Genomic DNA, 60,948 nt, shown 5'->3' with positions numbered 1-60,948 from the left:
AAAGTGCTTCGCTGAAAACCCCTGATGCACCAAACATCCAAAAAAAATAAATAAATATCTATGCTTATAAAATTAAATTAACTAGACTTCAGCCGTACATTGAAACAATGGCGACTGAAGATACATAATTATAGTTAAAAAAAAAAACAACAACAAACCACCATCTTTGATTCTGATGCGAATGTAAATCAACCCTGTGCTGTAACTGATATTGGAGCACCTTATGCTACTCTTTAGCACTGCAAAGATCGCTGCATGGTTCCGGACATGTGCAGGTGCATGGCTCAGTATTAACATACGTTGGTAACACATATATTTATATAAACCACCCCCAAGGAGGAGATTATAGATGCTATTGTAGCAAACGTCCTTCAGCATGAGCTGAACAAAAGAAATGTACTTCACACCTCAAAAGGTGTATCTTTTTTTTTTTTTTTTTTAATTTTTTCAGTATCCATACTGGGATTTCTCCACTAAAATGGCTGCCGCAAGCTGCTGAGCATCCGTGACATGTGGATTTCTTTTCATAACAAGCCGGACAAGTTCCGCGGGAAAGATGTTGCATAGGTTTATAAAAACTTTCTCTCTGGTACCCAGAGGATATCTCGGAGGTTCTTGCGGTAGACCACAGTACGGTATCCGCCAACTATGATCCTGGTGGTCTGGTGGGCTTTGGAAAGCAAATTGCTCATAACATGGTTGTGAAGGGTTGCCAGACACAGAATTATTCTGACAGTAACCATAAGGGTCCACACCATAAGGCCTATCCCAGCTCCCGGTGGCTTCTTGGCTTAAATATGGCTTATGATGTCGAGGCGGGGGACTTTCATACAAACGAGAATCCGAGATACTTTCCATTCTCGTGGAGACTAAAGATCTACCCATAATTCCGTTCTTGGAAATAGGGGAATTGTGGGAAATGCGGTAATCATTTGGACAGCTTGAACGGGCTGCAACAGTAAGGTGTTGAGGGGTTCCTGACATGTATGGAGGCTGTGGCTTGTGGTGATGCTTTTGTTCCTGCTCATGACCAAAACTTTGGACTCTGGTTAAAGGCTCATGGTAGCAGGGCATATATGACTGAGAACCTGAGCGAGGGTGGGGGTGCATGCGCTGACACTTGTTTTCATCCAATGGTGGATCTGGAGAGCTGACATGAGAACGATCATTGTAGCCAACATACGAGTCACTGCTACCACAGCTCAAGCTTCCTTCACTGCTGCAGTCAGAAGCTACTGAGCTAATTCTGTAATCCGTGTCCAATGAGAAACGCCTATCAGGACTTCGACCTCCAGAAATACTAAGATTTGAATAAGCATTCATCATGGAGTAATATCCTGCATCCACTGGTGAGTCGCATTGGGGGTACTGGTCACATGACATGGCACCATGACTTTTTGTAGACATAATACTTGGAGAGTAGAGGGCGGGTGAGGCTCTATCCTGAGATGATAAATGCCCAACTGAAAGAATTCCATTCCTCAGTGGTGTTGTGCTTTGGGGTTTATTAGTAGATATGCTAACTAAAGATGGCACTGACCTGCTTTCAAACTTATTTTTGGTAGGAAGTTTTTCTTCTAAGTCATAAGCTTGAGTTCTTATACTGGGGTCTGATTGCCTCTTTGGGGTAGAACGTTTCAAGTCATAGTTGGTATCCATCTTGGCATTGGAAGGGACACTGTTGCTTTTGACAAGTCCAACTTCACTGGCTGTTTTGGCTGCGCTGCTTCTAGACATGGCACGGAGTTCATCTGCAACTGAACGCTGCGGTTGGCTACCCCTTTCCGGGTGATAATATTTGCACTTATGCCCATATGTACATTTCTTTCCTATAGAGAAAAAAAATATATACTGTACATATGAATTCCTTTGTATTGAACTCAAAGGAGAACGTCAAATGATTCTGCCTTTATATAGATTTTACACACTTTCTAGAATCACTTTTCTTGGCCAAACCTGCCTAAAGCTGTGTTTTGTATTTCTAACATTTAAGGAAACCTTCCATTCTCTGAACTTGGACATAAGGCAGCCATATATGGCCCAACCTCATAGTGATTGACCTTGCATGATGCAACATTCTGTATGAAGCCCACTGTCTACAACTCTGTGGGATTTTGAGTCGTTAAGGATATTTGGCAAACGGTTGATTTGGGAAATTTTGATTCATTGCTTTTAATGGGTAAAACTTAAATTGACCAAAATCCCTAAATTGGCTCTTGTTCCATTGCCCTAAGAGAAGGGTGATTAGGATGAAACAAGTTAGTAAGATAGAGGAAACTCCATGTTTTTGTATTAATACTAGGAATCTACTGCCATTAATGAAGCAAAAAATGAAATTTGGGGATCCCATTGATCCAGTACCATTTCAAAATCAGACACATCTAAAAACCAAGTGACTTTTGTAAAAGTGTCACATGACAACTGCCCATGCTGGTGCTTAACGCAATTCTTGTAGGCAGCAATGGGAATGTATTTAGAGATTTTGATTCAGTATTTTAGTTGCAAAATGTAAAATGCCTGGAACTGCTCCTTGTCCTACTGGTTTAAATCTGGGTGCACATGTAATAAATAACTAATAATGTCTAGCATTTTAAAACAAAAAGTATATATACCATAAGGACACGGCTGCTTCTTGTATTCAGGGACTACAGGTTTCTTCCTCAAAAAGTTATCGAGGCTCGGCCCATGGCGCCCCAATGGATCATCAGGAGGCATAAACCTGCAACAGAGGGGAGGATACAATGAATCCACTGGGAAATTTCAGCAGATTTATGCTTTTCATAAATACCCAGATGCATGCTTTTCATAAATACCCAGATGCATGCTTTTCATAAATACCCAGATACATGCTTTTTTATAAATACCGATAGAGCACAATCTCAGTTTTTATCTGGCACTCATAGCACAGCGCTGATTTTAATAAGAAAGGGAACATGACAGTGTGAAGCAGAAATCAAAATAAAGTCTGCTCTATCTCTACATTGTAGTCATTTCCCAGTGGCTAGAAGAAAAGAAATTCATTTTCAGTACTATAGTGCTAACACTCTGTAAACGGACAAAAATCTAGAATATAATAGAAACTTAAAACTGACATAAATTGTAAAATGACATACATATACTTTGTTTTCTGAATATATATGAATAGACTTTATAGTTCTCTAGTTGTCCACGTTGGCTTAATAGAGCTGTCCTTTAATTCTGTTATTTGTAAATTCAATGGCATACTGAGGGAGATAGACACAGTTTTCAGCAACTGTGGACTGGAAAAATATCCCAACATGATTGTGATCTATACTGCAGGGAAATGAGATCTAAGAAATTAGCAGCAGGAAAGCAGAATGCATCTTTATTAACATTTTAACACCTTGGCACAGGTACAATTATCATTTCACATCAAAGCACCAAGGTCAGTCATTTACATAATAATGGGGTTTGTCCAGTTGTGTACTTGAATTTGTCAGGTCCTTTGGCTCAAGACCTAAAAAGTCTATTTCTGCCAGTGTCGGACTGGGTGCGAGGGGCCCACCAGAAAACCTTAGGCTGAGGGCCCATATTCTAAACTATTGGAACCTCACTCAACCTCTTTATTCTCCTAGTCTCTTTTCTCTACATACTCTATTCTTCCATTATTCCATTATTAAACCTTTGTTCCCATAAAGAAATGAAGGAATGCCCAATAAATAGGCCAAATGTTTAGAAGTAAGAGGCCCACTGACACCTGGGCCCACCGGGAATTTTCCTGGTATCCCAGTGGGCCAGTCTGACACTGATTTCTGCAAACAAGCCTGGAGCTGCAGCTCTATCCAACCCATTGTTATTCTGGCTCTACTGTTATTCACAAATCCACACTGGATAATGGTACAGAAGAGAAGGCGTGGGTAGCTCTCCTTTAAAAAATAAAGGGTCTCAGCAGGATTATTAGACGTGCACCTTTATGCTGGCCCCCAGGTTTCTTCCTAAACCCATTGTGAGCGGCTGGAACTTTATTGAACCCTTTGTATAGAGGAGTAAAATTGTTAAATTGACAATATTTGTAGAAATAAGTCGAATCAACTGGACTTGCTGTTTTTTTTTTTTCTTAATTTTTATTTTCTTAAATTGACCTATTTGCTCATCCCTTGTGGCCTTTTTTGCTCACAAACATGTTTTCAACGTACTTGTCATTAACGAAGGAATACATTAGCAGCCTCTCGTCAATGAACTTCTTCCACTCTGGCTTTTCGTTTGCCAGATCCCTGTAATTGTCATTAGACACAATGATGCCATCCGACTCGAATGCCAGCTTCACTATAAAGCGGTCATCGTAGCACACCACCCTTCTGCCCTGAACACGCCGAGACGGGGTAAAGACGAGGATCTTTTCCTTTTCCAATTTCCTTAAGACTTCCTGATCTGGGGAAACATAAGGATAATCACAATATGCAATATGGCAAGAGTAAGGTGGAAGTGGGAGGTGATTAGGAATAAAGTGTAGGGTGGCTTTATCCCTACATGCTGTAGATCAGTGCTGGCATATCAATTCCACCCTGTATCAACATACTATGGTTTCAGATCTCTATCTTTGATCTATGATGTGCCACATGTTTACCGGCAACCGTGGTACAGCAAGGTCCAACATGGGCATGCAATGGGTTACAAAGGACCCAAGTCCATATACTGATGCTGTTCCAATCCTCTGAATGTATACAACTATTGAACTGATGTCAGGTCTCTTACGAGGATAAAGATATGCACACTTTGTGGATGAATTGATCCTTAGTTATTAGATAAGCAGGGTTCACCTTCAGAGTTAAGGTGGCCATACACGGGCAGATTTGACAGCTTATCTGCCCGTGTATGGGGGCTTCCGACGGGTCTTCCCGATCGATATCTGGCCACGATATATCGATCGGGAAGGTTTGATTTTTACCCGACCGACCCGTCGGAGCCCCTTGGCGCATCGTAATTCGATCGTTCGAATTACCCCCGATATAGCCATGCCGTTAGTGGCATATCGGGGAAAGATCCGCTCGTTTGGCGATGTCGCCAAACGAGCGGATCTTTGAGTCTATGGCCACCTTAAGGCACCGCCAGATCTTCCAAACTTTCACAAATTGTAGCTAACTCTCTGGAGAACCGATTTCTCTAGTCAGTAATCACTTTATTTGAAAAATGCAAGACATGTTTTGGATCGAGTGATCCTTCCTCAGGTGCTCATATAGAAAAGGAGTAAAAAAAGTTATCTGAAAGCAATGCTGTACATATGATCAGATATTCTAACTTTGATCCTATACAACAGTCACTTCTGCTTTCTTGCATTGTCCCTTAAAATCAGAAAACATTGTCAGAGACAGTAAACTGACCAAATACCCATTCTGAAAACAGTGAATGCTTTGCTTGGACTGTCATCCAGAGTAGCTAGTCAATCCCATCTCTAATTTAACAAGATATGGCTTGATGCACTCAAGCAACCATGCAATTATTTTCCATGAACTTGTGGGCACTGTCTTTTGGGAAATTCTGACCTTGCTAACCAAGCAAATGATACAAGTAGTGGAAGTAAAAACAAAATGATACTACATATAAGGGCAAGAGAGTACCTGTAGCTGAGTGAGACCAAGACATGCTCACCTGTAATGAGGGCATCAGGTCTGGACTGCTCCTTCCGCCATGCAGGGACAAAGACAGTCACATCTTTATGGCCCCTTTCCAAAAACCAGGAGACAGCCAACTTAATCCCACGGCAAGAAAAGACTTCTTTATTCCCATGACTGGAAGAGAGAGAGAACGTTGGTTTATGTGTAAATCTGTATTTCTGCAATAGGCTCCCCTATAACTCGAGTTTAAGATTTTATCTGGTTAATGCACTAAATTCACAAGAGGGCAGATTTCTAGACATTGTGCCAGTAGTTCATGGATATAGCCCTGCTAGTGGCTATACAACAACCAAATGGCAAACAATTTATGGATATAGCCTGGTTGTGGCTATACAACAACCAAATTGCAACACAAATGAAACTTACAAATAACCTACAACTTTTAATTAAGATGAAATTGTCACAAAAACAATTTTCAGACTTCACAAACATTTTTAAAAGCTTCCCAAACCAGCATATTACCAGGAAAGAAGAGTCATTGAAAAGCTTGTGGAGCAATTTTAGGTGTTTCACCTGCCATGTCTCTTTTCCACTGAATATTTTCACAATTGTTGTGTTACTGACAATGGTCCATTTGCTCGGTTGTATTTTTAGATGTTTGGTTGGATATTATGCCTGTTTCTGATAAAATCGGGTTTACTTGTTGAAGTGCAGCATTCTAAAGTCAAGGTGAGGAACAAGTCCTAGGAGGTTATTTATCAAAGTCCAAATTTATCTCAACATGTTCTGCCAAAAACTCTGATTACATTCGCACAGGGTTTTTCCCGCTTATTTATTACTAGATTTTCAAGAAAATGTGGTTTGCGGGAAAAAATTCAAATTTCAAGTTTTTTTCGGAATTTCCACCGAAAACTCATATTTTGTACTTTTTTCCTGAAAACTTCAGGGTATTGTATGTAACCCAGGGCACATCAAAAAATCATTGGGACTTCTCTCATTGACTTATATGCAACCTCGACAGGTCTGAGATGCCGGATTTTCTGATTCTGACTTTTCCATCCTCGGGGTATAATAAATTCCGAAAAATTCGTGATTTTTTAAAAGTCCGATTTTATACAAAAAAAATCACAAATTTTTCAGGATTTTTGCATTTGAAGTTTAGTAAATAACACCCCAGTGTACCACTACTGACTTCCCAATTTAGGATAAGCCAATGATCTCTCTGTTAGGCCCTGTTGTGTTCTATCTTAAAAAAAACTCCTTTTTTTCTGGTAAGTCCTGCCCAAACAATTGTGGGTATAACTGCTAGAATTATCTTCAACTATCCAGGGAAATTGCCAATGGTGTGTCTTCTGACATTAGTTATTATCTCTCACCTATATTATTAAAGTATTACTACATCAATCATAATTTAAAAAGTACTGGAGGATTAAGATCAAGAAGTCAATGAAACACTCACGTCTAGAATAATTTCCAAAAAATTGCCGCCAGGAACAAGCAGCTTCTGTACATTATATTGACTAAAATTGATTGCTATTTTATACTGCATCTCAATCACAGATGTACATTCCATTTCATGTAGGCAGTTAAAAGGAGCTAATAACTAAAATAAAATGATCACCAATAGGGCATTTGAAGGGCATTAATCTGGTTCTCCAGAACATGCAACAATATTTAATTATATAACAGGGCTGTCCAACTGGAGGCCCACAAGCCTGATAGATCTTCTCAAGGAACCATAGCTCAGTTTATTATAATCTGGCCCTAAACTTTTGTTATATTGGATAAAAAGTCCACTGCAATTAAAAAAATCGGGACATACTGTCATCTGGCCCTGAGAGGACCAATAAAGTCAAAAGGCCTATGTGCTATCATCTTAAACAAGGAATACTGATTACTGATGGCAGCTGATCTACGTAGTGAACCATACAAAGATATGATTTAGAGTGACTAGTCAACAACTTAGTAATGAATTGTCCTGTAGGGTGCAAGGTATCAGTTCCATCCATTACATTCAGCATTTCATCATTACTTTGTTCTTTAAGCATTCTTTTTGAAAACATCACACTCACATGAGATGCCACATCTTTTCAACTTACCTCATTGCAACATTGCTGCCATCAATGACAATAGGTCTTAGGTTTTCAGCATCATCAATCAGCTCTTGCTGAAAAGGAGATTCTGGTCTCTGAGACTCGATGGAGGAGGTCTCCCGCAAGACTGCACCATTTCCACCACCATTCTGTTCATTCTCACTCTTGCTACCAAGTTTCACAAGCTCCCCCAAAATGTCATTAATTAAAGCATTAGAACCAAGTTTGTTGAGGACAAGTAGAACCTGTTCTTCCGAGTAACCAAGTTTAAGTGCAAAGTCCAGTTTGGTTTGGTATTCCTTCACCACATCTGGTGGGGTTTTTATTTCTTTAGTACTTGCTACATTTTGCTCTGTTTTAAGGTCTTGTATAATCTCATTGCGCTTTAGTATGTGTGGTTCTATACAAGGGGATCTGCAGAACTGTCTGTGCTTCTTAGTTACACGTTCTGCCGCAAGTCTACCTGATAGATCGGATTCGTTATCAGAATTTGTGCTTTCTTCTGAGTCCCCACTTGAGCTGCACATCTCCCCAGAAGTGTCTTTATCGGAATCATCTTTCCTTGAATTTGTTTTATCCATTGTTGGTTTCCGCAAAATAGTCCACGGCACAATTGCACTTATGTGCGTTTCACTGCTCTCCACATAAAGATGTCCAAGGCTATTCTTCCGATGGTCCTTTAATCCCATGAAGCTGCTACATGTGTCAGGCACCACCTGTCTGCTGTTTCCGAAGCTTTGATAATGGGGCCTGAATTCCTGAAGAAAAAGAAAAATTTATATCAGTTGTGTTCATGATTACTATACACACATTTTAGCATTATTAATAAGTTGACTGTATCTTATCACAAGGTGTATCCGTATACTGAAAGGACAAGATCACCCTCATTCCTGATTAGCCGCAAAAGATTACCTGCCCTACAGTATCTATAACTGGGCAGTTTGTACAAACTAACACTAATGGGCAGGCTCAGCTATTTCAAGTTAAGGCTGTTGCTGTCCTTGTCTAAATTAAATAAATAAATATGACTGTACTTGATAAGAAACCTTCTCCAACTTCCCTCCCCTTCTCCATTACTTACATATTGCTTTCTGTCTTACCCAAATTTTACTCCTTCTATTAATTACTTTGTTCCTTCTCTGACTCAATTTCTTTTCTAGCATCATTATCCAGTCTCTTTGCTCCCCTCCATCTGTCCCCTCTCATCTTCTTCATGTGTCCACCAGCCCAATAAATGCACACATACCAATTCTGGACACACGGAGTATATATTGCTGACTATTAATTTATTGTACAAAGTGCACCGTGTGCAGGCCCATGGCCAATGACTCTCCCTGTGAAAATCCACAAATAATAGGAGTTTAATTCAACCAAGTATTAAGTTCTAGTCAGCCAACCATGGCATAGACATGGATGTGATCACTGACTAATTACTTTGCACCACCCCCCAAATCAGGTCTGGACTGGGAGTCAAAATAGGCCCTGGCATTTCAAGTACACAGAGACCCAACCAGTCCCCCACCAGCCGACTAAATAGTGACTGTCTATGGCATCTTACAGCAGCCCCTCTGGCATTTGCCAGAACTCATAGATTGCCAGTCCAGGCCTGCCCCAAACATGATCACATTCCCCTCTTTATCTTTGCCTGCTCTTCAAATGCTCTTTGTACCAGTTTCTGGCCCTGTTTAGGAGGGTTCTCACTGTTTAATTACTGAATGTTCCTATCTGGGGAGTTCTGGCTCCTCTTTTCTTTTCATAGACAGCACAAGAGGACCTCGCACACCCTCCTTGTTGGAAGATTCGCCCGGTGCCCAAAGGTAGAGGCTCGGCAACCCCCGATACGATTCAGCACAAATGATCCAATGGCACACGGGACTGGTGAAATTCTTCAATTTATTAGTAAGCGGTTTGCCATGCAACGTTTCGAGGACCAAGTCCCCTTTGTCAAGCATACAGAACCAACAAGCAAGCAAGAATAAATACATCAGTGAAACAAATCCATTAGCGTGTCATAATTGGTTAACCAATCAGTGGAAGCATCAAAGCACATTATTAACCCATTCAATTAATCCAAAGCTCAAAATTATATATATAAAACTCGACCATCTAAAACACCATAAAAATATAAATATGAACAATTCAGTGTACAAAACGTGATAGACAATCAAACATGTGTACTGTCCGTTAATTACAAAAAATAGCTGCAATATTCAAAATACAATAATAAAAAGTTAAACCACAATCTTACCCTATACAGCATTAACGAAAAATGAAAAGTAGCTGTCCCTGCTACAAAATGTATAGAATTGAAGTATTCATCTGTAAAGAAAAATATTAATAATGTAAACAATTAATTCAATTAAAATTCACTATAAAAAGCAGGACATGTTAAAATCTTCATTAAGTCCCTTAGGATGGCGAGTTTGTAAAAGCCATATCCAAAAACACTCTCTTTGTAATAATAGCCTTTTGATATCCTGTCCTTGTCTGGCGATAACTTTTTCAAGTATTTGCCATCTGACCTGTGAAACCTGATGTCCCTGATTAAAAAAATGTTTGGCCAACAATGTCTCTTTTTTATTTCTCCCTTTCTCCTTGACCTCAACTTCAACTTCTGGTTTAAAGTTCCGTATTACCGACTTATGTTCATTTAAACGGATTTTGATTGGTCTTGAGGTTTGTCCAACATAGGACTTGCCACAGGGACATTTTATGCAATATATTACATTCTGGCTATCACAAGTAGAAAAACAACTGACAGGATGTTTGGTCCCTGATAGGGGGTGCATAACTACATCCCCGGCCATAATCCCATTGCAATGACCACATTGTCTACAGGGGAAAGTACCCTTCCTATTAGTTGTCAGATGTAAATCCCTCTTTTGTGTAGGTCTCGATTTGATGAGTTCCCCAATATTTCTACCTCTCCTGTATGAAAATATGGGCGGGAGATTGAACAAGTGTCCTATTTTAGGGTCTGCTTGTAGCACCCCCCAATATTTTAGAATTAACTTTTTACATTTAGCTGAATTCGTATCAAAGGTAGAAATAAATGGGATCCTAGCACTCTTTATTTCTGTTTTTTTGCCACATTTTAAAGTATCTTTCCTAGGAATCTTAGCTACTTCCCCTTTGATTTGTAGTAATTCTTTCTCTTTATATCCTTTAGCAACGAATTTCTCAATAACTCTAGATGCCTCCGCGTCAAAGAGCTCTTCCTCAGAAGTAATTCTTCTCACTCTAATAAGTTGACTTTTAGGGAGACCCCTAAACACACCAGCTGGGTGATAGCTGGTTTTTTGGACCATGTTGTTTTTGTCCATAAATGGATCAATTTGAAAAATTGTATATTTTTTCCAACACTGAATATTCACGTCACATACACTCTTTTATGAGGTATGTCGATGATACTTTCTTTTTATGGACAAGTAATCTGGCTGACTTGCTTGGATTTGTAGACCATTTGAACAGTGTGCACAACACTATTAAATTTACAATTGAATCACATGCGACTGAATTACACTTCCTAGATGTTAATATCAAATGCCAGGGAGACAGATTCGTTACAACAGTATATACTAAACCAACAGACAAAAACAACATGGTCCAAAAAACCAGCTATCACCCAGCTGGTGTGTTTATGGGTCTCCCTAAAAGTCAACTTATTAGAGTGAGAAGAATTACTTCTGAGGAAGAGCTCTTTGACGCGGAGGCATCTAGAGTTATTGAGAAATTCGTTGCTAAAGGATATAAAGAGAAAGAATTACTACAAATCAAAGGGGAAGTAGCTAAGATTCCTAGGAAAGATACTTTAAAATGTGGCAAAAAAACAGAAATAAAGAGTGCTAGGATCCCATTTATTTCTACCTTTGATACGAATTCAGCTAAATGTAAAAAGTTAATTCTAAAATATTGGGGGGTGCTACAAGCAGACCCTAAAATAGGACACTTGTTCAATCTCCCGCCCATATTTTCATACAGGAGAGGTAGAAATATTGGGGAACTCATCAAATCGAGACCTACACAAAAGAGGGATTTACATCTGACAACTAATAGGAAGGGTACTTTCCCCTGTAGACAATGTGGTCATTGCAATGGGATTATTGCCGGGGATGTAGTTATGCACCCCCTATCAGGGACCAAACATCCTGTCAGTTGTTTTTCTACTTGTGATAGCCAGAATGTAATATATTGCATAAAATGTCCCTGTGGCAAGTCCTATGTTGGACAAACCTCAAGACCAATCAAAATCCGTTTAAATGAACATAAGTCGGTAATACGGAACTTTAAACCAGAAGTTGAAGTTGAGGTCAAGGAGAAAGGGAGAAATAAAAAAGAGACATTGTTGGCCAAACATTTTTTTAATCAGGGACATCAGGTTTCACAGGTCAGATGGCAAATACTTGAAAAAGTTATCGCCAGACAAGGACAGGATATCAAAAGGCTATTATTACAAAGAGAGTGTTTTTGGATATGGCTTTTACAAACTCGCCATCCTAAGGGACTTAATGAAGATTTTAACATGTCCTGCTTTTTATAGTGAATTTTAATTGAATTAATTGTTTACATTATTAATATTTTTCTTTACAGATGAATACTTCAATTCTATACATTTTGTAGCAGGGACAGCTACTTTTCATTTTTCGTTAATGCTGTATAGGGTAAGATTGTGGTTTAACTTTTTATTATTGTATTTTGAATATTGCAGCTATTTTTTGTAATTAACGGACAGTACACATGTTTGATTGTCTATCACGTTTTGTACACTGAATTGTTCATATTTATATTTTTATGGTGTTTTAGATGGTCGAGTTTTATATATATAATTTTGAGCTTTGGATTAATTGAATGGGTTAATAATGTGCTTTGATGCTTCCACTGATTGGTTAACCAATTATGACACGCTAATGGATTTGTTTCACTGATGTATTTATTCTTGCTTGCTTGTTGGTTCTGTATGCTTGACAAAGGGGACTTGGTCCTCGAAACGTTGCATGGCAAACCGCTTACTAATAAATTGAAGAATTTCACCAGTCCCGTGTGCCATTGGATCATTTGTGCTGAATCCTCTTTTCTTTTCACCAGCCACCTACTGCTATCTTTGTCTGCCATGTTTGGAGCTACATCTGCCTTAATGGCAACTGACAACCAGAAAACTCCTAATAAAGGGCAAGAAGACTTTAGAGGCTAAAGAACATGTTTAAAAAGAAGACCCCTGCATCTCCACAGGGGTTTTGGGTGGGTGAACATGACAGACTCTATTATACTACAAATCATTTTACACATATTAGTACAGAGAATTTTCTTGGTCAAACAAGCAATATTTATTATCCAAAGAGGGGTCCAGACAACAGAAAGTCAGTAGAGTGATCAAACCCTTGACTCAAATTTCAGTTAATTCTACATTAAGCCATTCCTGTTTATAGAACAAGCTTACACATGGTTGGTAAAGCCAACAAAAAGAGACATTCATGAAATCTGGTCTTTCCAGAAGATCAACATTATTTCTATCTTGACCAACCGCAATTGTTAATGTATGAATTCTTCTCATGCCTTTGTGAAACATCCTCAAACCAATTAAGATAGTATCCCAATTGAGGATAATTTTTTTTCCTTAAATTTGTGGCCTTCAGAGCAATTCTAATAAATCGTAAGAAGAAAAACCGACGAAGTGCTGTGTTGCCCAGCAACCAAGCTGCAGTTGCTAGGATGCACTCCTCTAGCATACCATAGTGAATTCTATCACAGTGAAAGATTAATTTGGTCTGAACAAAAGCCCATGAAAGAGAGTGGGACAGAAGTGCGTCTGGAATACCCTCTCAGAACAATGGAGCTGCCAAACCAATCTGGAAGCTCCGACGTTATTGTTCTCTAAGCCTCGCAGTGTTCTTAGGCCGGAGGAAGTATATTTAATAGGGGAACATTTTTAATCTTGACTGAAAAGTTTGAGAGAACTATTATTTAGCCACAGTCCTAACGCTGGGAGAAGACAGGTCAATGCACCAATCATCCTGAAGAACAATGCTGTTTAACCACAGAAATAAAGTTATCCCCCCAAGCAAGACTATTCATTATGCAGGGAGGGAGGGCTCGGAAAATCAAGCCCAATGCAAATCTGAAAAAAACTAAAAGAAAAAAAAAAGTTTGTTCTTGAAGCCCACCAATGGTTTTGTTACGCAAAATTAAAATTGCAAATAAAACCTGGAAAATGAAGTGAACCAAAATTAAAAAATGTTGTTTTCCCCATGTTTAATTTTGCATTACACATCATTTTATCACGTGTTTACAAATACTACATAAATTAAATAAATATTTTTCCATATTTTTAAACTTTTTTTTCTGAGTTTATAGTTACTTAGTCAATTTTCATGACTATGATTGACTTATAGTTTAATAAGTACATATAAATGCATATAAAATAGGGAAGAATAGGAAAAATATTTATTGTGGTGAGATTTGCAAGTACTTAGTAAATTATAAGTCAATTATTAAGTACATTGACAAAATTGACTAAATACTTTTGACCACATCAAAATATTTGTCACATTTTTCCATAAGTACTTAGTTAATTATTACTTTTATACATTTCACCACAATAAATATTTTTCCAATATCTAAAATATTTTTCTACATTTATATGTACTTAGTAAATAAGTAAATTATAAAGTAAATATCAAATTGGCTTTACTTATAAATGCACAAAAAAAGTGATAAAATAGGGAAAATGTTGTGATAAAAAGCCCACATCCAAAAGAAAATACTTAAAATAATATAATAATAAATAATAAATAATATAATTTTAAAATAATACATAAAATAACAATATTGCTTTTTCTTAAATTAAGTAAAATAAACTTTAACGCACACTATCCAACTGACGTTACAAGAGTCATCACTGGTTATTATATATTAAAATAAAAACATTCTCCCTTTATGAAAACCAAAAGCATGTTCTTTATTGATGGTCTTTAGACAAGACGAAGGGTTCATTATTCACTAATAATAACGATTCACTGGGCTCCTTTAATAATATTGTTTAAACAAATTATTCACTTCTGTTTCTTACTCTGTAATGTTCCTGCATGTTTTTTGGCTCTGTATTACCAGGATTTACAACTTTATATTAGAGATAGAGAGATAGAGAGAGAGAGTGATCCAGCATGTCTTCAGAAGTGCTTGTGTTAATAAATGGTGGAGATGATAGTTTTGTATAAACCCTTGTAATTAAACCAGGGTTGAATGCATGGAGCTCTCGGACTTGTGGTCGTCATGCAAATGTGGTGGCCTTGCATACACTTAGCAGCATCTGGCTCTTCACTGTCATCCCCAAGGAATTAGGGAAATTGAACATTGTTCAGCTGCCTCCTACCTCTTCCATTCAAATGCTGAACATCAGAAGAAACAGGAGCTGTTAGTGCTGGTTCACTCAGGCAACTGCTTCTTAATTGTGGCAAATAAGGTGCAAGTAGGAGTCAACTTTTTATTGGATGATTTAAAAGGGGTTCTCCACCCAAAAACTGTTATTTGGAAAATGAAAGAAAATGTTCTGAGTAACTTTCCAATATACAACATTTATTTGTGCAAGTGTAATCGCATTTGAAAGTAGTATCTGTCTGGTTGTTGATATTCTCACCATACTGCCTCTCCCTCGTGAAACTAAGTAGATTAAGTTAAAAAACCATTAAAAAAATATAATGCTTTCACTTGCAAATGCAACTGTAATGTTAAAATCACTGCACATTTCTTAATTCACTTGTACTGGCAATACTTATGATTTATTTCATAGAGAAAAAAGGGTTTTTGGATGGAGAACCCTTTTAAGCTCAGCCACCCAGACCTGCCAGATAGCCCTGTTCCATTAGGATAATAATGATTCACTTTGGGCATTTTTGAGACCTTATTGCCATTTATAACACAGAGAACTTCGGTGTCAAAAAATGCAGGACAATACATGGATCATTATGTAAAATAAGTTGCCATTTGTAGGAATGCTGCACAGGATAAAGGAGACAGGCAGCTCGTTGCACTTAGATAGGTGCACTTGTCCTTGGCCAATGTCAATGTGTCCCATCATCTTAAACATAACTTTTGGGGGTTATTTGCTAAACTCCGAATGCAAAAATCACGTTATTTTTTTTAATAAAATCGGACTTTTAAAAAAATCACGAATTTTTCTGAATTTATTAAACCCCAAGAACGGAAAAATCAGAATCTGAAAATCCGGCATCTCAAACTTGTCGAGGTTGCATTTAAGTCAATGGGAGATGTCCCAATGATTTTTTGATGTGCCCTGGGTTTTTGGCAATACCCCGAACTTTTCAGAATTTTCAGGCAAAATTCGGAGTTTTCGGGTAAATTTTTTTAAATAATCGTGAAAATCGGATGACTAATCCGAAAAAAATAGTGAAAATCGGATTTTTCGTGATTTTTCCACACAAACATAATTTTCGGGAAAGTGTATTAATAAATAAGCCCAAAAAAATCCGTGCGGATTTGGTTTTTGGAGTTTTTTCAGAAAATATTAAGATAAATTTGGACTTAGTCTCCATTTATTTCTCTTGCTGAACATGTGTGTGGCACGTACACTATTGGTTGTCCTGGAGAATGTTCATAATGACGCCAGCAAAGGCAAATAATATAGCAACTCAGTAACTATTAATGCAAATAAACAGAAAAGCAACAAGGGCTGGGGGGGGCTTGCCTTAGGCGACCTTTGCATTTGGCCTAGTACTGGCCATAAATGTTATATCTTAGCCAATATGAAAGAGGTACATTTAACATTATAATACAGAAGGCGTAATTCTTGTTAGTGTTCTTGCTTTGCCAGCTAGTGGCTTGACCATGTCATTTACAGAGTGTAATGAAAGAATTGAATGAAATATCTTATCCAGAATATTTGGGGATTACCAGTTGTTTTTCCATAATTCAGATCTGAAAAAACATTTCAAATTAAATAAACCCAATAGGAGAAAAAGAAAATCATTTTTTAAAAAAAAAAAAAAAAAAGATAATTATTTGCTTAAAATGGCCTCTATGGGAGATGATCTTCCCATAAATTTAAACTTTCTGCATATCAGGTCCCCAGATAAGGGATCCCATACCTGTACCAGTAACACACATTCTGATTTCTGATTTGCTAAAATACGAAATGGCTGGTAGAGATTCTCCAATGCTTTTAAACAAGTACTTAAATTTGTTTTTACTTTTGGTGGTCAAAATACCAAATGGTAGTAACCAAAATACTCCCCAAAAAGTCTATGAAATCATCTACCATCAATTTTTAAAAACACATTTGAGGAAATATTGGATGCTTTGCTTTATCTACCATGCTTAGTCCTAACTGTCAGTTCCAAGAGTAGATCTCCTCTGCCAGTGCCATAAGGAAACCAGACCCTTTGGAACACTTGTCCTATTATCACTTTATCATTCAACATATTATTATATATTTTTATGTTATATTCAATACCCATGTGAAAAGCAGGAACGAAGATAAAGATTGAGAGCCCAGATCTTTGAAATGCCTGGAATAGCCATTAAGGGGTTGTTGGCCAAAATAGCATTAGAACATATAAAAGAACTTCTTGTCAATTATAAATAACTTCCACTGATACCCAACTCTCAAATCTATCATTTAACCAGGAGAATGGGATTCTTCATGTTGTCCACCTGTTAAGTGAGGACACATTTAACCTGCCTACATCTACAGAACATGACTATTTTAAATAGAAGCACTTAAAACATTGCTTAGTAAGCACCAGCCACTTCTGCAGCTGCTGAGACACTAATGTAATGCTCAGAACACTCCTCAGGAGATGCTTATCTTGCCTCACTATGGAGCAACTGCCAATAAGGCCCAAGTCTCATGTTAATGACGGTTATATATAAATATATATGCCAGTAAGCTTGAGGGTTAGAGTCACGGAATTTATGATTTATGTATTTTACCCCATGTGGTCATTTAGTCTGCCTTCATTCTTGGGGGGGAGGTGCATTTTTGCTCCTTTCAGACCTGCATGTACATATGGAAAACTGAAAACACACTATTCTGCATTTTTGAAGGTTAGAATTTTCCTAAGCACCATGCACAAATGGAAAATAAACCATTTATGACCCCTGCATTTTTTTAAATTTTAGTTTATTTTATGTAAAAAAAAAAAAAGTGCATAAACACTTAAGGGGGTCATTTCCTTAACTCAGAATGGCAAAAACCCGAAAAATTAATGTTTTTTTTTAGCATAAAATCTAAATTTTTAGTGAAAAAAATCATGAATTTTTTGAAACTTATTATACCCAGAGGATGAAAAAAGTCTGAATCTGAAAATCCAGCATCTCAGACCTGCCGAGGTTGCATATACTATAAGTCAATGGGAGAAGTCCCAAAGATTTTTTGGATCTGAGCTGGGTTTCGTGAAATAATCCGAACAAATCAGAGTTTCTGGGTGGAAATTACGAAAAATAAATAAAATTCGTAATTTTGACGATTTTTTTTCGGATCTGGAAAAGTTTTTTCGGGAAAGTTTATTAATAAATAAATAATAAATAAGGCGAAAAAACCCTGGATTTTGGAGTTTTTTTCAGAAAATATTGAGATAAATTCAGACTTTGATAAATAAACCCCTTAGACCTCAAAAAATAAATATGCTTTTTTGTTTACACAGGCATACATAATACACTGAAACCAAGGTACTTGTAGGAACCATGTCCCTACTACCCTTAGTCTCAGAATGTCATGCAACTCCTCCATCACCTGGATTCTGGGACTTGAAGTTCCTCAGCTTTCTAGAGAATCTGTGCTCTGCCCACTATGGAAAACAAAGGGAATTCAAGTCCCAGAATCCATCAATTCACAGTGCAACAAGATAAGGATAAGGAGTTGTATAAAACTATGTTCCTCAGAGGGGTGGAGAAATGGTCCCTGCGAGCACATGCTATTATGGTTTCCATTCAGCCTGTGGAATGAGGTATGTCTGTGTATAAAATATTTACAGTGTATATTTGGGCAACAAAAAGCCCTGTGTGCCATTGCTCCTATAGTAACAGTAAATAAAAGTTACTCGCACATTTTGGATTCATATACAACAGTTCCTGGTGTGAAAGAAATCTACACAGTAACACTCTGAAGAACATTACATAAGAAATCTGTGATATTTCAGAAGAAACTCAGCAGAGGCATTTTTAGACCTTCTTCTTCTTGCCCTGCCTGGCCAGGTCTCAAGAACGGGCCATAGAGTACAGGGCACTGGAAATGATACACAGCCTAAAAATACACAATAAGCACAAAACTTGTTCTGAGCTTGGACCAATGAAAGGGTTCATGGTTTTGGACACAATTATCAAGCTGCCTATTCTCAATTACTACACTTGGTAGTAGATCCGATACAGTGTGGACAACCATCTTGAACCAATTGCTGCTGTCCTTGGTATGTTCTCATATTCCATGATAATCATTTTCCAGCTAAACAGATCCACGAAAACCAGGACACCAGAATGAAGTGACTCCATAGCCTTCCCCCAACAACATCCAAATGTCTCTGTACATTATACGCAGGTCTACGATATTGCGAGTGGAGTTCCACCGCCTTCATTCCACAATGAACTGGAGCGTTTCCTCATTGAAGAAAGTTCTGAAGCTAAACACACCATTGTCTAGTTCATAATTTGTAGAAGAGTAGTCCAAGGTAGGCCAATCCAAATCATTATTTCATCCATACATTGTTGCCATATTTTTGTCCACCTGGATTTGTTGTAAATCAAAAACCTCAGTCTTTCAGATCCATAGATACACTTACAGCCCTTTATCAGGATGATAGAAGTTTGTGTGTTGGTGGGTAAGGAAGCTACATTGTACTAGATATCCAGTAAAATAGTTGTAGGGAAAATGTACCTGTAAATATAATGTAACAGCTGTATTGGAATAAATAGTCACCATATTACACATTTTTATATAACCCTGAGAGTACTTTGTAGATATATCCTACACCAAATCCTGTTCAACAAACAGTACACACATATGCTACCATACCGCCATTGTTGTATGTTGAAGGGGACAACAAATAGGTGCTCTTGAAATGCAATGAGGCAGGCTGATGGTAGGGTTACAACCTTTTGACCCTCTGTCTATTTGGATGATGCCCCCTGCTGCCCACAATATGTCCAAAAATTGTGTGTAAACTTCTGATGAGGCACGTGCTGCACTGGGCTAATGTTAAATAATGAAACCATGATCCCTTGTGGGCATATATCTACTTCTTCTCAAGGAGAGCACTTGAGAAAGGAGGCTGTGCCTCCGAAACGTTGTGGGGATCTCAATAAAACTTCAACCATTTAGCACGAATGCTTCTGTGTGTGTCATCTGATTTTCAATGAGTATATATATCTACTTCTGCTTGGTTGTATGGATTGGTCCTCATTATACAGAAGTGTGTATGTAGTGAATAAACTACTCTCTATTGTAAAACATAAGGATATTATAAGTTACCGAGGAGTTTCATGACCATATAAAAACTAGAGGCCGAAGGTCGAGTGTTTTTATACAGGTCATGGAACTCCGAGGTGACTCAAATATCCTCATATTTTGCAACAGGGGTACTTTATTTATTATAATACACAAGTTTCAGTGAGTCATGTGACAGAAATTACATCAGAACTCACCGTTTATAACTGATGACATCACTAAGCACTGTTTATAAGAATATACTTTACAGGATATTCATCACTAAGAACCATTTATAAGGATATAATTTACAGAATATTCATAGCTCCTGTGTATTACATATATACAGTATATTGTAAAAATAGTGTGAAAGCTGCACTTCCTTAGAGCTGGGTGCCCAGAACCAAAGAACCGCACTCCATATATCTAAGTTTATTCCATAAATTACACCAACGTTTCGTCTCCTGCTTGGAGCCTTTTAGGTGGTCCTAAAAGGCTCCTAAAAGTGTGATATATATATACACATGCATATATATATATATATATATATATATATATATATATATATATATATATATATATATATATATATATATATATATATATATATATATATATATATATCTGTATATATATAAAAAAGTTCCAAAACTGGTGCACAACGACATTCAGCATGTATGCCTGGGTGCTGGTTTAAACATCAATACATAATAGTAAGCAAATAAAAAAAAAATGTATATAAAAAAAAGTTAATTTGACCTTTCGGCCTCTACTTGCGAGCCTTCTTCAGGATTAAGAAACACTGTTGACATAGTATAGTAGGTATATCGTGCCAGGAAATACGGTACAATGTAGACAGAGGATTGCACTCTCAGGACTTAATGTAGAAATTCTTGTGTTTATTACAGCAGAAAGCTAACGTTTTTGGTTAACATTCTTAGCCTTTGATCGATAAAGGCTAAATGGCAAATTTACTAAAGCGCGAAGCGGCTAACATTAGTGCAAATTCACCAGCGTGACATCATTTTGTTACTTCGCCGATTTACTAACAGGCGCTGGCGTAAATTCGCTAGCGAAGTGGTACTCTAGTGCTACTTTGCACCCTTATGCCAGGCGAACTTGCGCTATGTTGAAGGGACGTAACTAGGCTAATTCACTAACTTGCGCATTTTACTGAACGTTACCTCTTGCGCCACATTTTACTTCGCCAGGTCAGACCAGGCGAAGTTCAATACAATACATAGGAGTTTGTCCAAAAATAGCTGACATTTTTTCTAAGTCCAAAAAAACGCTGGCGTCTTTTACTTTTTTTTAGGGTGATAGTATGAAAAATAGCGTAAATTTCTTTGAGGCTACCCTCCTTCCCTCCTACATTTCCTAACATATGGCAACTCAACGATACACTGGGCACATGTGTAGGGCAAAATAACCTTTATTTTATTTCTGAAAGGTTTCCCAGGCTTGTGTAGTGTAATGGAGTTGCTGCAGCATATACGTCCATTATATTTTAACTTTGTGCCGTATGCAAATTAGGCATCACTAGCGTAACCTCGCTTTGCCTGATGAAGTAACGGTAGCACAACTTCGCTACCGTTCGCCTCCCTGAGCTCAACTTTGCATTTTAGTAAATTTGCGTAGCGCTGGCGAAACTATGCCTGGCGAAGTGCGGCGAAGCTGTCGCTGGCGCAACTTCAGATCTTAGTGAATTTACCCCTAAGAGTGCTAGCCGAAACGTTAGCTTTCTGCTCTAATAAACACAAGAATTTTTGTATTAAGTCCTAAGAGTGCGATCCTCTCTATACATTAGATACATAAATTATACCGCTTACATTATATACATACATATATATGTAATATTTGGGTGTCTGTGTACAGTATTCGTGCATTTTTTTTTTATTTTAGATTAAAAAAATTTAAAAAATGTTTTAAAAGTTTTAAAAGACAAAATCATTCCAGGAATAATGATGTGTGTGTGTGTAACTTGAATTCATTTATATACATGGCACTGCAGCTTGAATAAAAAAAAATAAAAGCATTTATCCACTGCTTAGAAACAATGGAAGCGAAATAATGAATATGTAATAAATACCTCCGGCCCCTGCTTTCTCGGTATTTAATTACCATTGTGTCCCCAACGAGCGCTGTTGTCTGCAGACCTCCATCCTAACAAAGGAAAGATGTCCCATTGAACAGATTGGTTAATGCTCTGGGGTAACAGATGTCTAGTGGAACGGCAGGAGACCAGCAACTGGTGGGTTGCCCAACTTCTGAAAAACTTTCAATAGGCCAATGCATATGTTTGCATAATGGGGCATGTGTAGGGAATGCAGCCTTCCTCTTAACTCTTTCAGCACCTGCTGCAACTAGCCAAGCGTGAGCTGAAGAGGGTATTACTGCTGAGCTCTGCAAAGAGCTGTATCTCCTTCTGCATGTGTATTTATATGTATGTATATATCTATATAAAACAATATAAATATATAACTTTATGGAATTATTTGCCTTCTTCTTAGTGATACTGACGCTAAAAAACTACTTTTTAAAATGAATAATCGTACATTAAACGTTACCTATAGGTCATGTTGATCATTTTTTTAGGTCTGTTTTTGTAAATAATTGTTAGTTGATCTTCCTAAACCTGACTGTTTTGCCGACCTGACTGTCCCATCTCAGCCTGTCAGTTAAAGTTTCTAATGCTAACGGACTCCTGCTGCACAAATATGGCAGCTCCCTCCTAGATGAGCGCGGGGAGTCAGATGGGTAATGTAAAAGCTTTGAGCAAATACTTTATGGCAAAATTATAAGTAGCAGACAAAGCTAATACTATGATAGATGTGCAAATGGTTTCATTTCTGGTGTCAGTATCTCTTTAAGACACTTTTCAGCTTTCAAATGGGAGTCAGTGACCCCATCTAAATACAACTCTACATGTAACTCTACAAATGTATTACTTTTTATTACTCCTCTTTCTACTCTGCTCCTCTCCTATTCATATTCCAGTCTCTTACAGGGCCGGAACTAGGGATAGGCAGAGTATGCAGCTGCCTAGGACGCCATCACTGTGGGGCGCACTTTTAAGTGGATTTATTTTTTTATTATTATTATTTCGGGTTTTTTTTATTATTATTATTATTATTATTATTATTTCTGGTTTTTTTTTTTTTGTTTTGCTTATTTGATAATTTATTGAAGTAATCCTGGGCACGGGCGGAATACATCCATCCGCTACCTCCCTCACCTTCTTCCTCCCGCCCCTTGCCAACAAGTAAAAGCTCCTACCAGCGTTACGTGCGTAAGTGCGTCAATGACGTCACGTCACTAACGGGGTTCGGCGATGGAGAGAGGCACAGAGCTGGCAGCCTAGGCGCATTGGTGTGGTTTCTGTCTCAGGCTCAGCATTCAGAGTTTAGTTCAGTTCAGCCTGAAGGAAGATTTATATTCTTCTATTACTGCGCCGCTTCCAGATGTGGGCCATATATTTTCTATTGCTGCTGAGCTGGGCAATAGCACAGGTAATAAATACTTGGGGGCAATATGATCACAGTGGTCTGATTTATTTTTGGCTGCCGCTGGCACAGCTAAAGATTGGGGGCAATATGCTGGTTGTATGATGGGTGGCTACTGGGCATGCTGGCACAGGTATGGGGGCTCTATGGGGGCTCGCTGATTGAAGCTCCTGACTAGGGTGCCAAACTACCTTGGCCCGGCCCTGGTCTCTTATTCATTACTGATTACTGAAGCTGCAACCTTGAGAGCTGCTGAATAAAAACTCAAAATAATCATCAAAAATGAAAAACAATTGCAAATAGTCTCACAATATCACTCTCTATGACATACTAAAAGTTATTTTAAAGGTGAACAACCCCCTTAACCAGGACTCTTTCACAGCCAAAGTCAGATTTGTGATTTCAGTCAAAATGAAAAAAAAAAGAACAATATAATACAGGGATGTTTAGCTTGTGGTGCTCTACCAGATACCCAGTTGGATTTCCCAATATCACCTAACAACATAAATCCCAATTGTGACATCACTCTATTATAAATTATGTACACATATCAAAATAATATAAGAGAGGGATTTCCAGTAACCTGGTGTGTCTGACACCCACAATAAAAATGTTTTACAGCCTACTCACCTCCTAATGCTATAGAATGAAGATCAGTGCATATCAATGAGACTTATACAGTAGTAAGTCCCCCAGCAATGAGTAAGCTCTTCTCTTGAGTTGCCCAATAGCTGGTATGTCTGCTGTATCTATGCTATACTCCTGTGTCCAACCAGAAGTGCTCCAGCTGTTTCTGCAAAGTGCAAACCCCAGCATTCCTAAAGACTATTTTATAAAAGAAGGATAGTTATGCTAGAGAGGTTGTCCATCCTTTGGCCTGCACTTGCTGACAACTCCCTGCATCCTTTGCCTATTTTGAAAGGCTTGTCCATATGCAGGGGTGTAACTATAGAGAAAGCAGACCCTGTGGCTGCGGGGAGGGGGGGGCAAGAGGTATTGGGGGTCCCATGAGGCCCTAATTCATATACAGTTTCAATAAATATTAGTAAAACAAGTCAACCTCTAAACATTTGGGGGACCTGAAAAATAATTTGCTGGGGGGCCCAGAAATATCTAGTTACGGCACTGTCCATATGGATTACAATACCCGCAATACCCTCCAGGTCCAGACTGAGATCCAACATAGGCCCTGGCATTCTTAGTACACAGCCCCCAATAAATAGTCACTGGGGGATATTTATATGAGTGGGCAAATTTGCTCCTGGGCAGTAACCCATAGCAACCAATCAGTGATTAGCTTTTTTTTCAGACAGCTGCAGGTTGAGCACTGAAAGAAATCATCTGATTGGTTGCTATGGGTTACTGCCCAGGTGCAAATTTGCCCACTGTTTATAAATGAGCCCCGGTGTCCATGATATCTTACAGCAGCCCCTCTGGCCTTCCCCTAGCTATTTAATAAATATGATTATAGTGGAAACCTCAGGGTCCTACAGCTTGTCAGTGTGTGCCTGTGTATGGCAAAGGAACGCCCTAAATACTCATGAACACCCATTAAATATTCTAGTTCTCCATATACAGTAGGCCACACATTATTCAGCGTATTTAAAGACATAATGGTCACTTACTAGGAGATATTTACACATATAAAAAAATAAATGGTAACATCCACCTGCTGCCGACATACCCTCCAGTATTCCCTCCACTTCACTGTATTGTACACTCAGAAGGTGGAAAGTCTCCTCTTTACCAGCACTTACTAAACTACATATCCCAGCAGCCTCTTCCACACAAGCAGAGAACACAGCTGGCACTGCCGGAAGGCTGATCCCCCAATATAAGGGGGGAATAAGATGAATGATGGACGCCCAACAATTGTCTTTCTTATCTCTCTACAGGAGATCCTTGAAAGGTATATTGTTTTTTTCAAAATGTATCAGTTAATAAAGTGCTGCTCCAGCAGAATTCTGCACTTCAATCCGTTTCTAAAAGCAAACAGATTTTTTTATATCTAATTTTGAAATCTGACATGGGGCTAGACATATTGTCAGTTTCCCAGCTGCCCCCAGTCATGTGACTTGTGCTCTGATAAACTCCAGTCACTCTTTACTGGTGTACTGCAAGTTGGGGTGATATCATCCCCTCCCTTCCCCCCCCCCCAGCAGCCAAACAAAAGAACAATGGGAAGGTAACCAGATAACAGCTCCCTAACACAAGATAACAGCTCCCTGGTAGATCTCAGAACAACACTCAATAGTAAAATCCAGGTCCCACTGAGACACATTCAGTTACATTGAGTATGAGAAACAACAGCCTGCCAGAAAGCAGTTCATCGTAAAGTGCTGGCTCTTTCTGAAAGCACATGACCAGGCAAAATGATCTGAGATGCACCTACACACCAATATTACAACTAAAAATACACTTGCTGGTTCAGGAATGACATTTTTTATTGTAGAGTGAATTATTTGCAGTGTAAACAGTGTAATTTAGAAATAAAAACGACCTCATAAAAATCATGACAGAATCCCTTTAAACACACATGCATATATAAGGTGCATATTGCATGGCAGCACAGTTATCAGCATAGCCTGCTGCATGCATACACAGAGATCCAGTTTAGCCACCACCTGACCCTGTCCGTCCCTATACAAAAACTTCCCAATAAAGTCATGTATGGGCATTAGATGCCTTGGATCAGTTTATCCAGTAAATGAACCACATGGGCTTTCAGAACAGAAACAAACAGAGATGCGCAGAGGGGTCATGTGAGCCTATTCCCTTGGCATAAAGTGATCACGTTCCCATTCACATGTGCCACGGCCACCCTTTAAACCCTGGAAATAATTATAAATGGTAGTAATGATATAATAAAATACATTTAAAATATTAATAAATGGTAAGGGACACCAGCAAAGAGCATCCCACTGGCTAAAGTGCAGGGAAACTTGCAGCAAAGAACTAGAGCAAATCCACGGGGATCCCACAATCTGGGCACTTAATTTAGGAGGGGAGCAGACAGACATTGGGTCCCACAATCCAGGCACTTAATTTAGGAGGGGAGCAGACAGACATTGGGTCCCACAATCCGGGCACTTAATTTAGGAGGGGAGCAGACAGACATTGGGTCCCATAATCCGGGCACTTAATTTAGGAGGGGAGCAGACAGACATTGGGTCCCATAATCCGGGCACTTAATTTAGGAGGGGAGCACACAGACATTGGGTCCCACAATCCAGGCACTTAATTTAGGAGGGGAGCAGACAGACATTGGGTCCCATAATCCGGGCACTTAATTTAGGAGGGGAGCAGACAGACATTGGGTCCCACAATCCAGGCACTTAATTTAGGAGGGGAGCAGACAGACATTGGGTCCCATAATCCGGGGACTTAATTTAGGAGGGGAGCAGACAGACATTGGGTCCCACAATCCGGGCACTTAATTTAGGAGGGGAGCAGACAGACATTGGGTCCCACAATCCGGGCACTTAATTTAGGAGGGGAGCAGACAGACATTGGGTCCCACAATCCGGGCACTTAATTTAGGAGGGGAGCAGACAGACATTGGGTCCCACAATCCGGGCACTTAATTTAGGAGGGGAGCAGACAGACATTGGGTCCCACAATCCGGGCACTTACTTTAGGAGGGGAGCAGACAGACATTGGGTCCCTGGAGCAGCAGCAGGTCCTTAGCAGAGTTCCAGGCAGCAGCAGCAGAACAATGAATGGAGGAACAGATGGAGAAGCAGAGTCTATAGTGAGCAGGGAGGCAGCCAATAGCAGGACAAGCAGCTCACAATTACTGGGCCAGGCAGATGTAAAGCAACCTCCCCATTCTATGGCAGGTTAGGAGCTTTCTAAGAAGAGCAAGTTGATTTCATTCTCAGGGCCCTGCCCCGGGGCAGCGTGTGCATTAACGAGGGGTGTGCGGCAACAATAGGCCAACACAAAGGAGGCAGCAGGCAGCTGCTCAGTGAGAGGCCAAGTCATTAGGGAGCAAGCTGCCCGCCTCAGACACCTGGCTCTGTGTACTCTCTGCTTCCCGCATTGTTTCCTCAATCACAAAAACAAAGGAAATTATTTCAGCAAAAGTTATTTTTTTTTTCTTCTGAGAACATGAAAGATTCTTATTGGACGGCAATGCCCTGACAAAGATTGGAGGACAAAAATCTCTGTATTTTGAGATTTCCTACTGAATCTAGGGTACACCCTGGATCCAATAATGTCCCCTATAGATTGATTTAGAAAACTTCTAAAGAGAATAGAAATTGGGCAAAATTTGCTATTTGCCCCGTCATCGTCTGCCAAATTTTTTCAGATTCTGTTTATTTAAATTAGACTGAAATGTTTCTGATTAATCAGCCTCTAAGAACTGTATGTATTAAAGAGAGAAAAATGTTTTGTTTCCCTCTCGTCATCATTCGTCGCATTTTTTCCAGATTCAGGTTATTTGAATTAGACTGATAATTTTCTAATTAATCAGCCTCTAAGAACTGTATGTATTAAAGAGAGGAAAATATTTAGTTTTCCTCCCCATCACCATTCGCCACATTTTTCCAGATTCAATTTATTTAAATGAGACTGAAACTTTTCTAATTAATCAGCTTCTAAGAACTGTATGTATTAAAGAGAGAAAAATGTTTTGTTTCCCTCCCGTCATCATTCGTCGCATTTTCCCAGATTCAGTTTATTTGAATTAGACTGATAATTTTCTAATTAATCAGCCTCTAAGAACTGTATGTATTAAAGAGAGAAAAATGTTTAGTTTCTCTCCCACTTCATAAATCACAACATTTTTCCAGATTCAATTTATGTATGTATTAAAGAGAGAAAAATATTTTGTTTCCCTCCCATCATCATTCGTCGCATTTTTCCAGATTCAATTTATTTAAATTGGACTGAAACTTTTCTACTTAATCAGCCTCTAAGAACTGGATGTATTAAAGAGAGGAAAATGTTTAATTTCCCCGTCATCATTCGCCAAATTATGTCAGATCCTAATCATATCAATTAGACTGAAACATATCCAACAAATTAGAAAGACAGATTGCAAATTATCATTGGCAAATCTTAGTAAATCTTCCTCTAGTTAAAGCAAATATTGCTCAGACTTTTCCTCGCCAGACTCCAACCTGTTTTTGCTAAAAATTCTTGTCAAAATTTAATGAAGATGATGAAAAAATAGACCACGGCTGCTTTACTAAGGTGGCAAGGATCAAAATGCAAAAACAGGCACAAAACTAGGCAGTGCACTTCCGCATTAAACGTGTAAGGTGTTCCTTGCTTGCAGCACTTCTGTGCGCCTTTGGATATTTTTTCTAGATATTGGATTTGAGGTTGCCGGACCCTTAATACTGTGCACCAGCACCCCCATCCCAGGGACTCCTTGGCCTCAGCACCTGTAGACCCCTTGCACCCGTCAGCCCCTTGTTTGGGTGATCTAGCACATCTATGAATATCTGCAATCCAATATTAAATGTTGTAGCAATAACTATGGATAAAGGTGGAAGTTTATATTGTATGGGGTCCCAGAAGAGGAGGGGCAGCAGACAAATTTCTTTGTGTGTACCCCAGTTTGGTCCTTGTTCATGTCACAGCAGATGTTCCTTCTCTCCCACCAGCTGTTCAGGAGTCCATGTAATGACATCATTAGACCATGGCTGTGGGTGTGAGAGGGGCAGCTGCTAAATCTGGAATCTAAAGCTGAATTTAAATCTGTTAGGGTCGGACTGCACGGCCGTTTTCGGCGTTATCCGTCGGGCTGCGCAAAAACGGAGGCGTCAAGTCGGATGCGACGGAAATAGGGTAAGATATACAGATGTCGGATGAAGTCGCAGCATTGATCAGACGTGACACGACTGTCAGATGCAGACGCAGCATGCAGCGTCTGCATCCGGCGGTCGCGTCGGATCAACGCTGTAACACCATCCGACAATCCTATTACTTACCTTATTTCTGTCACGTCCGACTTGACGCCTGCGTTTTTGTGCAGCACGTTGGATCGCGCCAAGGTCGGACTCGGGTGCCCCAGGGCCCCCCTCCGGCCCCAACCCTGCCACGCCGGTTCGCGCCGCAGTGTTCGCATGCATGCACGGCATCTAAACAAACTTTTTTTTGCCTCCGACAAAGGCATTAAAGGCAGATGTGGGTACGGACCTGGGCCAGCGGGGCCCACCGGGTTTTTTCCTGGTGTCCTGCTGGCCCAGTCCAACAATGGATCATGCCGAAAACGCCCTGGCTGTCCTACCCTTAAATTTAGGGCTCTGAAGAAATTGGGTGTCAGCTAGATGTACCACCTATGGAACCCCAGTTAGTTCTACTTCCCCCATATCACCCTGTACTGAACACTAAAGCTGGCCATAGACGCAAAAATTTGATCGTACAAATCTCCGTTTCGTACGATTTTCCGGCCATGTGTGGAGTGTCCTGTAATTTTTCATGCAATGCCGATCGGTTGTTCAGTTGATCGGACAGGTTAGAAAATTTCTGTCGGCTAACGATAATATCTCTGCATGTATTGCCGATGTGATTATATCAGTGGGAGACATCAAAAGTTTTTGTCGGGCATAACTTTCGTACGATTACTGTCAGGGGCAGAACATTGTCTGATCTGTTCTTTTACTACTTTATTTTATCTGAATGGTTAGTGGCAGGTCGGGAGATGGCACAGAATGACCGGTGAAGGTAAATCTGGACGTTTATGGCCAGCAAGCCTCCTGCAATCCTTTGTGGTGTCAGTGAAGGATGGGATAGTACATAGAATACTGAGAGAAACATGGGACACATATATAGAAGCCCCATCCTGTCTCACTACAGCTGGTACATGACTGGTATCACTTCTATGTATGGGGCACCTCTCAGCCTGAAATGTTACACTCGCACCCCTTATGTGAAATAGGAACATATTCTAACAATCCTTAGAGATGTAAAGTAAACACAGCAGGTACAGGCTACACACTTACCCCCCCAGGGCTCATGTCTTACCCGTGATTTGGCCCTTTCACGAGGGTCGCGTGTCCATCACAAAGGCCACTGAGACAAAGCCATTAAAGCCTCTCTTGTTTTGTGTGGGGGCAGCACCCCCTTTGTGTCACTCTCTTGCCTTTATCCCAGCTCCTCTTATTATTCCTCTGCCAGTTGTACACTACTTAGCTCAGCGCCAGAACCAAATGGACCAAAGTAATCGCATTAAAATTTATGTTCCACTAGGGACCATATTGTTTAAAAGGGTTTTCACCTTTAAATTAACTTTTAGTATAACTTAGAGAGGGATATCCTGAGATAATTTGCAATTGGTTTTCATTTTTTATTACTTGTGGTTGTTTGAGTTATTTAACTTTTTATTAGGGATGCACCGAATCCAGGATTCGGTTCAGGATTCGGCCAGGATTCTGCCTTTTTCAGCAGGATTCGGATTCCGCCGAATCCTTATGCCCAGTTGAACTGAATCCAAATCCTAATTTGCATATAAATTAGGGATGGGAGGGAAATTGCGTTAGTTTTTGTCACAAAACAAGGAAGTAAAAATGTTTCCCCGTCCCACCCCTAATTTGCATATACAAATTAGGATTCCGCTTCGGCTCAGTATTCGGCTGAATTTTTCGCAAAAGGATGCGGGGGTTCGGCGAATCCAAAATAGTGGATTCGGTGCATCCCTACTTTTTATTCAACAGCTCTCCAGTTTGCAAATTCAGCCATCTGGTTGCTAGTGTCCAAATTACCCTAGCAACGATGCACTAATTTGAATAAGAGACTGGAATATGAATAGGAGAGGCCAGAATAGAAAGATGAGTAATAAAAAGCAGCATTAACAATACATTTGTAGCCTTACAGAGCATTCGTTTTTTACATGGGGTCAGTGACCCCCATTTGAAAGCTGGAAAGAGTCAGAAGAGGAGGGCCAATTATTCATAAAACAATTAAAAAAAGAAAAAATTAAAACCAATTGAAAAGTTGCTTAGAATTGACTATTCTATAAATAACATACTAAAAGTTAACTTAACAGCGAGCCACCCTTTTAATTGTGACGTCAACGCAAAGTACAGTGCACAGCACTATAGGGACAGAGGATCCCTATATTCTACCCTGCCATAGATCAGGCATGACGTCCGGGGTTTTAATCCCTAGCAGACTGAACTTTGGCCACATTTAAGGGCAGAGACACAAGGTCAGATTTGGGGAGATTGGTCACCTTTAGGGATGGGCGAATTTTTTCGCCTCGTTTCGCCGAAAAAATGACGCCCATAGACTTGTATGGAGACGTGCGTCAAAAAAAAAAGACGCGCGACAAAATAATTTGTCGTCGGTCGACTAATCTCCTGGAATCTGACCTCGTGTCTCTGCCCTAAGGAAAGAGGCATTTCTTGTGTAGATAATTTGTATTCCTTGTATCATATGTAAGTCACCTACATATAGAGTAATGCTGAGTTAACACAACACGTGTGCTGGATATGACAATTTTATTTTTCACAAGTAATGACCAAATCAGTTACATAGTCAGTTAGCATAAGAAAAAAAGCCATAAATCCATCAGCAACTCTCTACAATCTGATCCAGAAGAAAGCAAACAACCCCCCCCAGCAGACCAGCTGCCAGTTCAGCCTCATAAGGGGGAAACATTGTTTCCTGACCTCAAAAGGACAATCTGATTGCTCAGCGGATCCTTTGCTGCTGCTTGTTTAACCAGTTATAATTATATGTCTCCCTTTTTTACTGGAAACCCACATCAAGCATTACTCGCTTCTCTAACTTGGGGATTCCCTAACCTGACTGCCCATACAGTAGCAAAACCCTTCCTATGCTGATAGCGAAATCTTTATTCCTCTACTTTGCTGACCTTGTATATTTGTACCTGTGAATCATGTTACCCTCCAAGGCACCACAAATCAGATGTTTATGTTTATGTGCATACAAATATGAAGGCTGAGAAGCAATTTTCTCCTAACAGTTATAAACTTGGGTCAGCTGGGGGGGGGGGCTATAAATGTATACATTTAAGGCCTTAATGCCAGCCAGATTGCACCCCATCAGTGATCAAACAAGGGCAATTAGGCAGATGTTGGGCATAGTTTTCATCAATTTTACGAGTCTAATGGATAATTATTTTAGGAACGGTAATGGGCACAAAGAAGTGGTTAATAAGGGGGGCACTAGAATTAGGACATATAAGTAAATATTATAAGGAGCTGCACAAAGGTTGAAACTAGAGTTACTGTATAAATCCAATCAGCGTGGCTCCAAATCTTGTACTAATTGTGCAGTGTGAGGCAGCTCGGAATGTGAGTGAAAAGGAAGCCATTATGACATCTGTCGCACTAATTAGCCAAGGGAATGTCACAATGAAGCTGGTCTATAATTATCACAATGGCACAAGGCCCATTGTGGTGTCAAAATGCTCCCCTGCCGGCGCTTGGAAGCTGAAGGTTGGATGTGCAACATAAAAACATGTGGATCTGTCCTTATCATGGGTAAGTAGGGTTGCCACCTGGCCGGTATTTAACTGACCTGGCCGGCATGTGTCAGACTGGCCCACCGGGATACCAGGAAAACTCCCGGTGGGCCCAAGTGTCAGTGGGTCCTCCTGCTTCTAACCTTTTGGCCTGTTTCATGATCAAGACCTACTTCTGTATGGTAAAAGAGAGGCTAAATAAATAAAGAATAATAAATAATAGAATATAAAGAAAAGAGACTTGAAAATACAGGTTGAGTGAGGTGAGTAAGAGGAGAAATAGTTTGGAGAATGGGCCCCTGGTCTAACGTTTTCTGCTGGGCCCCTGGCATCCCAGTCCGACACTGCTGGCAGGTAAAAACGATGGTTGCTCTCAATGTTATTAATAGGGAAAAAAGATAAATATATAGGAAAGCCAGTATTTTTTTCCAGAAAAGGTGGCAACCCTATGGGTAAGGCAGGGGTGGCCCATTGGGACCCGATCTTTGTGGGGCCCCAAAAGACCTACAGCTGTATAAAGTGTTGAAGTACAAAGTATATGGAGAGGTAAGGGTCTGTTGCTATTGGCTAGCACAAATAGTAAGGCAAGATGGTGTTGGGGCTGTAACTACTGGTTAGTGTGTATAGTAAAGCAGAATTGGGGTGGGGAAGAGGCTCAAGTCTGGGTATGGGTGTGTTGTCAGGGAATATAGAGGTGGGATAGTGTTTTTAGTAAGGCAAAATATGTCAGTCGCAGAGACTTGAACATGCAGGGGCGTAACTATAGAGGTAGCAGACCCTGTGGTTGCAGGGGAGCCCAGGAGGTATACGGGGCCCTATGAGTTCATAATTAATGAGCAATTTCAATTATCCTGTAAAACAGGATATTTTTGCTGTGGGGCCCAGTAACATCTAATTATACCACTGTCAACATGGGATAATGTAAGGTGACACTGTGTTTGTAACACTTTGTACCAAAACTACAGCCCCTCACTGTTGTCGAACTATAACTCCCACAACCCTCTAGGGATTCAGTTAAATAGCAGCTTCTTGGATTATAAAGACTGTAAGCTCTTCGGGGCAGGGACCTCCTTCCCACAATGCTCTTACCACATAGCAATTAAGCTCTTTGTCCTATGATTCTGTATAGGGATGCACCGAATAAAGGATTCGGTTCGGGGTTCGGCCAGGATTCGGCCTTTTTCAGCAGGATTCGGATTCGGCCGAATCCTTCTGCCCGGCCGAATTGAATCCGAATCCTAATTTGCATATGCAAATTAGGGGTGGAGAGGGAAATCGTGTGACTTTTTGTCCCAAAACAAGGAAGTAAAAAATGTTTCCCCTTCCCACCAGGGTTTGGATTCAGTTCAGTATTTGGCCAAATCTTTTACAAAGGATTCAGGGGTTCGGCCGAATTTAAAATAGTGGATTCGGTGCATCCCTAATTCTGTATATATTTATTATGTGATTTGTCTCCCCCATGTATACTTTTATACATATATATTGTACTATTATGCAATGTTCAGCGCTGAGGCTCCTTAACAGCTCTTTACAAATAAAGTTATACATACAGGGCCGCACTGAGGTTCAGCCGGCAGAGAAGTGCCTGATAGCAGCCAGTCATTTGCATTAAAGCCAATCGTGACTGTGTATTTCAGCCCAAAAATGTGCATTTGACAGGCTGTGGCTTTGTGTGCCTCTCTGCCAGCTGAAAAAAAATAAATAAAGGGCAAACAATCTTTATTATTATATAAAGATTAGAAGACTAAAAGCCTAATTAATGTTCTGTTCCAGCCAATCAGCAGAGACGTTATGGTGTCAGATTAGACTCAGGCATGTGTCTGTTTTGTGGCCTTATCTCCCAGACGCCTCCCGAGGCACAGAGGGGATCATTCATGCTAATTGTTGTACCATATGGGAGCTCTGTTAGGGAGCGGGAGGAGGAACACTTGCTACAGTCTCACACAGTTCCTCTTTATCTGCTCAGGGAGGAGGATGAGGAGGATACAAAGGAATCACAGTGTGTACTGATACTCTGTTCTTTTAGGGCAGAGACACACGCTCAGATTGGGGGAGATTTAGTCATCCGGCAATAAATAGCCTCTTCTTCGGGGCAACTAATCTCCCCAAACTGCCTTCCGCCAGCTAGAATCTAAATCGCCAGCGGGATCGCTTTGTTTTCCGAAGTCGCCCGAAGTAAGGCAACTTCTGGCGACTTCAGAAAACGAAGCGCACCGATTGCCATCCCACCAGCGATTTACATTCTAGCAGGCAGAAGGCAGTTCTGCGAGATGAGTCGCTCGGAAGGAAAGGAGATTTGTCACTGGGCGGCTTAATCTCCCCGGATCTCAGTCTCTGCCCCAACTGCTCGGCCACAACTCATATGTACATAGACCTTGAGCCTGGAAACTGTCTAGACTGCAGCTCTCCAGCTGCTCCGGTGAACTCAACTCAAAAGTATTCCCAATATCCAATCTATATGTGTGTCTTAGGGGACCCTGCCAGAGATTGGGGGGCTCACACCAATGCATCTGTCGTGCAGGCAAACTTTAAGGTGGCCATACATGTAGAGATCTCACCAAATTAGCTGATCCAGGGCCACAAGTAGAAATCACGGGGCCACGTGCAACAAAAGTTTCGGGTATACCCCCCAACACACACACAAAGTATAAAAAAGCCATTGGTGGTCAGAACCCCCCTATAAGTTAAAAAAAAAACATTGGCGCCAGGGCCCCCCATGAAAGTTTTTTAAAAATCATTGGTGGTCAAAAAAATGTTGGCACCAAGGCCCCTCATAAAAGTTTTTTAAAAAAACATTGGCGCCAGGGCCGCCCTTACAAGTTAAAAAAAAACATTGGGGCCCCAGAGGATATTTTTTTAAAAAAACATTGGTGCCAGGGGCCTATAGAGTATTCAAATAATACATTGATGGCTAAAGGTTTAAATAAAAAAAACAAAAAAAACCATTGGTGTTCAGTAGAACCGAACTCACGGCTTCAGGACTTCAATTCCGGCTCCTTTTGTGACTTTGGGTCTTTTCGCTGCTTCAGGACTTTGGTTGTTCAGGACTTCGGCTGTTTGGGACTTCGCCTATTCGGCTTTTCGGCTGTTCGGGACTTTGGCGGTTCAGGACTTCGGAAGAGGCGGCATGGCTTCAGTGCTCTCAAGGGGGCCCTGGTATATCAAAAAGTACAGCACAGCCAGGCCCCCCTTTAGGAGTACCCCCTGTGGCCCCCTGATGCCGGTCCTGAGCCTATCTCTCCCCAATATGCCAACCTATTGGGCTGATCTGATTGTGGGCCCTAGGACATAACTCCCAACATTTTGGAAATAGAGGGACAAAAAGATTTGTAGTGTGTATTGCTGTGTGTAGTATAGCAAATTAACCAATTTTTTTTGTGGCCACACCCCCTGATTACCATGTTCATTTTACAAAATTTGGCAGGTTATGAAAGTTTGAACACATTTCTGTGGTTTTTATGTGACCAAGAGGCCAGCTTATCTTAAATTGTTACAATTGTTTCTTTACTTAACTTTAATAGTTACAAATGTAGTGAAGTGCACCTGCCACGTATTATAGGCTCTCTGCCAAAAGCCAATTAAGGTAAAAACTTTGTATCTTTTTCTGGCTGTTCAGTGCAGGAGATCAAAGAGAAAGTCAGGACATTTCAGTAACCATCCAGGACTTCGGGCTGAGCTGCCAAAATTAGGACTGTCCCATGAAAAACGGGACAGCTGGGAGGTATGCCCTAGGGACCAATGATCACAACATCACAACATCACAACATTGAGCATATAGGCAGTCGGATTGAGGACAAACCGATGGGGTCCTTGGTCCGACAGGATTTGTAACCCTGCCTGATCTAAATCTGAAGACTTTTAGGGGCAAATTCACTAAGATTCGTAGTTGCGCCAGGCGCAACTTCGCCGCGCTTCGCAGCACTTCGCCAGGCGTAGTTTCGCCAGCGCTCCGCAAATTCACTAAAATCCGAAGTTGCGCACAGGGGTAGAGTAAGGTTGCGAAGTTGCGCTAGCGTTGATTCGCTAAGTGAAGCGAAGTTACGCTAGCGAAGGTTAATTTGCATACGGCGCCAAATTCAAATTTCAATGGAGGAATACGTAGAATCACTACAAATGCCTGGGAAACCTTCAAAACATCAAATAAAAATTTTTTTTTGCCCTACACATGTGCCCACTGTATAGTTAAGTTGCCATGAGTTAGGAAATGTAGGGGGGAAGGAGGGGAGCCCCAAAAAAATTCTCGATCTTTTTCAGCCTATCACCCATAATATAGAAAACACGCCAGCGTTTTTTGGGACTTAGAAAAAATGTGAACTTTTTTGGAAGCAATCCCTATCTACTCTATTGCGCTTCGCCTGGTCTGAGGTGGCGAAGGAAGTCTAGCGTAAAAGGTAGCGTTCAGTACACTGCGCGCGTTAGTGAATTTGCGTAGTTACGTCCGTAGCGAAAATTCGCCAGGCGTAAGGGTGCAAAGTAACACTAGCGAATCTACGCCAGCGTTCGTTAGTGAATTTGCGAAGTAACGAAAATGCCCAACGCTAGCGAATTGACGCTAGCGTTCGGCGCTTAGTGAATTTGCCCCTTAGCCAGATATCATTTGGGGAAGCCCGTCCGAGGGCCTCATACAATGCCCAATATGTTGACAACTTAATCTGTCAGCATTTTATATCTGCTCGTGTATGAACCTATAGACCAGTGATTCCCAACCAGTGTCTCATGAGCACTCACTAACTCTTTGGCTGTTGCTCCCAGTGGCCTCAAAGCAGGAGCTTATTTTTGAATTCCAGACTTGGAGGCAAGTTTTGGTTGTATAAAACCAGCTGTACAGCCAATCAGAGCCTCCTGTAGGCTGCCAGTCCATATAGGAGCTACCAAATAGCCAATCACAGCCCTTATTTGGCATCCCAGGGACTTTTTTCATGTTTCTATTCCTCCCAACTCTTTTTACATGGAAATGTGGCTCACAGATAAAAAAAAGTTGGGAATCCCAGATATAGGGTATTTAAGGATATACCTGGGTTTCTTTCCCAGCATTCCCTCTGCTTCTTTGAGTACACCTGCAGCCCTCCTCTGCTCAGACTGGGGAGTGGGATAACTGTATGTTGTGTGTCTGATTATAGGTGTCACTGAGCTGCTTGTGGTGTTTATCCTGTTTGTGTCACAGGTTGTGACCTCTGTGTCCCAATAACAAAAAGTGGCAGCACCAGGACGTCTGAACAGATAAGTCATTTTCTTTGTGGTTAAAAAGGAAATTCCATCCACTGTTTTGAACAGTATACAGATACTCAGGGTTCATTATGACTGCAAATACAGTGTGCAAAGTTAAAATTTGTTTTAATATGCAAACAAAAAACCCACAGTATTGTTTCTACTGGTTATCACTCAAACACAACTTATAGCCACAAAGATGACAAAATAAGACCAAATATACACATAAATCAGGGTGGCTGCAAGGATTTGATATTGGAGTTATGTGTCTGTGTATAATGGGATTGCACTTTCTCATTATCAGCGACTGCAGAGAGAAGGCAGAGGGCACAGCAGGTGTTCTGATCTCCAGCGCTGGATTAAGCATCTCTTCACACTGAGAAATAACAGGCTGCCATCTTAAAAAGCTAATCAGTGTCTGGATTAGTTCCTGGCATCAGATAATAGTATAAGCTTATTAGAACATCTGTAGGTGAAAAGCAGAGCAAGTCCAGATTACCGTGTCGACCCCATGGCTCCCTGGGACAAATGCTCGTGGCCGTTTAGTTAAGTTACACAAATGATCCTGTCTGTGGGGTTTTCTTACAAACACTTGTTTCTTTTTTATGTGGATATGACTCCAAAACACCCAACAAATTTAAATAGTGTTGTGCAGTGAATGGTGCAAAGTACATCCCAGTAACCCATGGCAACCAATCAGGTTCTTGCTTTTATTGTTTTACCTGCACACCAGTAAAACCTGAATATTGAGAAATGGGTATAGTAGGAAGAGGTGGTACCTATAGTATCTTCGCGGAAGGGACTGTGGCTGTGGGATAGCAGGTATAGTAGGGAGAGATGGTGCCTATAGTAACAGTGGATAATAGTCTCTGGGAAGGGACTGTGACTGTGGGATAGCAGGTATAGTAGGGAGAGATGGTGCCTATAGTAACAGTGGATAATAGTCTCTGGGAAGGGAGTGTGACTGTGGTATAGTAGGGGGAGATAGTGCCTATAGTAACAGTGGATAATAGTCTCTGGGAAGGGAGTGTGACTGTGGGATAGCAGGTATAGTAGGGAGAGATGGTGCCTATAGTAACAGTGGGATAATAGTCTCTGGGAAGGGAGTGTGACTGTGGGAGAGCAGGTATAGTAGGGAGAGATGGTGCCTATAGTAACAGTGGGATAATAGTCTCTGGGAAGGGAGTGTGACTGTGGTATAGTAGGGAGAGATGGTGCCTATAGTAACAGCGGATAATAGTCTCTGGGAAGGGAGTGTGACTGTGGGATAGCAGGTATAGTAGGGAGAGATGGTGTCTATAGTAACAGTGGATAATAGTCTCAGGGAAGGGAGTGTGACTGTGGGATAGCAGGTATAGTAGGGAGAGATGGTGCCTATAGTAACAGTGGATAATAGTCTCTGGGAAGGGAGTGTGACTGTGGGATAGCAGGTATAGTAGGGAGATATGGTGCCTATAGTAACAGTGGATAATAGTCTCTGGGAAGGGAGTGTGACTGTGGGATAGCAGGTATAGTAGGGAGAGATGCTGCCTATAGTAACAGTGGATAATAGTCTCTGGGAAGGGAGTGTGACTGTGAGATAGCAGGTATAGTAGGGAGAGATGGTGCCTATAGTAACAGTGGGATAATAGTCTCTGGGAAGGGAGTGTGACTGTGGGAGAGCAGGTATAGTAGGGAGAGATGGTGCCTATAGTAACAGTGGGATAATAGTCTCTGGGAAGGGAGTGTGACTGTGGGATAGCAGGTATAGTAGGGAGAGATTGTGCCTATAGTAACAGTGGATAATAGTCTCTGGGAAGGGAATGTGGTTGTGGGATAGCAGGTATAGTAGGGAGAGATGGTGCCTATAGTAACAGTGGATAATAGTCTCTGGGAAGGGAGTGTGACTGTGGGATAGCAGGTATAGTAGGGAAAATGGTGCCTATAGTAACAGTGGATAATAGTCTCTGGGAAGGGAATGTGGTTGTGGGATAGCAGGTATAGTAGGGAGAGATGGTGCCTATAGTAACAGTGGATAATAGTCTCTGGGAAGGAAGTGTCACTGTGGGATAGCAGGTATAGTAGGGAGCAGGTCCGGACTGAGAATTAAAATAGGCCCTGGCATTTCAGGTACACAGAGGCCCAATCAGACCACACAGAGGCCCAAACAGCCCCCACCAGCCCACTAAATATGGAGTTTCTATAGGACCTTATAGCAGCCCCTCTGGCATTTGCCAGAACTCACAGCTTGCCAGTCCGGGCTTGGTAGGGAGAGATGGTGTCTATAGTAACAGTGGGATAATAATCTCTGGAAAGGGCAACAAAACCAGTTACACAATTAGTGCAACTAAGCCAATGCTTTTGTTGTTTATTCTTCATTTATCAACACAATATTTCTATGGGGTGCCGTTTGTCCCAAATACATTCTGTATACAAAACTATCCCTAATACACAGAATGAATGTCTCTCATGGTATATAAGTATTTGTGACCATACACAGAGAAAGTTTAACAAGCAATCTGTCTCACAAATGTATAACCTCCATGTAACGGACACACTTATGTGCAAAGTTACTTACAGAATGAATTATGTAAAAAAAAACTTGGACATAATATATAATAGTGTAACTAACTAGTGCTTGTCAAGTTAAATTTGACTGACAAAATAGATATCTGTGACAGAAAGCAAGATTTTATAGCACAGGATTCATTCTTTCCACAAAATGACAGTTTTGTTTCACAAAACAGATAAAATAACCATTCTGTGAAGCAACACTGTCAGTCACATTCCTGAACCAATAAGAACAAAGCTTATTGCCATATACAAACAAGATGAGAAGTGGCCAGCTCTGTTCCACATAGCTAAGGCAAAGTATCTGACCTGCTATAGAGGGCGCCCCCTAATGTCCCCTGTGCTGCATAGTAATAAACATTTCCTAAAAGAGCTGCTGTTAAACACTACAGGTTCATAAATGGAAGTTTTTACAAATGGCTGAGAAATATAATGCTGCACTTATAATGATTGTAGAGAAATAAAAGTATGCACAACATAAATATAATCATTTTAGGTGATATGGCTATGCTTATTGTAGTAACCTGCTTGTGTGGCCATTTTGGTTAAGGGCATTCCTGCTGTTTTGCCATTATCTTTTGACTCACTCCTGTTCCTCTTCCTGTCTAAGCTGAGAGCAATAATGGGACAGGCCACACCCACCTGCCATATTATATTAAATGTACCAGAAGTTACTGTGCTTGTCTGGCTGCTTTGCCTGACTCTCAGAGTCAGTTATAAGTTTTGAATATGACAGTTAGACTCCAATGTCTCCTCCTAGCTGTAATCTTGCACCAATTAGCTTGTAGTAGTCTCTTAATAATCATGTGCTTACCTATAGTTCAACTACTACATAATAGCTTGGGACTGATCATGTGCACACATACCTCCCAACTGTCCCTTTTTCAGAGGGACAGTCCCTAGCTGTAATCTTGCACCAATTAGCTTGTACAGGTATAGGATCTGTTATCCAGAATGCTCGGGACCTGGGGCTTAGTTTCCATATAAGGGGTCTTTCCGTAATTTGTATCTTCAAGTCTTAAGTCTACTAAAAAATAATGTAAACGGTAAATAAGCCCAATACGCTGGTTATGCTTCCAATAAGGATTAATTACCGTATATACTCGAGTATAAGCCGTCCCGAGTATAAGCCGAGGTACCTAATTTTACCTCCAAAAACTGGGAAAGCTTATTGACTCGAGTATAAGCCTACGGTGAGAAATGCAGCAGCTTCTGGTAAGTTTCAAACAAAAAATTGAGGGTTTCTGCTCCCTTTGGAGATGCCGGCGACCATTCTTGGACGCCGGCGAATATTCTTGGAGACTATTCTTAGGCACCGGCGACTATTCTTAGGCGCCGGCGACTATTCTTAGGCGCCGGCGACCGTTTTTGCGCTTGACCCGAATATAAGCCGAGGTAGAGTTTTTCAGCATATTTTGGGGGCTGAAAAACTCGGCTTATACTCGAGTATATACGGTATATCTTAGTTTGGAACAAGTACAAGATACTGTTTTTTTATTACAGAGAAAAAGGAAATAATTTTTAAAAATTTGGATTATTTCATTATAATGGAGTCTACGGGAGATGATCTTTCCGTAATTCGGAGCTTTCTGGATAACGCGTTTCCGGATAAGGGATCCCATACCTGTAGTAGTCTCTTAATAATGTGCTTAGCTATAGTTCAACTACTACATAATAGATTTAGCCAGAGACTTGGGACTGATCATGTGCATCACACATTGTGTTTAGTATGATGTGTAGGTTATATGAGCAGCCACTCCTGAGTACTGTGTGTAAACAAAAGGCTTCAGGACTTCAACTTCACCTCCTTTCGTGAATTCGGGTCTTTCACCGCTTCGGGACTTCAGCTTCGTCTTTTCGGCACTTCCGCATTCGGTAATATGCGAAATGGCCGCAGGGCTCGGGCGCTCGTAAAGGGGACCCGGCTCTTTGAAAAATGCAGCACTTCTGGGCCCCCCTTCAGGCCCGGAACACTTGTCCCCCCTGTCCCCCCCTGCTGGCGGCCCTGGACATGCATGTGACATGGGCGCAGTTGTGCTCTCTGCTATAGTGTTGTGCCCCCCTCGACCCACTCTGATGTGAAAGGGTTAAGCACTGGGCAGGTAAGGGGACGGCATCATTAGAGTCTTTTGTTATAAATAAATATAAAGCATTGTGCAGCTTGTTGCTTCTATATAAATAGATTATGATCCCCTAAAATTGCCCCTGCCTAAATGACCCCCTTTTGTTTACACACAGTACTCAGGAGTGGCTGCTCATATAACCTACACATCATACTATACAGAATGCATGGTCATACCTCCCAACATTTTGGTAAAAAGTAAAAAGAGGGACAAAAAAATTTTTGTCATGTAGCGCGGCAAATTTTTTTGACCACACCCATTTATGTGGCCACACCCTGTAATTACCATGTTCATTTTACAAAGTTTGGCAGGTTATAAAAGTTTGAAAATATTTCTCCTTATCTAAACTGTTAAAATTACTTATTTTCTTATCTCAAAATTGTTACAAAGTATCTTAGTTGCACCTGTTAGCTGTACTGGCCTCTCTGCCAAAAGCCAATTAAGTTAGAAATTTTGGACACAATAAAGATCTTTACACTTTGAATTGGTGCCTGCTGGAAGTCTGCGTTCATTGAGTGTCTGCTCCTTTTTACATTTCGGTTTGTCTGCCCCCAATGCTGAGGGCTCAGGGCAGTGCACCTGGGCCACTTCCCTTACGTGGTGAGTAATTTGTTTACCACATTGAAGTACCCATACTACAGATGACTTCTTTTTCTGGCTGTTCAGTGCAGAGAAAAGAGGGACTTTCCAGTACAAATGAGGGACCTCAGGTTGAGCTGTCAAAAGAGGGACTGTCCCTCTGAAAAAGGGACAGTTGGGAGGTATGTGTGCACATGATCAGTTCCAAGTCTCTGGCTAAAGCTATTATGTAGTAGTTGAACTATAGGTAAGCACATGATTGGTGCAAGATTACAGCTAGGAGGACACATTGGAGTCTAACTGTCATATACAAAACTTATAACTGACTCTGAGAGTCAGGCAAAGCAGCCAGAGAAGCACAGTAACTTCTGGTACATTTAATAGAAGATGGCAGGTGGGTGTGGCCTGTCCCATTATTGCTCTCAGCTTAGACAGGAAGAGGAACAGGAGTGAGTCATAAGATAATGGCAAAACAGCAGGAATGCCCTTAACCAAAATGGCCACACAAGCAGGTTACTACAATAAGAATAGCCATATCACCTAAAATGATCATATTTATGTTTTGCATACTTTTCTTTTTCTACAATCAGTATAAGTGCAGCATTATATTTCTCAGCCATTTGTAAAAACTTCCATTTATGAACCTGTAGTGTTTAACAGCAGCTCTTTTAGGAAATGTTTATTACTATGCAGCACAGGGGACATTAGGGGGCGCCCTCTATAGCAGGTCAGATACTTTGCCTTAGCTATGTGGAACAGAGCTGGCCACTTTTCATCTTGTTTGTATATGGCAATAAGCTTTGTTCTTATTGGTTCAGGAATGTGACTGACAGTGTTGCTTCACAGAATGGTTATTTTATCTGTTTTGTGAAACAAAACTGTCATTTTGTGGAAAGAATGAATCCTGTGCTATAAAATCTTGCTTTCTGTCACAAATATCTATTTTGTCATTCAAATCTAGCTTGACAAGCACTAGTTAGTTACACTATTATATATTATGTCCAACTTTGTTTTTACATAATTCATTCTGTAAGTAACTTTGCACATAAGTGTGTCCGTTACATGGAGGTTATACATTTGTGAGACAGATTGCCTGTTAAACTGTACAGAATGGAGTTTGTGATATAATGACATCCTTTTGTGCACTAACCAGATTTTGTTTTCATTCTTTAATAGAAATAATTCTTTTGTATATTTTTTTTCTCTGTGTATGGTCACAAATTCTAATATAACATGAGATACATTCATTCTGTGTATTAGGGATAGTTTTGTATACAGAATGTATTTGGGACAAACGGCACCCCATATAATTCACCATAAAGGTTTAGCACATATCCTTACAGCTGTTTTATGTTACATAACAAATATACCAAACCAAACCAAAACATCGCCAAACGAGCAGATTTCTCCATGTATGGCCACCTTAAATCAATTTAATTTCTATCGCAAGATTATAATCTGGTATACGGCTGCTCTTCATGTTGGAATCTCCGGCATTAGAAAGAATAACTTGTTCTTGTAAGCATTGTCCCAGATTGCAGGATCCAGGAGTTAATATATCATTGAGTTCATTATTTATAAATGCAAACATGATACTTTTGGTTCCGGAATGAAAGCAGCAGCTATTTATATCCTTAGAAATATCCCCATCCCTTATCTGCATTTAATCTTGGCTAAGTGCATGCTGTGAAGGGAAGAGGGGGCTGCCATTGTTCTCTATTCAAGATGTTCTCCTTGTACCTGAAAATAGAAAGACTGGGAACAGAGCAGCTGCCTTGGATAAAGCACTTGTAGCGGCCAGGAGACTAGAATAACATGGGCCTCACTATATTCTTGCCATACAACTTTATAACCGGAGGGGAATAACAAAGAGAAACCGACAGTCAATGAGTAATAAAAATGAACTGTGTGTTTATTGTTTTCTGCTGACACTCTGCCATCAGTCAATGCAAAATAAAGGGCAATTAAAGACTGGAAAAAACATGTAGTGCTGTTGCAGTTCTGTCGGTAAAGTGCAGATAAGGGCATCTCCATATCTTACATCTACAAGAAAATCATTTAAAATAATTTGCTTCCAATAAGGATGAATTATTTCCTAGTATAAAGTACTGTTTTATGAATTGTTTATTCATTTTTTAAAATTTGGAAGTATTTCATTAAAATGGAGTCTATGGGAGACGGCCTTCCCATAATTCAGATCTTTCTGGATAATGGGTTTCCGGGTAACGGATCCCATACCTGTACCTATGTTTTTAAGAATATTTTTCGAGTACAAATGGAAGACATCACCTCTGGCTCTTCCAGCCTTCCCTGCCAATGCCGATAATCACTTCTTCCACTGTGCACAAGGTCTGTTGGGTTTATAGTTTCTGTGGGTTAACTGTTACTTCTACACCTCTTAATGACTAGCATCTAGGCCAGTGGTCTCTAACCAGATGTACTGCCAAACAGAGTCTCCTGTAGGGTGCCAGTCCTCATAGGTCCAGCAAATAGCCAATCACAGCACTTTTTTGGCAACCCATGGACTTTTTTCATGCTTGTGTCGATCCTCAACTCTTTATATCTGAATGTGGCTCATGGGTAAAAAAAGGTTGGGGGCCCCTGATAGGCATTGGTGTAAATGACAAATAAGATCAGAAATGCCTCATTTATGCTCTTTCAGTAGATCTTCAGTTGAGGACTAGAAGACCCCAATAGCAGAGCATTGTCCTCAGACACTTCAGTTAGATTGATCTTTGTTGTGTGTTTAAAGGAGAATTTACGATCAGCAATGATTTAGGCTAGAAATGTTAAACCTTGTGTTTTGGAATTTTTGTACAGGGCAACAACAGCCCTTAAACAGAAGCCTAGGTAGGGTTGCCATCCGGCCGGTAAAACACCTGCCAAGGCCTGTGCTGGTATTACAAATTTACCGGCAACGTAGTTGCTGGTAAATTTGTAATACCCTTAACAAAAGCTCTTGGCCTGCCACCAATCCGCTTGAAACTTAACTTTTCTCCGCCTTCTGGCCATCACGCAATGTGTCTCCACCCCCTTTTACATCACAGCCCACCCCTTTTACATCATGACCCGCCTCTTTTGTTCTCGCCCCCCCCCCCCCACCGGCCAGTAAAAATTTTATGAAAAGGTGGCAACATACCACACGTCTGCATTTTATTCTTTTTAGAAGCACTTGGGACGTGAAATCTCCCACTCTTCTAATCCCCAGTGCTTCAGTTTAAAACCTGTGCACGCACGTGGGGGGGTGGGGCAGCCTTGAGGAGCGGTTGCCGGATTCTCTGAACTAGGGGTGCCCGAATCAGAAATCCGGCCTAGTCAGGGGTTACACTGCAGAAAATAGTAGAAGGGCAGACGCTGCTTTTAATACATTTACAAATAACTTTAAAATCATTAAACATTTTTGGCTGGAGTTCGCCTTTAAAGGGAAACTAACGCGAAAATGAAAATTTAATATAAGCTTCCTCATACTGAAATACTACAACCAATTAAAAAAATCTGCATTGTTTCTGAAATAATCAAGTTTATGTTCACTGTTCCTCTCTCAGCATCTGTTTCTCTTCATTCTGTCTTCATTCAGCAGTTGGGTGTCAGATATTCATTGACAGTTAGATCCAATATATCTTATAGGGGGGGCTTCCTTTCCTAGCAGATGAATTAAAGCTCTGTCGAAAAACTGATTCCAGTCCAAACAAAATACCTGAATTTTGCACAAATCCTGCATGTAGAGAGACATGATGTCTGGTGATTTTAATAGAGTGCGCTCTAATACATCTTCTTGGCAAAAGGAGCCCCCCTATAAGATATATTGGATCATTCATCAGACACCCAACTCCTGAATGAAGACAGAATGAAGAGAAACAGATGCTGAGAGAGGAATAGTGAACATAAACGTAATTATTTCAGAAACGGTACAGAATTCTTAATTGTTTATATTTAGAAAGCTACTTATTTCAGTATGCTGAAGCTTATATTGAATGTTCATTTTCGCGATAGTTCCCCTTTAAGCTGGTGCTTTGGCCTGATAGAAACTAAAGTAGAAGCAGACAAACTGATTTAAATAAGCCATGTATAATGTACCGAGTCGTGATTACAAGCCACGCAGACAGCGCAACATTCCAGCTGCTTTAATTTGCTTTAATTCGCCTCCTCCTTTGCTAATGAAAAAACAAAGGGCGCACACTGAGATGAGATTTCAATTCCACAGACTGGAAGGGCCAGAAGAAGGTAAATGCAAAATCTACTCTGCAATGTTATTAAAAAGCTGGCTGCTCCTGTGTCTGTGCCAGTCTCATGCAATGGTAATGAAATAATAGCAGGCAATAAGTCATTAAAAGCATACACAAGTATGGGACCTTTTATCCAAAATGCTCGGGACCTGGGATTTTCCGGATAATGGATCTTTCCATAATTTGGAGCTTCTTACCTTGAGTCTACTAGAAAATCATGTAAACATGAAATAAACCCAACAGGCTGGTTTTGCTTCCAATAAGGATTAATTATATCTTAGTTGGGATCAAGTACAAGCTACTGTTTTATTATTACACAGAAAAAGGAAATCGTTTTTAAAAAACTGGATTATTTGGATAAAATGGAGTGGGAGACGGCCTTTCCGTAATTCCGAGCTTTCTGGAAAATGGTTTTCCGGATAAGCGATTCTTTACCTGTATTTAATATAAGGCACAGTGGGCTCATTAGAATAAAATACAGGTGTGTCACATTTCTGGAAGGGACCTCATTCCGGTCCAGTGATGTAAGTCATATGTTTTGTGCAGGCACAGGCCGAGGCAAGAACTGCATATTTATTTCTCTCCATTTTAAGGGTTCATACACATGAGCATCTTGTCTTTAATCCCTTCAACCGCAAGGAAGTGCAGGTCCAGATGCACTCAATTCTTCTGTATGGTCCCATCCTCGTGATGACCCATGTAAGTGCCGAATTGCGCTTCCCTGCGGTTGGAAGGACTGAAGCGGAACGCGGGGGAGCGCAGCCCAAAACACTCATGTGCAAGAGACCTAAAATTACAAATATAAGGTTAGCAGGGATCAGAGTCGGACTGGGGGGCCCTCCCACTTATTCTTCGGGCCCTTCTTTGGGCTGGTCGAGGCAGGAAGAAGGAGTGCAGGGTGCAGATCTGGGCTGGTAGGGCCCACAAGAGCAGGGGCCACTGGGTTTTTTCCCGGTGTCCCGCCCAGTCCGACCCTGGCAGGGATCATGTGTGGGCTTAGCAGTAATTGTCTTAATTGGCTATGGATGTTTATTAAGGAAGTGTTGGTCTCTATGTAACATAATAAGACACACGTCCATCAAGTTCAACCTTTTATATCTATATATAACCTGGAGGCAAAGAGAAAGGCACATCATTCAAACAGTTTAAAAAGTAAAAAATGAAGACCAATTGAAAAAGACTATAACATTCTAAACGTTGACTATTCCCATTAAGGGTTTTCTTAAAGGGACATCATGATCAAGTTCATTTTAAGGTTCTAAGCGAAACCATTTGCCTTCTTTTCGCTCCCTTTGTATGTGAATTAGTGGAGCATAAAACTAAATCTGTGCCTGTTACATAACTCCCTTTCCAATGGGACAAACTCAGGAGGCAATCTAATTCTGCCTAAAAAAAAGTGGTGGAAAAATGTGGCAGCGCTCAATACAAGTTTCAAGCTAACAAACATCTCATCATACAGCAGAATTGTATCATGTGTTTAACAGCATTACAAAGCTTTAGACATAAATACTGTTGTATTCCAACACCACTAACCCTCCTCCATCAGCTATTTATCTTATTATAGTTCATTGAGGTTGAAAATAAAACTTCAGCCCTGTGCAGTCCCTTGCTCACCAACTATTACTATTCACAGAATGCAAAGTAGAGTCCTCAACCAGGTTCGGTACCCACAAAGTGATTGGATTCCAGGCAGGAATCCCAGATTCCCTGTGGTCAGTCTTTGGGTATTCCACATGGGTACCCTGATAAGATACAGGATTCTTCTCTTGCCATGTTTATTCCTGGCCTGAGTGAAGTCACTTCCAGTCTATAATGACAGCGGCTCTTCTGTTTTCGAGGGTCTCAGGTTAAGGTAAGCCAACTCTTTGCAGCCTGGGTCGGGGAGCGGGTTCTGGGTAGGGGTACATATTGAGTAATGACTGCAGGTCAAGTTACGGGTCAGCGGGTCCAGGTCGGGAATGATAAAATAATAGTTTCCAGGAAATAGACACTGGTTAAAGAGGAAGTAAAGTCTAAAATAGAATAAGTCTAGAAATGCTGTATTTTGTATACTAAATATAAACATGAACTTACTGCACCACAAACCTAATCAAACAAATGATTTATGCTTTCAAAGTTGGCCACAGGGGGTCACCATCTTGTAACTTTGTTAAACATCTTTGCAAGACCAAGACTGTGCACATGCTCAGTGTGTCTGGGCTGCTTAGGGATCGTCATAAATTATCAAAACAGCACAAGTTAAATAATATCTGCCAGAAGCCGATACAGCAAGACTGATTAATAATCAGAATATACAGACTGCACTGGGTCCTGTGTTGTCATGTAATCTAATGTGGATTTTATAGTTTATTGTTTAATACAAACTTTCTCCAACTCTGCAGAACCAGTGGCTGCAGCAAAATAATCCTCCAAATAGAATCCCAGTTTATCGGTTTAAATCTGTCTCCATGATCTTTGTCCCTGCAGCTGGAGTTGGAAACAGTAAAGGGGATGTAAAGGAAAAAATAAAATCCAATACAAAGCTCCCCCTGCTGTTCATAAGTATGATTGTTTCCCTGCTCAGCAGTTAGGGACCATCTGACAATTCCTATCCACAGCAGTAAATGAAGGGAGAATTTCACTGCATACTGTCAGGTTTCTTATAAAAACGGTACACATTTTTTAATTAAAGTATATTGGAGATAGGTTTCTTTTTCATTAAAGAAAGTAAAAATGGGATTGTATTTTTTTGCCTTTCCTTGTCCTTTAAGTGGTAGAATTTTATTGTGCACATCCTACCTGGGCTGGATGAATAGTAAAATAATTTTTTACCACATTTGCCAATATGGTATTTTTAAAACAAGATCATTTTTAAATAATCATTTCTCTTTCAATTTTTAAAATAAGCATTTTTCTTTAGTACGCATTTTTTCTTTAAATGCGCAGCAGTAAATGTTTTTGGAACTATAGAACTTTCATTAACAGAGAGTTGTTAGGGGCAGAGTATCCTAGAAGCATTATGGATATTTTATTTGATTACTTTACAGATGTAGTCAGTGTCAGACTGGGGTATGGAGGTGCACCTGAGATATAGATGGCATGTGTTAATCACACAATTGGCTTATATGATAACTGCATGAAATCACCTTGGGTGGATTAATGCACAGCTATAGGGGATCTGTGTGATCAGGAACATTTTTTTCAATTATTAACGCTATTTTCCTTCCTTTTAGTATTTATTTCTATTTCTCCTGTTGGGTCTCATTGGGCGCACCTGCTAAAAGAAGGCAGGCAAGGTGTGTCCGTGCATGGGTCCGGATCCAGATCCAGTGACATCACAAGAGCGCGCTGAACCTGACCCAGTGTAGAGAGTTGAGTGTCTGCTGGATCTGCAAACATCTGGACCCAGCAGTAGCCTAGAAAGGGGGCCTGTGGATGTAGCCTCACATTTCATTAATCCACCACTACACATTCCCATTCTATGATATTCTCATATATTCCGACAAGTTAGTAAACCCTGGATAACGGATTATAGGTGTAATGGTGTGTGCAAAGTGCAAAATGGCTGTAATAGTCCATTTATTTCTTGCACACAGAATTTTGCCCTTTACAAATGGCTACAGGCCTCTTCACTCCATTTCAGAGACCTGAGACCAGCAGGGAGGAGTCCCTTGAATAGAGCAGCACCTAAGAGTTGCAGTGGGAGAAGCACATAGGCCTTCAGACACTGAGTTCTCCTACTTGCTGCAGGTCTTTGCACTTCATTTTAGAGCTAAGTCCTGTAGAGCAGTAGGCTTACAAACTGTTGGGCTGGCCCCTTTCAGGGGCCATAAGCAGTGGCTGCGTTGGATAAAGGAGCCTGATGAAATTAATTCTTTGCCTGCTTTTCCTCAGTGCAGTCTCTAGACCAGTGATCCCCAACCAGTGGCCTCTAAGCATTATCTTATATTATGCTTAAAGGCAAGTTTTGGTCATTTAAAAACCAGGTGTACTGCCAAACAGAGCCTCCCGTAGGCTGTCAGTCCAATTTCAATCACAGCACTTATTTGGCACCCCAGGAACCTTTTCATGCTTGTGTTGCTCCCCAACTCTTTTTACATTTGAATGTTGCTCACAGGTAGAAAAAGTCAGAACCCCTAGTTTGGATGGGATCAAATTGAGGAAATGCCACATTCAAATTGTTGGATCAACCAGTGGGTGGCATTGGGCCTCACCTCACCTCAGAATTGCATCCAGTCAATAATCATTGTCTAAATCCCATCGCCTTCATCTCCTCAACCAATTGATGATCAATAATCCAGCACTATTAGCTAATCTGCCATCCCTTCCCTTTTGTAGCCAGAGCTGAGTACACATATTGCTGTTATACAGAGGGTGTACATCCTTCTCTTTGTGTCCTGCCTTATACATACTCAGTCATCATACATGTATACATGCATGGTGTTACATATATTGCACATATACATTAGGTCATCGATTCTGAAACAATAGTACCAGTAGCTTTGAAATGGAAAAACAGGGTTAACGGGGAAATGTTAATTGGACTATTTAGGCCGCCTACATTCTTTAAGGCTGTCATTCCCATTTAGACAGTTGTGAAGTGTCAGACGAGAAGAAAAACTCATCATATTGTAATTTGGGTGCATGAGTCAGAAATACTGCCTGTGAGGTGTAGAATGATGTATCTGATGAAGTCAATGTACTCCCCCTCTTCACAAATAGAAATGGTCTGGTGCCTTGATATCAGGATATATCACATCACCAGCATAACAAATTCTATGCATATAAAGAAGTTTTTTTTGGCTGATTGAATATATTTAATAGTACAGGTATAGGATCCCTTATCCAGAAACCCGATATCTAGAAAGCTCCGAATTACGGAATGGCATGTCTCCCATAGACTCCATTTTATCCAAATAATCCAAATTTTTAAAAATGATTTTCTTTTTCTCTGTAATAATAAAACAGTAGCTTTTACTTGATCCCAACTAAGATATAATTAATCCTTATTGGAAGAAAAACCAGCCTATTGGGTTTATTTAATGTTTAAATGAATTTCTAGTAGACTTAAGGCATGAAGACCCAAATTACGGAAAGATCCGTTATCCGGAAAACCCCAGGTCCCGAGCATTCTGGATAACAGGTCCCATACCTGTACTACTTTGCCTAAATTATAAATTCTCCATAAAAAGAATGAAAGTTGTGCAACAACATATATAAAAGACATTAAAGCAGATTAAGCTTTCATAACCTGCCGTGTGGCTGACAAAAACAAAAATTCCATGTGCAATTCTTTTTGTCCCTCTTTCTATATGAAACATGTTGGGAGGTATGTTACAAGTTACTGAGGAGTTCCATAACCATATAAAAACACAAGGCCAAAGGTGACTTCTAATATCCTCATATTTTGCAACTGGGGTACTTTTTTTTATTATAATACACAAGTTTCAATGAGTCATGTGACAGAAATGACATCACTATTATAAGGATATAATTTACAGGATATTTATGGCTCTTGTATATATATATATATTAGGGATGCACCGAATCCAGGATTCGGTTCGGGATTCGGCCAGGATTCGGCCTTTTTCAGCAGGATTCGGATTCGGCCGAATCCTTCTGCTCAGTCGAACCGAATCAGAATCCTAATTTGCATATGCAAATTGTTTTCCCCTTCCCACCCTTAGTTTGCATATGCAAATTAGGGTTCGGTTTTGGATCGGTTTCGGTTCGGTATTCGGGCGAATCTTTCGCGAAGGATTCAGGGGTTGGCTGAATCCAAAATAGTGGATTCTGTGCATCCATAATATATATATATATTAGGGTTGCCACCTATCCAGATTTCACTCGGCCAGTTTTTGGAAGGGCTGCCCAGGTGAAGTGCCTGTCCGGATTTCCAAATCAGGAAATCCAGATAAGGAGATTGAAGTGAATGACATGGTGATCAGCCAATTGCTGATCGACACGTCATCAGTTCTGTCCCCCCACATCATCCATCCTGCCCTGTCACCATCTGGTCCATCCCGACATCATCACCCCGCCCCCGACAGCACCCAGACTGCCCCCCCAGTTTTCACCAGACTGCCCCCTGCCCGTTTTCCCGAAAGAAAAAAGGTGGCAACCCTAATTAATATATATATATATATATATATATATATATATATATATATATATATATATATATTCACAGCTTGTCTCTTGGAGGCACAGTTTATTCACATAACCAGGTATAATCTAATAACATTCCCTCTATAATGTCAGTATTTAGTAGCCCGACAGTGTACACCAGTTAGAGAGGCTGATAGCTGGACATGTCATTACTTCTATATGGAAGGGAATGCAGACTCCGGTGCAACCCTCTCATTTTTCACAAAGCCCTTTCCACTGGAGACTGAGTCCTGTGGATATAATGAGAGTAGGGAATTACATAATCACCAGCTGCATGCTAGCAAAGTACAGTATACGGCTAAAAAATGTGACTAGAAATGTAAAATCCCACAGCTGTAAAAGTCCAAGGGTTTAGAAGCATTTTTTGTTGCAAACGAACATGAATGTCTCCATCGAACTTCTGCAGCTGCACCACCAGAGTGGATACTGATGTAGGGTTGGGCAGCACTCACTGATTGTCTGTCTGATTGACTAACTGTCAAATTGCATGGATCTTAATTATTAGTTCTCACAATAATTGCAATTATCCTTTATTTCTATAGCAGAAACATGTTTCATAGCTGTCTACTGAGTACCTGCCCCTGAGGAGCTTGCAATCTTCAATTCAATCAGGAGCCATTAATAGGCTGTGGGTTTTTTGAGTGTAGGAAAAGACCAGGGTGTCTGAAGGAAAAACAGACCAGCATACTGACTCCATTTGTTAGAGTGGAGATTCCCCAACCGTTCTTAACCATGAGCCACATTAAAAAAAAAAGAGTTGGAGAGCAAAACAAGCATCCAAAGTCCCTGATGATGCCAAATCAGGGCTGTGTTTGGCTCTTTGGAAGCCCCTATATGGACTGGCAGCCTACAGGAGACTCTGTGTGGCAGTTCACCTGGATTTAATGTAACCAAAACTTGCCTCCAAGCCTGGAATTAAAAAATAAGCTGTTGCTTCGAGGCCACAGGGAGAAACATCCAAGGGTTGGGGAGCAACTTGTTACTCATGAGCCCCTGGTTACTGGGGATTACTGTGCTAAAGGGTTCTGGATAGTATTGATCTCAAGACCTCAGCCACTCTACTGCCCAATTATTCAGAGATATGGTTCTTGTGGGCCCCATGCAGAGGGAGAGGGGAATCAGCTCACATGACTTCTATCCAAACAACTGTGATCTGATTGAATTGCACAGTGGTCACTTAAAATGCTCAACCACGGACCCCACACATGGGAACAGACCAAAAGCAAGGACAAGTCGCCTTATTCTGTGCCCAAAATGCACCATTTTTTTCCCAGATAAGCAGTGGCAATTGGGTCAGGTGCAGATTTTGGCTCCCTGTTCTCTAGTTGCAGAGATTTGCACCACAGACAGGCACGACTGCCCTGCAATATATGGGGCAGAATTGGGGCAGGAAATGTGTGTCCCTTCCTATACCCCTAAATGTGGTACAGGATCTGGTAACCATTTATCCAGAAAACTCCAAATTATGGGAAGGCTGTCTCCCATAGACTCAATTTTATCCAAATAATTCAGATACTTAAGAACAATATCCTTTTTCTCTGTAATAATAAACCAGTACATTGTACTTGATCCCAACTAAGATATAATTAATCCTTATTGGAAGCAAAACCAGCCTATTGGGTTTATTTAAAGGGGACCCGTCACCCAAAAAAAACATTCCAAATCCTATTTTATCACATTAGTCAAGCAAAATTAACTTTAATTACACTATATACATTATTTGAATCTTGTTTCCTTCAGTCTGGGAATTCATAAGCAGGCAGGAGCCATTTTGTGGACACTGTTATAAAGACAAGCCTTGTATCATCTCAGAATCTTGTTTGTGCACCAGAATGGGGGATCCGATGTCCATCCCCATGTCCTGGTTACACAATTAAACGGTAAAGAGAACGGGGGGGTGTGGGGAGAGCAGTGACATCTAGGAAGTGCTGAATGGAAAGTGAAAGTAATTGTCTGCCCCGCCTCTATGCCTAAGGCATAGAGGAGGGGCAGACAATATTTGATTGACAGCTGAGATTTTTAAATGAGCTTACAACAGCTATGAATGCTTTAATAAAAAATAGAAATTGGATTTCATGTTTAATTTGAAAAGGACTTTTATTATACAGATTTGTGTGTCTGGATGACAGGTCCACTTTAATGTTTACATGATTTTCTAGTAGATTTAAGGTATGAAGCTCCAAATTACAGAAAGATCCATTATCCAGAAAACCCCAGGTCCCATACATATAGTAGTAGGCAGAAGCACCGGTGGATGTAATGCACATACAGAAGACTGTATTTAGCACCTGCTGAAGTCCAGAGTAAAGTTCAGAGCTCCAGTGTGCCCCAGAATGCTTTGCTCCCGATGATTAATAAAGGAGCAACTGACACAAAAGCTCCAGCACTAGAGGTAGGAACAAATAAATTGCATTCCTTATTCTATTGCATTCTGAAAGCTCACATCACTGAAGTCTGGGCACACCTGATACAGGTGGATAACACACTGTGGGGAGTAGGAGGGCACCATATAAAAGAACAGCAATTGCCGTTTGGTTTCTTTTCATGGCTGTTGTATGGCACATTCTGCTGAACACAATTCATTTGCCTGTGATGACAATTAGACACATAGCGACACTGTGGGCAGAGACACTTAAAAGGATGACTGCAGGGAAGCCAGCTAATTATGAAATCCATTTTTATGCAAATAGTTGCTGGAGTGACGGGATTTTAGAGGCCTTTACAGCTCAGCACCCTATTATTTATCCTGTATTATATGGTTCATTGGCAGCTCTAAAGTCTTTTCTTCTTCCGCGACGCAAAGAGAATGAGCCCAGCCTCCGATTGGCTTGTGTTCCTTGCGAGTGATGGCTGACATCTGATTCAATGGCTGTGCTACGGTGCAATTATCATGTAATTCAGTCGCTCCGTGCCTTCACAGTTCTGCCAGGCTGAAGGGTTTTATGTATGTTAACACTTTAGGGAAGCATAGCAATGCATTTGGAACTTTACAGAGCATTTGTTTTTAGATGGGGTCAGTGACCCCCATTTGAAAGCTGGAAAGAAGGCAAATGATTTAAAAAAACTATACAAAATCAATACTGAGAAGCAATTGAAAGCTGCTTAGAATTGGCCATTCTATATCATACTAAAAGTTTACTTTATGGGGAACCACCACTTTAAAAGTGAGTGCAGATACATTTATTTGCTTCGTGTGGGGCAAACCAAAATGCATACTTTTCAAGACACACTTTTAGGCCACAACCCCTAATGCATTCCCGTTTTTATACAGTAATATCCGGCCAATGGATGGGCTCCTGGGCAGGCAAGGTAATATCTTTGGCTTACAAAGGGGCCCCTATTCTGGTTATGTGGGGGAACCAATTTAAACCTCCCAACATTTTCAAAATAAAAAGAGGGATAAAAACATTTGGCGCATGTATCATGGCAAATTTTTTTTTTTGTTGCCAAACCCCCTAATTACCATGTTCATTTTACAAAATGAAAGTTATGAAAGTTTGAACATTTTTCTGCGTTTTTTTTTTTTCTGCGTTTTTTTTTTTTTTGCTAATGAAGGTGAATTGCCCTTTAAGCTGTGAGTCTTACTTTTCCCAAGGGAACTGTTATCTTATATTGTTACAATTACTTATTTGCTTATCTCAAAATTGTTACCAAAGTATCTTATCTGCACCTGGTGGCTGTTCTGGCCAATTAAGTTAGATACTTTTTATGGCTGTTCAGTGCAGAGAAAGTCTGGACTTTTCAGCACAAACGCGGGACTGAGGGTTGAGTTGTCAAAAGAGGGACTGTCCTGCTGAAAATGAGACAGTTGGGAGGTATGCAAATGTCTGGTATGGAGCTCCAAGATAGACACAGCTATGTCACAGTTCTGACAAGATCTTTACTTTACTTTATTTTGGGTACGTGTCAGCATTGGACCCAGGGACCTATGGAAGCTTTGCCCATGGATCTAAAGATGGAAGAATAGTTTGTACAGTATATCCAGCTACAGGTCCCTAAGGATAAAGGCTTAAAGGGATTTACAAGGGCCTATAATAGGTCCTTCCAGAACAAGTCAGCAGCTAATTGGATTGGATTGCTTTAATGAGACCCACAGACAGCCTGCCCCACTGATATCTGGATGAAAATTGTACAGATATCTAAAGGACAGGCCTGATTTTCCTATCCTACTCTTAAGGGCAGAGATACATGTGGAGATTCGGGGAGATTAGTCGCCCGGCGACAAATCGCCTCTCCCCGAACTTCCTTCCCGCCTGCTAGAATCTAAATCACTGGCGGGATGGCACTCAGAGTTCTTCGTTTTCGGTAGTTGCCTGAAGTTTCCTTGTGAGGCAACTTTGGAAAACGAAGCTCTCCAAGTGCCATCCCGCTGGTGATTTAGAGTCTAGCCGGCGGGAAGGCAGTTCGGGGAGATTAGTCACCCGAAGAAAAGGCGATTTGGCGCTGGGCGACTAAATCTCCCCGAATCTCTACCTGTGTCTCTGCCCTAAGAATTTGTAGGCCCCGTCATATAATCCCATAGTTTCCCCCCTGCCGGGTCAATGATTGGATAAGCCAATTTTATTAGTATTACCAACTCTAAGCAAGTTTTCATTTGGCCTTCATTGTTTATTTTTTATAGCTATTAAATTATTTGCCTTCTTCTTCTTCTGACTCCAGCTATCCAATGGGGCTATTGTAAAAACAAGTGCTCTGTAAGGCTATAAATGTATTGTTTTTATTACTCATCTTTCTATTCAGGGCCTCTCCTATTCATATTCCAGTCTCTTATTCAAATAAAGCATGGTTGCTAGGGTAATTTGGACCCTCGCAACCAGATTGCCGAAATTGCAAACTGGAGAGCTGATGAATAAAAATAACTCAAAAACCACAAATAATAAAAGATGAAAACAAATTGCAAATTGTCTCAGAATATCCCTCTCTACATCATACTAAAAGTTAATATAAAGGTGAACAACCCATTTAAGTAATTACAATGCCATGTTAGTTTGCACACTAGATTGTGTAGTTAATGGGATGAGATGCACATGGATGGGGCTATATCGATACGTTGGTGCTGCCATACAGTTTCCTGCTACAAAGAAAGAATTCTGATTCAGATCTAGAAGCTCTTTCTGTATTCTATGGTTTTACCACTGGCATAGGGTGGTCATTGTCTAATAAGGAGGAAATAGATTTGTCCATTGGGACCTGGACCAGATTGATTCAAGATGTCCCAGAAACTCTCAACAAAAACTTTCTTTAAAACACAGGGAAGGGGTAGCAAAACTGCTCCCTCCTGTACAATACATGCAGAGGAATGAAATGTACTTAGGAAAGGAGAGACACTGGAAAAGCTTGTACTAATTGTGAAAAGTGAAAGCTTACTGTTGTGTAATGCCTGCATGACTCTGCTAATAAAGCACTGTTATACTCTACTCATCCTCGTCTACACAAACATAACAAATGGTGACAAGGATGGTTCTTCTACCTCTGCAGCAGCCTGCACCTTTTCTTCCAAACCCTGGTGAGCCTACCATACCTTTTACTGCTTGGATCCGTATGTTTGAAAATTACATTATTGCTGCTGACCAAGGGGAGATTTCTGCTGCTAGAAAGCTACTTTACATATTCACTGCCTGGGAGCAGAGGGACAGCGTATATTCTATACATTACCATTACCTGATGAGACTTATGAAACTGCACATACTGCTATAAAGAACTTTTTCGTGCCAATAGTAAATGTGGTTGCTGAAAGATATAAATTCCACCAACGTGGATAACGTAATGGCGAATCCACAGAACAAATCTTCAGTGTATTACCCACAAGCAAATGGAGAAATCGAGCGATTCAACAGAAGTCTGAAAGAAGCACTACAGAAAGCAAATCTTACTGGGAAATCTTGGAAAGTATTTACAACAGAGTTCCTACATAACTACAGAGCAACGCGCCACGCAACAACCCAATCATCTCCTGCTGAATTATTACATGGCAGACAGATGCACACTAACTAACATGTTGCAGACATCAAACTTCCACAAAATACTGTGCCTACAAAATCATCAACTGCTGACATTGTGAAACGTCAACAAGACAAATGCAAGGCTTATACTGACAGAAAACGTGGAGCAAGAGAAGTGCACTTTCAGCCTGGATCTTTAGTCAGAATTAAGAAACCAGGAATACTGAAAGAAGGACAATCTAAATTTACTACACCACTTGAAGTGAGACACCAGCGAGGACCATACACATATGAACTGTCTGATGGACGCATATGGAATGCAAGACTTGCTCCTGTTAGATATGACTTTGGAGAAGCTCCATTTTATGAAGGACATTTTTCTACTCCTGATGTCGCCTGCAATAGGCCTGAAGAAAGTGAACCTATAAGGCGTACTGAGAGAACCAGAAAACTACCTGCATGGACCAAGGACTATGTTATGTGAAGAATGTATATTATTGCTTTAAGATGCATTGTTGTTGTTTAGTACATTTGCCAAAATGCTTTCCTACTATAGGGGGAATATGTGGTGTTCATGCAAATGGCCTGTAGATGTCACTGTGCATACTTCCTGGTCGCTTGAAAGTGAACGTGAAAGTTACTGTTGTGTAATGCCTGCATGAGCCTGCTAATAAAGCACTCTACTCATCCTTGGCTACCCAAAACATAACACTAATGATGTATTCAACCAGCACACCCTGGCACCTATTGGAATACACTTTGTGTCACCTGCAAGATTGTCCCCGGTGAGTATTGGGCCTTTAATAGCCTTACGTCTCTGCTACTCCAGGTAAAGGATGATACATATACATAAGCAAGGAAAAATGTAGCCTCTAATTTAGAGGAACCTAAACCTCATTTTTCAGTTACAGGGGAAATCTTGAACCAGTCATTTTCATTTCAAATGCCTCTCATTTTACTTAAAAATATTGGCTTAAAAGTCTCAATTTAGTTATAAGGAAGGCCCAGAGTTTCTCTAGTGTTATTCAGAACTGATTATTTCACTTCCTATGAATAAACTGCAGCAGTTTTAGATTATTTTAGATGAGATGAACTCTCTTATTTTGCTTATGAGGGAGAACCTGAG

General features: G+C 40.5%; 1 protein-coding gene across 1 annotated transcript; it reads right to left on the bottom strand.

Moving 5' to 3' along the window:
* Positions 1 to 382: 382 nt before the first annotated feature.
* zc3h12c.L (zinc finger CCCH-type containing 12C L homeolog) lies at positions 383 to 27,553 on the bottom strand. The gene is made up of 6 exons (XM_018247762.2): positions 27,239 to 27,553; positions 7,676 to 8,427; positions 5,611 to 5,750; positions 4,158 to 4,392; positions 2,613 to 2,719; positions 383 to 1,829 (listed from the first exon to the last, which is right to left on the bottom strand). The coding sequence occupies exons 1-6, from the start codon at positions 27,260 to 27,262 to the stop codon at positions 448 to 450; spliced, it is 2,640 nt and encodes an 879-aa protein (XP_018103251.1). The 5' UTR covers positions 27,263 to 27,553; the 3' UTR covers positions 383 to 447.
* Between the last annotated feature and the right edge of the window lie 33,395 nt (positions 27,554 to 60,948).

The sequence above is a fragment of the Xenopus laevis genome, chromosome 2L, assembly GCF_017654675.1.
Source record: "Xenopus laevis strain J_2021 chromosome 2L, Xenopus_laevis_v10.1, whole genome shotgun sequence".
NCBI lineage: Eukaryota > Metazoa > Chordata > Amphibia > Anura > Pipidae > Xenopus > Xenopus laevis.
The sequence above is the reverse complement of the archived record's forward strand: the minus strand, read 5'-3'. Positions and strand labels throughout refer to the sequence as shown.

Excerpts from the sequence above, each read along its gene's own strand:
- zc3h12c.L (XM_018247762.2), bottom strand. The coding sequence starts at position 27,262 with ATGTCTGTCTGCTCCCCTCCTAAA. Across the intron at positions 4,393-5,610 it reads ACCTGATGCCCTCATTACAG|ATCAGGAAGTCTTAAGGAAA; the intron begins GTGAGCATGTCT and ends ATGTTTCCCCAG. Across the intron at positions 2,720-4,157 it reads TATTCCTTCGTTAATGACAA|GTTTATGCCTCCTGATGATC; the intron begins GTACGTTGAAAA and ends CCTCTGTTGCAG.